Raw genomic sequence first — 70,760 nt, 5'->3', positions numbered from 1 at the left:
ATTTGACAAGTTCTTCTGTTCAAGGAATTTGTCTATTTTTCTACCAAGAACATTCACTTCACACAAAGTCAACAGAGAAAAACAGAAAGTGTTTCCTGGTATTGGCTGTCAAAACTCAAGTAGGAATGCTAATTTTGAAAGAAGAAGGGAAAGGGAGTGAGGTCAGGAGGCAACTGCCCATTGATCCCAGCTGCATGGCACAAGGCAGACACTCCCCTGGGCCCCTGCTAGTCTGTCATTTCCAGAAATGACAATGAGTCACATTTGCCCCGTGTCTCATTTAAAGAAACTGAAAGAATTAACTGGTAAGGCACTGGGAAAAGCTTGCTGTGAGTCATGCTGTCAGAGCCACAGCTGCACAGGCACAGGAAAACCTCCATGGCTGCTCCCAAACTGCTGCCCATGGGCAAAAATGTCCTTTAAAAACTCCAGAATCTGCAATCAGTGAGACTCCTGCACTTTCACAAAGGCGAGAGGTGATCCAAGGGGGATATTGAGGGTTCAAGGTGTTCAGTAGCATAATGAGATGTCCAGTCAACTGTACAGCTGTTTTTGGCTGGGTTTGTCTTTACTCACAGTGTGTGTTCTCAGGTGGCCTGGAAATAGGCTTCAGAAGAGTTATTAAGAAATAATTTTGTCCAATACCCACAGCAACATTGTAACAGAGAGATTATAGGTGAGAAGGGAGAGTTGTTAATTTCCTGAGATCCACCAAACTGGCCAGCACTTGGAGTTAAATCTCCATGGCTCCCCAAAAGGTTACAGTGATGAGAGAAAGATACTGGAATACATTCCTTCCCTGTCAGCTCTTACTTAATCTGAACTGCAGATGCTGGAGAGCCTTGACCTGTGGCAAAACAGCAGAGGTAATCTGGCACCTCTGTTGTGCTTTCTTAATTACCTTCAAGTTTTGGATTTTCTAAAGTGTGTTTTGGAGAATAGCAACAAGTCTCCCCATGCTGGTGTTTTCTCCCAAAGTATTTATATTAGACTCAATTTTGTGTAATTTTCTGTCTGAGATTTCCCTTCATTTTCTCCCCTATTTAAGCCTGCTAAACACAGAGCCCAAAAAGAAAGGAGATCCAAGAACTCCTTAGAACCAAGGGACAAATCCACAAAGCCTACACAGTTTTAAGGCCACATTCTTGCTGTGGCTTTACCCTAGCCCTGCCCAGCCCGGGGAAGCAAGGCTGTGCTGAACCTGCAGGTTCATGACACTCACCTTAGGCAAAGGCTCCCTCCCTTCTACTGCTGCAGTTGTTGGTCAGTTTATTAGCCACTGTACTTAGATTTTCTGCTTTTGTACACTGACAGGTGAAACCATGGAGGATAACACGGCATGCACTCCTTCAGGAGAGTGTGTTCAGCTTGCTGCACAGCAAAGTGCCTACACACACCTGGGCAGGGAAGGCAAAGACAGAGGGAGGGGAGCTGGGACGGCTGCCAGCTGCAGCCTGAGGGAGCAGATGGAGATGCACTGTTGGGGTTAGAGAAGTGCAAGTGAGTGGGAGGCACCAAAGGCGAGCTCAGACATAGAGAAAGGGTGGAAACAGGGTGCAAAGGAAGAAAAAGTTCTCTTTGCAACTCTTTATAAGCATCGGAAACCCCAGAGGGTTGTTGGGGGGCTTGTATTTGGTTTACATGGTGAGGGTCAGGTAAAGGAGGCACCACAGAGATTGCTACTGTGAGGAGCTACCAGAAGCCTCTCCCACATCCAACAGAGCCAATGCCAGATGGCTCCAGGATGGACCCACTGCTGACCAAGGCCAAGCCACTCAGAGATGGTAGTAATGACTGTGATAATATCTTGAAACAGGAAAAAAGTTCTTGCAAAGCATTAACTGTGGCCAGAGAAGAGTGGAGTGAGAATACATGAGAGTAACAACTATGCAGACATCAAGAGAAGGTGAGGGAGGAGGTGCTCCAGGTGCCAGGACTGAGATTCTCCACACTGGAATAAGTGGGTGCCTGAGAGGAGGCTGTGACCCTGTGGGAGGCCCCTGCTGGAGCAGGGACTGCAGACCCATGGAGAGAAGAGACCATACTGAAGCAGGTTTCTATGAGAACTTGTGACCCTGTGGGGGACCCACGGTGGAGCTGGGGAAGGACTCCTCTCCCTGAGAAGAAAGCAGCAGCAGAAATAATGTCTCATGGACTCACCATTAACCCTCACTCCCCATCTCCCTGCACCACTTGTGGGAGGAGGTAGAGAACTGGGAATAAAGTTTAGCCTGGGAAGATAGGAAGGGTAGGGAGAAGGTGTTTTTAGGATTTATTTTACATAGTATCTTGCCCTGATTTTGACTGTTAGTAAATTCAACCCAAGTGATGTTTTTCCTGTGATGCTAAGCAGTGAGTGATCTCCCTCTTTTGTTATCTCAGCTCCTGAAACTTTCCTAATGTTTTCTCTCCCCTGTCCATTTGTGGGGGGAAGTGATAGAGCAGCTTTGGTGGGCATCTGGAATTTAACCAGGGCCAACCCACTGAGAGGTCCAGCTGATTGATGAGGAACAGAGTAACACAGGGGCATGGCTACTCCACTGTGGAGCACAGGCCATGGGTAGCTGGAAAGCTCCTCCTGGGGTAAGACCTGTTTAAGGCCTCTCTATTACAACAAACAGATGTAATAGTTGCAGCCAAAAACCTGATTCATATTCCTTTCAGGTGGGCTGTGTAGCTCAGGATGACTGAGCTGTTTGCTGTAGTGCTCCCTATGGAAATTGGACCTATTCTACCAGGTCCAAAGGAAAAAACTTGTTTGATTAAAGGAAACAAACACACAAAAAGATGACCAAGAAAATAGGCAAAGGATGAACATTTGACCCCAGACATTATCTACCTCAGGCAGTGTGGCGTTCGGAGCTGCTGCTGTGTTGGAGGTTACAGGTGCTGCCAGGTCAGAGGAGAGCAGGAGGAGCCCTTTAAACTCAGAAGTATGGCTCAGAGAATGGCTGACTCCAGGTGCCCCCATAGATTATAAAAGCTACAAGGTGATGGTCAGAAATTATATGCTCTGGTTGTTCTATTTGTCTTCTCCTGCATCTCCTGCTCTGGGTAACTGGATACCTGAAGAATGAGTTTTGAGACACCCTCCAGAATCCAACCATTACAGTGCATTACACACAGCAGTCATATCATGGGGAATTACATGTGTCCAAGGTATCTTGTGACTGACCTTTGCAACTTGGAGTCTCAGGAACTGGCCTCCAGCCCTGCCCAACTTGCTGGCCACAGGCTGACATCCATCCAACCACCTCCTTGAACTGATGAATCCACCAGTTACAGTCATTAACTCCCTACCTGCCCTGCAGCTGGGTTTTTCTGGGGCTGACATTTGAGGGTTGTAGCAAGAATGATGACAGCATGAATTTCAGATTTGGCAGAATGGCTCAGAAACATCTGCCCAAATCTTGTAATTTACACTTCATGACCTAATTTACAGTTGGTGGGGGGAAACCCAATGCAACTTGCATGTCATATCTTCCACTTTACTATGTCACACCAGAGAAAAGAAAAACAGAAATTACTTTAATGCAGTCAGCTACAGACGAAACAGAAAGTAACCAGCTCACATCAGGACAAGTGAGGGAAGTTCACAGCTTTTTTGTGTCACCTACTCTTTGACTTCAGGCAACCCATGAAGCTGTCAGATCTTCTTGAATGGCCAGAACCTCAGTCACCCCGGCCGAAGGAAAAGAAACAATAGGCTGCAAGAGCCTACGGGCCTTTGTCTCCCTTAGTCTGGAAAATGTGCAGGGCCCAGGAATGAATTTTGAGTTCCGGTTCTATGTTAGAACTGTGGTTTTGTGCAAGAGCCATATCGGTTTCACTCTTGCAAGGAACCCCAAGACAGAGAGGGAGAAGAAAGGGACATTCTCAGAAGAAAAAGAAAACCTGAACATAATCCTGCAGGTTATTCAACCAGTTCAAAGCACCCATTTTTACTCCACACCCTCTGGATAATAAAGCACAATCAGTCTCAACTATCTCCTTCCTGAGTACTTCTGAAGGCATCATTCTGAGGCACTCAGAGCTAGAGGAACTCAAAGCTTAAAGAGAACAAGTAGACTTGTATACCACATATTCAAAAGACTTTTTCTATGCTCTTAAGTTCAAATTGACATCGAAAATTAACAAACATCTATCAAGTCGTTAATGCACACACCATTTTGTTGTTCTACTTCCCCATCGCAATTAATTTGGAAAGTATGATGATTATTGCAACAGTGCTACAGTGCTTTCTTCCCCTGAAGAAATCTGTCTTTAGTGGAAATCTGCAAGGAATGGTCTGATTAGCATGTGTGAAACACAGCCTGAAGCCATGCACAACACGGAGATTAAAAAGCATTAAACAACTCCCAGAGCATGAAGGAGGCACGGCTCACATCTAGAAGTCACAGTAATCCTACACCAAACTGATTATGTGGTCTTAAACCTAAGTGCCAACACACAACAGCTCCAAAGACAGTGTGCTCACAGCTTCCTTCCCCTCCCATCCCCCAGCTTTGTCGTGCCTCTGAAATCCTAGCATTCGTATCTTAAAACAGAAAACAAAAACCCAAAAAAAAAAAAAAAAAAAAAAGCCAAAAAAACATTCCCTCTGCTGTTTCTTCAGCGCCAGACCTGGAACCCACGCACTCCAGAGAAAAGACAGGGTCCAGCTGCGTGAGCTGGCTCCTCAGCTCCCACCTCAACTTGGCACCCTCGGAGCATCCTTGGTGGGGCTTGGCACTCACCCTGCCCGGCGTCACCGGCTCGAGAGGATGCACCCGGGAGGCAGGGAAAGCTCTGCCTTCCCGGAGCTTTCGGCTGGGAATTCAGAGGCGCTCCCAGCACGTGCGGCTGTTTTCAGAGCAGCTCTCCTTCGGGAATACGTCGAGATGTGTCAATGTGCGTAAGAACACCGATCGTAGGCAGGAGAAAGAAACGCCTCGTTTCGACAGATTTACTCCAGATGTGGTTCAGAACGGTTCCATTTGCAGAATCTTTTTAGTGTCGCCCGTTCTGTCGAACCACAGCAGTCAAGACACGGGTAACTGGAGACCCATCCCACAGCGCTGGTGACTCCAGTCAGCTTTTCTTAGCAAGGGCCTGAAATCTGATATCATCAGAGCTGGACTATCTCTTCTCCCCTTTTGCTCTTTATAAAAGTTTAATTTCTGGGTTGCAGCTACGCTCATACATATATGGAATATATATGGAAGTTATCCCAAAGAGCAACATTTTTACAAGAAGAAATTAATCCCTCCTTGCATTTCAGTGTGTTGGCACAATGTATCAAGCAATATTTAAAAGTACTTTTTAAAAAGCCCAAATCACTCTGCCTTAAGTCGACTTTAAAATTTCTTTCTGAAATAATAAAAAACACAGCCAAAAATATGAATATAAAGCAATTTTAATTTTCCTCTAGATATTTATATCAAAGAAATAATACTCATGTCCAAGTATTGTACATACAATATCTTTCATATAAACTCTGTAGTTTAAAACACATGTACAAAATTGCACATTGCAGTTTGCAAAAAATCATAAATACATTTTTGCATGTAAACAATTCCAGCACAAGGATCAATGTCATACATTCCAAAATGTCTAAGTGTCTGCTCACAAACAAAAACAAACAAAAACCCCACTGTGATCTCCATAAAGGTCCTAATGTTACAAATCAATCATTAACAGATTTCTAACTGATGTACTACACACAGGGATACATAAATGAGCACAAGGCAAGTCGCCTTTTAGTCATAAGTACTTAAGACAGAGGCTTGGAATACAATCCTGCTGCCATTTAAACCCACGGTATCCATCCCACAGTATTTAGTGGTAGCAGCATTGTGTTAATTTTTCCAAGATTGCAAATTGCAGTACGCCTTACTTTCAATCCTCAAACAAGTTGGCTACCACTGAACAGTAGGAATTTTAAAATTATTGTAAACACAGTTATCACTGTTGTATATTCAGTAAGTTACAGTATTCTCCTAAACACATCACTAAATTAAGAAAATGTTTTACATTTAATCAAGTGCAAGATGCCCACTAGTATTGTCCACTTTGTCTCAGAAATAAGTATTTTGAATATAATACAGTTAGTAAAAGTAATGTAAAAAAATTACAACGGACATAATCCTCAGTTGTTAAGCCCTGTAGCTTGTTTACATTTTAAAAAATCACCACATCAGAAAAAAAGGTCTCAGAAGTGTCCTTTAAAATCTCTCCTGACCAAATCCAGCAAATGAGTACCTACTCAATTTCATTTCACTATTATCTCCATCTGTGTGCAACACCCTTGCCAGCATACCTGTTTGAAAACTTAGAAAAAAAATCAATCAGGTTTAAAAAGGTCCATGATATCCATATAGAGTTACTTGTTTTAGTGTCTGTTTTGGGTTGCTTTTGTGGTTTTTTTTGGTTTGTTTTTTTTTTTTTTTTTTTGTTTCATTGGGTTTTTTGTTTCATTGGGGTTTTTTATTTTGTTTCATTGGGGTTTTTTAATCTATTTCTCAGAGGCTTCCTCTATGCCAGCTAATTTAGTAAGGCAGAGTAAGAAGGTACAGATAAACCCAACTTCAAAAAAACCCAAGAAAGGATGTAGACAGACACCCACCCACCAACTAGTTGCATGTAAGCTGCTGGAAGAGCAAAGCCCAGTTTGAACTGCTCTGCTTCCACCTTTCATTTTGAAGAGCTACCCTGATGCAGGAAGTTTCAGTGCCATGCCTGAAGGCCTATGAAGAACCAACTTGGACTGAAGAACTGTAGGAAGCAGCAGTTTGCTCACACCTCTTTTGGACAAAAAGAGAGCTTGGAAATGCTGGTGGTGACACAGCACAGGGGGGATTCTTGCCCGTTACAGGAAATCCCTGATTCTGTAATCTGCATGTGGCATGAATCCCAGGAAGGACCACAGAACTTTTGTGATACTACCAGCAGTCCAGCCCATGACATTGCAAGGTATTGTAATTATAGTAATGCAGATCATTAAGTGTTTTCTGCATCACAGCAGCTCACCAAGAACCAGAAATCACCAGGGGTTTTCAAAGCTGAGTCCTATTGCCCAAGAGCTCTCCTTTATCTGATGAGTTAGTTCCCCTGTTGAACTGACAAAAAGACATACTGCACAAAGAATGATAAATTTAATCTTTCCCAGTCTGCACCAAACTGGAGCTACTCCTTTCTAAGGGGATCTCTTTTGAGTCACACAAGATTAGCCATCACAAACATCACACAGTGAGGGTGCATTTGTGGTCCCCCAAAACTCAGAAAGATTTTTTAGTACATGCAGAAACTGCAGGAACAAAAAGCCAACTTTAGGTGAGACACTACAAGAAAGAGAAACTGCCCTGGAAGAATGTGCTACAAATCCACAAACAGAAAAACACAGAAAGCTGAAGAGCTACTTCACCAAAAGACTTATTCAGCAACACAGACCCAGCTGCCTTTCCTGGTAAGATGCTGCACTGGGAGTCTAAGAATACCTTCAGATATTATAAACTAGAGGCAACCTTACAGACTGACTTTTAAGGCCAAGGTGGCCCAAGGCCCTTCACAGCAGAATATTCCTGGTACTGACACCTCTTAATCTCTCTACCCTTCTCCCCCTTCACTCTTTTTGACCTTCAGAAGCCAGTATACACCTTCCTCGTTAGGAAGAGTGGGAGTGGCAAAAATCAGTGGCTATATTTTGGTGTGCAAGACTATGCAGACTTGCCTATCATTTTCTATTTAAAAGTCAGGAATTACACAATACTATATTGCAACACTTACTCCCCTTTGTCCTGCACAAAGCAGTAAAGCACAACCAAAGCAAAATCACTGTTGGGAGTGTTTAGATTGACAGCTCACATGCCAGAACTGCACCGAGTGTCTCTGTAATTAACAGCACTTTGCAACGAAGCAAAATGATTATCCAATATATACTTGTGTTGGGCATTTTGGTTTGGGTTTGGGTTTGATTGTCTTGGCTTGTTTTTGTTTGTTTTTTTTTTTTTTTTTTTTTCTTTTTTTTTTTTTTTTTTTTTTCTTTTTTCTTGGGGGTGAGTGGGAGAGTTAACAAAGCCTGAATATTTCATCTGCTACACGCGGAGGAATGCTCAAGGGGCTCGCAAGAACTTGTTTTACTGCACATTGAGCAACACCACATGGCAAAGCCTTGAAATTAGAGCAAATGCTTGAAGACAGGGTGTAGGCTGCCTTTTGGAGCTCGTCCTTCATGGGCTGCATTTTATTAGAGAGTAGACCTTTGCATCACCAGTCAGCATGCAGACCTGAGCTCTACTTGATGACATTTCAGTAGGGTGGCCATGGCTTCAAATAAATAAGGGTAAGTGTGAAATCACAGTCATCAGGCCAAACAGGCAGGGACACAAATTCTACAGAAGAGACATTTAGAAGACACTTATGCAGTAATGAGAAAACAAAGTAAGTTAAAAAGCATTCTGAAGAGCAGTCCTAATTATCTGCTACTTAAACGTACAACAAATACTATCATTAAAAACTGTTTCAGAGATAAGTATTATTTTTTTCCTTGGATTCCATTTTTTTAGTCCTTCCTGGTGCTGATAACTTCAATCATCATCTCTAAGTACTACCAGTGGGAAAAGGAATAAAGAAGTAAACTTTATTAGACATTTCTGGCCTCTTGGGAAACTGGTATCATACCATGTGAACTTACCAGCTTGTGTGGTGATTTCACTTATAGGGTGCACACAAAGACTGTCAAAAATCACAAGGATTTACAATACCATTTTAGTAATGGGCACAAAATGTTTTGGATTGATAAAAACATTTTGGCAGCATTTTAGGAATCCCTATTCTGAAAGTGTCATCTTGCAGACCATAAATAGTTGTCCTAACTACTTATGGCCGTAACTTATGTTCTATTAGATATAACAAGAACATTTAACTCCATAATAGTATTTCCTTGCTATTTTTGTCACCTTCTCATGAAGGATGTCAAAAGACAGAATGGTAAAATTTGGAAAAATCTGAGAATTCAAACTCTGTCTCTACTTGTGAAGAACAGCAAGTTATGTATCAGAATCTTCTACTACTCTCTTTCCATAGCTGTTACTAGGGAAAAAAGAGACTAACCAAAATACATTATCTGGAACAGGACACTAACTTTATTTGACACTACTCCATTGCTTGTATGCTGCTTTACAAGAAAATCTGAAGATTTATGAAACAGAGGTGTGAGAAAGATTGTCAAGTTCAGTATGTTAACTTTCAAATTACTCAGCATGTAGCAGAAGACTATCTTTAGTTAGTTAGTTAGTCAGTTAGTTAGTTTAAAACAGTTAGTTCTTAAAGGTCAATTTTCTGTATGAGGCAGGAGGGACATACTCCTTGGAACACATCCTTTGAGAAGCTCTCTGACAAACAACTTCTCAGAGTTCAAGCTTGGTCATGATTTTTCGCCTGTTCAGAGCATTGTTTAAGAATGGGGATACAGTGAGAAGCCTGACTCTTAACAGCTTCAGCTTTCTTCATCTATGACAGAAATAACACCACAATTGGACAACCACTGACTGAAACTGAACAGCTGCAAGACATGCTTCAAGGTACTTATTAGAAAAGTTTTCAAATTTATTAAAAAAAAATTGAAATAAGAATAAAACAGGACTCAACCTAAAAAAGTAATTGAACTTGCAAAACCAAAACAGAGACTGTAACCAGTGCTTTTTCTTCTCCCCCTCATATGGGATGGGAGCCTGATCTCCAGCAAGACAGCTCTCCAAGGCTGGATGGACCCTATTTAGGTGACTTACAATTCCACCTATACTTGGTTCTTAACCAGTAAGTAACAGTAGTAGTAAATCTCATCAGCAGTGTGCTAATTATCAGAATCTAGCAGTGTACTAGTGCACAGTGAACTGGTCATATCTATTATCTCCATGTCAGCAAGGCTTCAAACCCAACCATCACTTCAAAGCATTCCTACAGAAATGGTCATTCTTTATCCAGAACATTTACTCCTGAAACTCTTCGTTACTAGTACTGGAAATTGAGAGCAAAGCTCAATTTACAGCTAGTTATGTTATGGATAGAGACTTCTTGACAGCAGACAATAAAGCAAACACCACATAGGTAATTATTTAGGGTGCCTACTTTAAAACATTATTTATGATAATCATAATTTCACCTTGTAGTAAACTACTACACATGAACTGCAGCATTTCAGATAACATTAAGGCTAAATGTGACTTCAAAGTAAGTTCTCCTTTTGTGTAAATTTAGCAATGCAAGGCTTGACAGTCCTCCAATTTGACTGGAAATCTAAAAAAACACCTTGTGATCACACACAGAAATGCAGTTTAGTCTTCTTCTGGAAGAATTTGAGCACAACAAAAGCATATGAAAAAATCCATTGTGTGCTGTTGCAGCTAAGAAAATCCCAGTTCCTTCCTTCGGCCATCTCCTTCTCTATGCATGCTGGTGTCTACACACAACACCTCAACATACATTTCAAGGCATCTGTGCTTCAGAAGAACTAGCTGGGAGTCCAGAAGGCTGGATTTGCTGTTTCTTCACTGACTTGAGAGGATACCGCCCAAGCACGACTCCAGCACAAGAACTCATGTCTCCTGCAGACACAAGATCAAGATTCAGAGTTTTTACACCAGTAACACCCTTTTGTCAAGACTACTCAACTGAAAGTTGCATTTCAGTACACAGCACTGGTGTGAAGATACAGATCCTAGATCGGTTTCCTTCCTCCTCACCACTGCTTCCCCAGTGGGACCCTTCAAAGACAACTAGAGCAAGGCATTCTGACTGACCCGTTTGAAGCCAACTGATGCAAGATCCAAGCAGAGATATGGTTTGTGACATTGATGGAGAAAGTAAGCCTTCAGGTATGAAACAGCTTAGGAAAAAGTGCAAGAGACTAAGGCAAACAGCAAGGATCAATGCTTGTAGCAAGGCAACAGGATGGTGCCTCGGAAAGCCACTCTTGTTATGATTTATGTGAATACATTTCTGGACTCTTTTAGGAACACACAAACAAGGTTCTCCACTGTGCACCCACTGTTGCAGTGTTTCTCAGAAACCTACATTTAGCTTGTCACACATGACCAGTTCATGGAGAAGTTGCTTCTGTCCTGCCTCCAAGCTACTGTGTCGTCATGAAGAGAGAAGTTTCACAGCACAAACAGCTGCAAGACACTTCACAGGATAAAAAGAGACAGATCTCTGAAACAGGATAAAAAGAGACAGACCTCTGAAACACTGAAGAGGAGTAATCATGAATTACTAAAACCTCTTGTCCCCCATAAGTTACCATAGAGGCCTGAGTCTCCATATATTCAGATTTAATTCAACATCTTCATAGTAAAATTGTACCATGTGTGGCAAGATTAACAAGATTAACAAGGCTCTGACAAACTTCAGATTCTGCACTTTGTCACAGGAACATTTATTATTCTTCATCAGATACACTAAACCCTGATGCAACTCCACAACAAGTGACTGTGGTGTGAGAAGGATGAGTTAACATTTGCAGGATTATTATGCACTGTGAAAGGTCTCTGTCCAAGATTTTTTCTGCTGATACAGAAAAAATATTTTGTCTTGCCAAATACTGAAAGAGGTGAATCCCTGAAAGACTTTACTATCCACCTCTGCTGGAAGATGAGCAGTGACTAGAGTCACGACTGATCAAAAGAAGTGACCAACAAGCATCAAAATAGGGTAAGAACTCTTCAACACTCATTCTTACAGTAAAACTTCAAACGAAAAACTGGAAAAATGGAAGTGATTTTGTACAAATCAAATATGCACACAGATATGTCATACTCCAATTTGTCTACTTGCTAAACATAGAAACTTGGAGAATCAAGTAAGGAAAGAGCAAAATTATCCAGCAGCAGTTACAGCTGCACATATGAATAAATTCAAATGTTACTAATTGCTTTTCCTTTTTTAACTTGTGCTCCAGAAGCAGGACATATAAAATGCATCAAAGAATGACCTATGTTACAAGCAGATGTAACATCTTTTCCTCTTGCATATTAATCTCAGATATAGAAAAATTTTCTCTAAGAAGCTGCTGGATTAAAACAGTTAAGACTCCAGTTATAGCAGACAAGATGTTATTTTCAGCACAACTAGTAATTCAGACCTGGTAGGCACCTGTACTACAGACACTATCAAACAATACTATTCAGTATTTTGGGAAGCATCAATTACTTATACAACTGATTAAAAATTAGTTGCCAAATCAATTTCCACTTTAACAGCTGCAAACTGCAGAATGCCTCAGGGCTTAACGTGGGAGGTCACTCCTTTGTCAAAGGTGAGAGAGGGTCAATCAGATATTTAAAGGAATGAAGGATGCCTCCTGATTCTTTCTTCTGTAAAGATACAAATACAAACCAAGGTAACAGAGAACTGTCTAAAGCCACCCTTGATCTCAAACAGAGCATGATAGTCAGTAGTGACTACTGGCACACAGTGAAGAGTCCAGATGTGTTGAGATATTTACCTTTTGGAAATCCATCACAGTCTTATAACAGAAAACATGACCATCAGCACCAGAATCACTCCTCAACCTGATCAGGACTTACCACGTCTGAACACCTATGATTCTCAAAGTATGCAAAGTATTTGCTTTTGGAAAGGCTCTCTAAGCATACGAAGTGGGCTCAACCTGGAATCATATTAAAAGTTTTAAGAACAACTCACCAGCTACCTGTCTGGAGACCTTGTGATTCCAAGAGACTTCACTACACTGGAGACCAAACCAATGAACTTTGTTCAATGGCATCATTTGAGTCAGTGTTACCAGAGTGGCTTCCTTGCACTCACATCAAGCAGGGCCAGATCTGATGGGGGCTCCACTCTCTGCCCAAGGAAGTCTTCCCTTACTGGAAACATTCCCCCTCCTACTTCCCAAGACAGAAAAGATCTGATAACAAGTCAAATAAATCAAAGCCATATAGGAATCAAACTCTTTTGCTGTAGCACCTAAATAAGAAGGCACTTCACATCTAAACCAAGATATTGGTTCAAGCACATTCAAAAATTGCTGGGCAAAAAACTATATGTACAGAAGCAAGCATCCAGCAACCAAAACAGACAAAGGAGGAGACTATTTAGTCTCCAGAGCATATTACACCTGGGGCAAAGAAACAAAGAGGGATGTTTGTCATGGGTTCACATCTAGACTGAAAACCAGATTGGAAGGACACGAGGGTAGCCTGCAAATCAAGTCACACAGCATGAGTCTTTGCAATAGAAAATAGTGTGCACAAGTATAATAAAGCATGGTAGTTTTGAAGAATGAAGAAAAATTATAAAAAGCACTGAGCTAACAGTGAACATAACTGTTTTATTTTGGGATTTTAATTTTTTGTTTGCTTTTTTTGGGTTTTGTTTTTGAGGGGTTTTGGTAGGTTTTTTTCCCTTACAGTAACACACAGCCAACTTGCTTTGAGTTACTGAAAAGGAGCTACATGGATGCAAATCATATAAACAGTCTGAAATGTTTTTACCCAGTATCTATCTTTTAATGTCTCACAGTGACCAAAGTTTTTGGCAGAAAACCAAAAAGCCTAAAAGACACATATGTTTAACAACAAACTGAAGAAAAAAGGCAGACAAAATAGAGAAGCCATAGTTAAAAGTTTAGGAACACTGCAGGGCTAAAAGTCAGAGTATTAATATGTTTTAGAAGACAGGAACAATCAAGTCTGACAGCTGCAGCAGGTAAGTACTCCTGAGTCATCTTATATTGGTTTAAAGTGTTAGGTGCTTGGGCTTTGCACTCAAATATCTGCAAAAAAATGCAGCAACCTCTAGCAGAACCAGTCCAAACAGGAAAAAAAAAATCCAACCACCCCAACACTATTCTCAAATTTTGGTCATGTCACTGTCAGATCCTGTTTCTCAGCCTAAATGCCAGATAAAAAAGCATTTATGAAGGTAACCAATCACTCTACAGAAAACTCATCTCTTTTGGACAACTCCACTACCAGAACAGTAGCCTCTGGCAGAGAGCTGGAGCTGCCAGCCTCACTAGTAATCTCTCATCAGTCATCAGGGTAAGAGAGCTGGCCTGTCACCACTTCTACCACTGAACAGATGTCAGCCAGAACAGAAAGCAGGCTGTCAAAGAAGTTACCACATGAGGTCTTTGAGGTGCTGGGTGTGAGACTGCTCTTGCAGAAAGTTCAAACTCAAGTGAGGTCATGTGGGGTGGTTGTCAGCTTTAATATCACCATACTGGAAAGGGGGAGCTCATTACAACTGTGGTAGACTATAGCCCACTAGAGCCTTGGCCGTGTCTGGGAAGGGGAACTGCAATGATTTCCTGTGCCTCATGGATCCCCCATGTTGCTTGGATATTGCTAACTTTTTATGAGCAAAAATTATGAAGTAAGTAAAGAAATATTGCACAGATGCATTTACCATTGTCCTGTGTTCTACCACCAGATCTTTAACCCTCATTTACAAAGACAAGGACCAAAGTAGAGGTGCTCACCCATGTAATTTCTTAAGATTTTTTTACAGGATTCCTTAAAAAAAAAACCCACCTCATTACATATGCAGAAAAGTATCTCACATCTACCACACAGCTTTACCTCTTTCACTAGGGAAAAGTGTTAAGTGTGAGGGAAAGAAGTTTTTTATCAGTTTTTCCAGACTTGCAGCATTTTTGCACATGGATGATGACTATCAAAGAAAAACACCGTATTTTTCACCCAGTTATTATATAACAGGCAGTGCTACAGATTGTATGCAGTAGGGTTCAGAATGCCCCTAAGAAGTCTTTAAACCTGTGTTAAGATCAAAATATTTTTTTTATCTGCTCATTTGTAATTCTAGTAGCAGAATGTACTGTTACAGTCAATCATTTCAACCACCAAAAAAGGCTCTGGTGACATGATCAAACAGTTATACAATGATTAATATGGCTTCTACCTAATTTGCATATGCATTAAGAAAAGAAATCCTCAGAGCCATCTCAGCTACAATAACAGTGTAACTACCCATTCTCATATAACTTCATACATGTGCCAGGAACAACTGCACTAAAAGGAAAAGCTCCTACACTTGATTGCTGCAGCTCAACTTTCTGAACAGATAGCACTCACATATCCCCAATAAAAGCATGAAAAACTGTGAGCCTATCCCATTCTTATTGGATTTCAAATCATCAGCTGTAGCCTTCAGAAGAGGTAAGGGATGTTTACCAGCTCCTGAGTGGCTTTAACAATTGCTGTATACATAGAGATGTCTATGCCCTCTTGGCTCCTCAGATTACCCCTTTTCACCAGCTGGCACAGACACGTATCCCCATGAAAGATTTGCCTCTGAGTTCAAGCAGAGAAATTTTAGCACAGTTTCAATGAGGGAAGAGGGGCCCACACTGGAGCTGGATCTGCTCAGGAGAAGCCCTGCCTTCCCCCAGCGCACGGAGGGGTTCTGGTGAGGTGACCACCACACTCCGACAGACCCTTCCCACCGCACCACCGCCACAGGGCTCGCGGCTGTGCCCAAAAAACACAGCTGCAGCAAAAGCATGGAAGGCAGTGGCACCCAGCAAGGGACCTAAAGCTTTCAAAAACTTATTGAGGATTATGTCTAATCAGAAGAAATAGTTCCTTTGCTATACTCTTCTACTAGTAAATTCTCGACAAAGAAATAAATCACACCGAATCTTCCCAACCAGAAAAGCACTTCACATTCTAGCATTGACTGTCTCTAGAGTATTGCAGAAAGTTTCTTTAGAACAAAGTAGACCAAGAAGCAAGATACACATATTTCTACTGAAAAATAAATCTAGTTCTCCATAATATTTCTGTGATTTATTCAAACAGAATACAATGGAATTATCACCTTTACAGCTAACCCACCCCAAATCTGAGCCCTTTTCTGTATAGCACTGAATTGTTACTATACTATGGAAAGAGCACACACTACTGGAATGTACACAGTGAAGGAAAAAAAAGTAAAGCTCTTTTTGCCAAAGTAACCATTTTCTCTACTAACGTGTTATCTAGAAAAATAAGGTCTAGGCAACGTCCAAAAAGTGTTCAAGTTTCAATAAATAACTATCAATGCCCCAAGTTTGCACTGGCACAAGAAATATGGAGCATACAGGTTTAGAAAACTATTTTCCTATGACTGAGTCAGCAATTCATTTCAATCTGCTTTAAGATTTACAACAAAAATCATTTCCCTCCAAGATTCGATTTGAAAATCAAAGCCATGTTAAGTGCAAGAGCACCCACACAGCTGTCTTAACTCTCAATGGCAAATTAAAGCTCTAGAGAAAGACAGTATTTTAGAAAAGGTTCTTTATCAATACCAAGAAAATATACATAGTCATATTATGTTTTAAATATATATATACACGCACATATTTTCAAAAGGTATGATTCTGGCTATTTTTTTTTAAGTTTGAAAAGCTTATCCATTGCTATACAGTTCAGTAAGGTGTATTAGGAAACACACGTTTTATATCCCCCATGAAAATAAAGTTGAATCTTTCTGTAAACAGTAATTTTCTTATTTTCAGAAATCTCTACAGACCTTAAGTACTTCACTGAAAAATTAACAACCACCTGCCCCAGAACCACCCACGGAGACCCTCGCTGCTGAATGCGACATCGACAGAACTCGGGAAACACTTAGCAACACCTGGCTCCCGCAAAAAAAACAACCGCCTTCTCCGGACGCAAATAAATAATAATAATTATTAATAATAAAAATAATAATAATAGCAGAAGGGCGGCAGCAGGCGCGCACCTTGACCCCGCGGTGCCCCGGCGGGCCGGGGCCGGGGCCGGCGGGGTGTCCCTCCTCAGCAGGCGCTGCTCTCCGGCGCGGCGGCCGCCTCGGGGGGAGCCTCCCGCGGCTGGGCGGCGGCGTGAGGAGGAGGAGGATGCCCGGCGGCGTTGATGTGGCAGCCGGAGGAGAGGTGGCTGCGGACGCGACCCTGCAGCTGAGTGACCTGTGCGCGGAGGAGGTTGGCGGTGGCGGCCAGCTCGGCGTTCTGCCCCTTGAGCGCCTTCACCTTCTCCTCCAGCCGGGCGATGCGCTCCAGCTTCCGCCGGCGGCACTTGGAGGCGGCGATGCGGTTTCGCAGCCGCTTGCGCTCGGCTTTCAGCCGCTCCTGGCTCTCCGCGTCCAGCGGCGACAGCGACGGCGGCGTCGGCGCGCTGCTGCCGCCCTCCCCGCCCGCCGACGGCGGCACCTCGGGCACCGTCTGCGGCTCCTCCAGGGCCCGCGCCGGCAGCCGGCCGCTCCCCAGACCCGCCGCCCCGAAGGCCAGGCCCGGCGGCGGCGGGGCGGAGGCGGAGGGGTAGGCGCTGCCCGAGGGGCTCAGCGGCCCCGCGGGGTTGAAGCCGCTCAGGTTGGTGTAGACGGCCGGAGGGTCGGCGGCGGCAGCGGCGGGGGCTCCCGGCGGCCCCGGGCGGGCGGTGCAGCAGGGTCCCGGCGCGGAGAGCGGCGGTGGCGCCGCCAGCAGCTGGTTCTGCTTGTGCAGATCGGCCAGGGCCTTGACGAAGCCGTCGGCGAAACCCTCCTGTTCCTGCGTCACCGGCTGCCGGTAGAGGAACGGCCCCGGCGCCGCCGCCCCGCCGCTCCCCGCCCCGGGTGCCGTCGGCCCTGGGCTGCCCGCGCCCAGCCCCGCACCCCCCTGGATCAGCAGCTGCTCCAGGTCGGCGGCCGGCGGCAGCTTCAGCAGCGGCAGCTCCGCAGCCGACCCCAGCGCGGCCTCCGGGCCGCCCCGGGCCGCCGCCGCCCCGCCGGCGCTCCCGGTCTCCGCGGAGCCCGCGGTCGGCGGCGGGGCGGCGGCGGCGGCGGGCGGCGGCGGCAGCAAGCGCAGAGCCGCCGCGCTGCCGCGGGCGCCGGCAGGCGGGCGAAGGGCGAAGGGCCCCGGGAGCGGCGCGGGGGCGGCAGCCGGCAGGTCCCGCTTCTTGCCGGCGCCCAGCAGCAGCTTCTGCCCGGCGGCCGCATCGGCTCCGGGTCCGCCGGCGGTACCGAAACCCGGCAGCGGCACGAAGTCGGGCAGCAGCTCCAGTCCTTCCTCGGGGTAAAACGGCGCCTCCATCTTCACGGCGGATCGCCCGCTACGCCCGCCGCTCATGCTGCCGCCCTCGCCGGCCGGCGGCGGCTCCGGCGCGGGGCGGGCCGGGCTGGGCGGCTGCTCCGCGGGGCCGGCCGCCCTCGGCTGGCAGCGGGGACTGAGCCGCCTCCCGGCGCCGCCGGACCGCGCCACGCCCCGGGCCCGCTGCCCGCCCCGCCGTCGCCGCCTCCCTGCTGCCGCCGCCGGTCCCCCCCGCCCGCTCCTTCCCCCGCCCGCCGGGCGTGCGCGGAACGGCTTCCCGGTGGGTGTCCGTGGGGAGCCCGCGCTGCTCCTCCCCCTCGGAAACTCGCCCCGCGGCTGCGGTGTGGGGAACAAGGCGCTGCTGGGGCCTTCCTCCGTGAACGGGGGAGTCTTCTCGGGGCCATTAGTCCGGCCCGAGGACCGGGAATTCTCAGGAGGAAAGCGAGCAAGGGCATCGCGTGGCGGCTGCTGGGGCAGGTGCCGGTGCGTTCCGTCTGTGATGGATGGGCACAGGATAGTGCAGGTGTCGAGGACTAGTGATTCTCAACAACACAGTGCTGGGAAGTCTGACGGGAAGTGCTTGGCCATCATGAAAAACTCCAACTAGTCAAACTAAAAGTCACTCAGAAGATGAAGGCCATGAATTTGATGATTTGATGTGGCCTTTTTTCCCTGGGAAAAAAAAAAAAATTAAGAAAAAGAATTTGAAACATCCTAGACATATTTCCAACATTTTCAAAATTACTGAAATGTGAATAGCATTTTTCAGTTTGGAGGTTGTATTTATTTGTTATTTTATTCAAGACAATTGCCTCTGCCTTTCCCCAAGTTTTTCAAATTCTTATGGGATAAGGAAATTTCTTTCTACGCAGTCTTTTCTAAATCCGTTTTGCTTCAGGACACCAATGTGATCCTGACAGAGCTGCTGAAAGCTCTGCTTTAAGTCTTTAAAATCAGCTTGGTGACTGATGGTCTCAGTGGCTTATCTACACATTCACAAGACCTTCTCATCTGTGATGGACCCCCTCAGTTAGGTGTCACCTTCTGCAACCTACTCATGCTTTCATGCTTTCTCCCCAGGCATTTCCTTCCTACATATCAAGACCATGTGCCTCTTCTCACAGTGTCTAGAGAAGTTGCTAAGTTCTGCTTTTAGCACGATCTGTATGGCCATGCTTTGCCCCCCTGTTCCTAAAGTTCATTCCAAAACCAGCAGTGGAGGAGGAGATGGACAGTGGTATCAAGTCCAGGACTTTGACTCATAATCCCTCTTCAAGTCCACAGAACTGGAGTCTAGGTGCACTGAGGCTTTGATGACCTTGACTCAAGCAAGTACTTTGGGGCTGCCAATTCTTACGTATGGGTGCAAGAGCTCCTTTTCAACACTGTCCAGCACCTTCAGTCCCTGCCTGGCTGTGTCACAGGTGTCACCCTCTTCTGCTTCATCTCCTGGGTGAACCTTGGACCTGTGTTTCCAGTTCTGTTCCTGGTACCATCTCCTGCTGCTCCTACCTGAATTACCTGGGTGGACCTGGTTCATCACCTCACCGTGTGTGGGTGTGTCCATTCGTGCCTGCCGTGCTCTCGTGCTGCAGGACTCTGTCCAGGCTGGTGAGCCTGGTTCTGGTCACCCCTAGCTCATTTTGCCATGGGACAAAGCCCAGCTCTTCTGGTTCTTGAGGCTGTGGCAGAATTGCTGCCCAGAAAACTGGCAACAGAGGGAGAAGAAAGCCATCAGGCACAGGCCAGGGACAGAGGCATTCACATGGGTAGGGGAGGAGTAAGCATGTTTTTCTTGGTGAGGAAGGTAGTGCTAGAAAGAGCTTATTTTGGTTTCCTTGTCTCTTGGCTGACCTAGCAAAAGAGGCAGCAGAGCTAACAGTGCTCAGCCAACAGAGTACTGAAAACATCTCATGTGAGTGACTTTGTGGAAGTATAGATTAAGCTGCTGTACAGGCTTTTCTGTCATATTCCTAGGCAAGCAAGTGGCAGTGACTGGTCCCTTCCATCAGCTGGGCAAAGAGAGCTGTCTAGGCAGAGAAGCCACAGACTCCAAGCCAAGGCAAATAAACCTTATTTTCTTTCCCTCACAAAGCAAGTGTAGACGGGGAAAGTAGGCTGAGTGGGGTCAGAGAAAAAGCCATGGAGGTTAATTTAGGTCTGGGGTTATTGTCAGTGAATTTCTAGAATATACCATTACACTTGACTGGGGTGATCCTAAAGGTAGGTTCCTTCGTCATTCCTATACAAAAACTGTCACTTATGTAGGACAGTTTTAGTTGTTGATCGAATGCAGAGTTCAAAAGTGAGCCCACAGAATGGTAACATGTTGAAACTGCTCAAAATAAACCTATTTGTAACAACAAATGGATTTGTTGAGACATCTATCTACTGTCTGCTGATGCACCTGCACACTACGTTTAGGCGAGTGACACGGAGTTGTTTTACACGACCTTAATGCAACTGTGTGTTATAGCAACGTGGTCTTCCCGTTGTTTGCTTTTGCCTTTCCACCGCCCCTCCTTTTTATAAATTTTTTATTCTTCTCCCCGAAGGAAGCCAGAACCTCCCGCGGGGCTCACAGCGCTGGGGCAGCCATCCCCGGCCACCACTGTGGGCACGGCGCGGCCGGAGCGGCCTTGAGGGAAGGGACGGCCGCAGCGCAGCCCTCGGCCCCGGGGCTGTGCCTGGCGGGGCCGGAGGCGCTGCCCTGCTGCGGATGGGGCGCGGAGAGGCGCTCCCCAGATGGTGCCGGATGGGGCGGACGGCGCTGCCCAGCTGTGGGTGCAGGGTGTGGGTAGCACTGCCCAGCTGTGGGTGGCACTGCCCAGCTGTGGGTGGCACTGTCCAGCTGTGGGTGGCACTGCCCAGCTGTGGGTGCGGGGTGTGGGTAGCACTGTCCAGCTGTGGGTGGCACTGTCCAGCTGTGGGTGCGGGGTGTGGGTGGCACTGTCCAGCTGTGGGTGCGGGGTGTGGGTAGCACTGCCCAGCTGTGGGTGGCACTGTCCAGCTGTGGGTGCGGGGTGTGGGTGGCACTGTCCAGCTGTGGGTGCGGGGTGTGGGTAGCACTGCCCAGCTGTGGGTGGCACTGCCCAGCTGTGGGTGCGGGGTGTGGGTAGCACTGTCCAGCTGTGGGTGCGGAGTGTGGGTGGCACTGCCCAGCTGTGGGTGCGGGGTGTGGGTGGCACTGCCCAGCTGTGGGTGGCACTGCCCAGTTGTGGGTGCGGGGTGTGAGTGGCACTGTCCAGCTGTGGGTGCGGAGTGTGGGTGGCACTGCCCAGCTGTGGGTGGCACTGCCCAGCTGTGGGTGCGGGGTGTGAGTGGCACTGCCCAGCTGTGGGTGTGGAGCGGAGGGCGCTGCTCAGCCTGTGGAGCGGAGCGCCGTGCCCAGCTGTGGGTGTGGAGCGGAGCGGTGGTGCTTTGCTGTGTACGTCAAGAGGAGGGCTCTGCCCAGCTGTGTGCGTGAAGCGGAGGGCCGTGCTCAGCTGCGGGTGTGTGTGGAGCGCTGCCCAGCTTGTGGAGCGGAGCGGCGGCGCTCTGCTCCGTGTGTGGAGCGGAGGGCGCTGCTCTGCTGTGGGTGTGTGTGGAGCGAATGGCCCTGCCCAGCTGCGGGTGTGGAGCGGAGTGGCGGCGCTCTGCTCCGTGTGTGGAGCGGAGGGCCCTGCCCAGCTGTGGGTGTGTGTAGAGCCGCGGCGCTCTGCTCCGTGTGTGGAGCGGAGGGCCCTGCCCAGCTGTGGGTGTGGAGCGGAGGGTCCCGCCCCGCGGCGGGTGCGGGGCGGGGGCGGAGCGCGGCCCCAGACGGGGGCGGAGCGGCGTGAGGAGGCGGCCGGATTGGCGAGCCCGCCGAGCGAGGCCCCCGCCCCGCCCCGCGCGCCGGCGCGCCCAATGGGCGGAGCGCGGCGCGCGCGGCTACCGCGAGAGGTTCCGTTGAAGCTGGCGCCGCCATCTTGGAGTCGGGAGAGGCCGCGCGTCCCGTTCCCGTCCCTCTCCGGAGGGCCACGGGCGTGGGGGGGGGGGGGGTCCGCGGGAGGCGGGGGGAGCATGGGCGCCCTGCGGTGAGTTCGCAGCGCCCCGCCGGCTCGTCCATCCCCGCGGAGGGGCCGCGCCGCGGAGGGCGCGGGGTTGGGCGGGATGGTGCAGTCCTGTTCCGCCTACCGCTGCCGGAACCGATACGACAAAGAGAAGCCCATCTCCTTCCACAAGTGAGCGCGCGCGGCGCCGGGGCGGGGTCGCGCCGGGGAGGGGCGGGGCCAGCGCGGGGCCGCGCGCGCGAGGGTGGCGGGGAGCCGTGAGGGAGCGCGCGCGGGCGGGCGCGCCTCACGGTCGGGCTGAGGGACAGGGGGACAGACCGGGCACAGACAGACAGGGGGACAGACCGGGCACAGACAGACAGGGGACAGACCGGGCACAGACAGACAGGGGGACAGACCGGGCACAGACAGACAGGGGGACAGACCGGGCACAGACAGACAGGGGGACAGACCGGGCACAGACAGACAGGGGGACAGACCGGGCACAGACAGACATGGGGACAGACCGGGCACAAACAGACAAGGGGACAGACCGGGCACAGACAGACAGGGGGACAGACCGGGCACAGACAGACAGGGGGACAGATCGGGCACAGACAGACAGGGGGACGTGTCCCCTCGCTGCCCCTGAGGCTGGGGTGCCTTGCCCCCCGCCCCGGAATCTCCCCTGGGGAAAGCCGGAGGGACGGGACCCTCGGAGCCGCCTGTTGCAGAGCGACAGCGAGCAATGAAACCCCGTTCCCTCCTCACCCCGATGAGGGGCAGGAAGATTTTTGGCTTCGTTTATCAAGCTTTCCAGAAAAGCTGAAAGTGCCTCTTGCTTGCAGGTTTCCTCTTACGAGACCCGATCTTTGCAAGAAGTGGGAAGCTGCTGTTAAGAGGAAAAACTTCAAGCCGACCAAGTACAGCAGCATTTGCTCAGAACATTTTACCCCCGATTGCTTTAAGAGGGAATGCAATAACAAGCTCCTAAAAGAGAATGCAGTGCCCACAATATTCTGTTACACTGAACCCGGTGAAAAGGTATCGCTGGCTGGGGGGCTATGTACAAATCACGGACGGGACGGGACCGCTGAGGAACGTGTCTCAGGCTGTTTATTTTTTCATATCAGTCTTATTACATGGTTTTGACAATGGGGATACAATACACAGAGCTCCATTATTAAGCTTACAGCTTCCTAATATCTCAGCAGATATACTTTTCTACAGGAGTTATTCTACCCAAGCGTTAATACACAGACCGTAGTTATATTTGTCCTTTCTACTTCTTGTATAATTTTTCTGCTGACAAATCTTATAGCTACTGCTTACCTCTAAATCACCATCCTGCTGTCTCTTTTTACCTACCTTTTACAATGTGCCTAAAACCCTCAGACTTTAAAGAATCCCACAAAAAGGTAAACCCAAAGGACCCATGCCTGCAGGTGCTAGGACATATTGTGTATGTCATTGGTTGCAGCGTGGCAGGGCAGCGAGCAGGGAGAGATGTAGGCTGGAAAAGGATGGAGGCTGGCAAGATGCTGGGCCTGGGGTCACCAGCAGGGCTGTGGTGACTGAAAACACCTCCAATAGCGTGCTTGTTTTCTCTGAGGCTCTCTGAGGCTTTGGATCACAAACTGTTGTACAGGCAGACACTGGCTCTGACCTGCTCGTGTGTCTGTTTATTCAGCATCCATGTGCTGAATTAAATGGAATGGCAGCAAAGTAAGAAGGTGTTGCCCTGTAGTCAAACTATTCCACAGTAATTCCTGCATATTCAGGGTCTGAGAGCCATCATTAATGCTTGCAAATGGCACTTGCTCTCTTCCCCTAACCCTAACCATTGAAGACATGGTGGATGTTAACTGTGAAACTTAACCAGAGGGCTGTGCTTTGGCTTTGCAAAGTAAAAGTGAGCGACAGAACCTTACCTGCACCTGCTATCTGTTTGTCCTGAGAGCACCTCTGTCTTGCCTTAACATTGTTTTCAAAAGCCATACTTGTCCCTGACTTCTGAGGGTAGAGGCTTCTGTGTGAGGTGTTCTTCCCTTCACTGTGCCACTAGAACAATTTACTGTGAGATGCAGGTCACTTATGAGTTCTCCTTGATGTAATGACTTCAAGACAAGAATGGAAAAGACTGATTTTTAACTCCTTTAAAGGATATAAAACATTTCATCTCTTTCTGCTCTGCCATAGAGAAAGTGGCAAAGGAGACAGTCGTAGATAGAGTAGGTTTGGGGAGCAAAAGACTTAAATGGGATGAAGTGCACAGAGTAAAACTCAGATTTTTCTTGTTCAATTTTTCTCTTTATGTAACATGTTGGAATGTTGCAGAAATAAAAAGGCTACACATTTGAAAAATGAAAAGTGGCTAATAACAGATAAGAATATAAACAGAATGTAAACAAGGAGACAGACAACTTACAGGAAAATACAGTTGTGTTTTTGTTTGATTGCACTTCCTTACTTATCTGTGAAATACACATTTTCTTTGTTGTGTGTAGAATACTTGCAATTTTTTTTAGTCTGAAAGCTGAATGGGTGTATAGGGTAGTCTGCAAAAGCACTGTTGGTGCAGCAGGATTAGTTGTGAGACACATTTCCAGTTTTACTGTCATACCTGGATCTACAAAAACACAGAAGAATGAGTGCCTTTTAATTCTGAAGGATTTATTTCTATTTTTATTTGTCTCATGGCACTTTTGAACAAACTGCCATAAATCTTCAAGTAACATTGTAATAGCAAAGAATAATTGTGATTGTTTTGGAGTTGAATCTACATGGATTTTGAAATACAGTCACTCTGTGTAATTTGGTATACTTTATTTTTCTTTACTTATGTCTTAGGAGAAGTACTTATTGTCTAGAATAAATAATTAGAAGTCACTGCTGATGTCATAGAGTTACCAAAGATCTCTGTTCTCTGTGATACATTGTGACCATAATAATTTGTATATAGAGGTAGCATATACACTATAGCTTCAAATAGAAGTCTCTGTGAATTCAGCAGTCCAGCAGTGATCTGATTTTTCCTTTTGTTTCTAGCAAGAATGAATTTATTTTTGCTAGCTCTACCTTTGCCTCGTAGGGTTTTTTTAGTAGAAAAATTTGATAGTGACTGCTGATAGGGTCAAGCTCTTTAGAATATTCAATTCTTTAGAATATTGATATGTGAATTAGGTAGGCTAACAGCAGCAGTTTTTTTATAGCTGAGAAATAGGACTGGTAGTTGGCTGATTTTGTACTTTCATGGGATCAGTTATATTTGAGTGCATATTAAACTTCCCTTTAATGCCAATCACCACTTTCCTTCAATACCAGTCGCCAAACTGCATTTTCAATTACTGTCTGCCAAGTTGTAGTTTGTATGGTGGACAGGTGGACACCCACACATCTATCTTGCTTGTATGTTAAGTCAAGGAAATTGATGATACAACCTTCACATCTGATGAGCTTGATATTTTGATGGTGAGGACTCTTGACTGTTCTTAAAATCAGTGTTTTCCCTGTCCTTATGTTTTTCTTTGTACTAATAGTATTGGCAACAGGTGGGTAGGTAGACATTTTTTTTCAGTGCCTCTTTTACTGAGACTGCTTTAAGCTTTCTTTTCAATAGGCAATATGCAAGCTCTTTGGTTTCAACAGTGATTTTTCAATCAGCATGTGCACAGAAGCATTTCTGAATTATACTGGATTCCTTTGGGGAAGAAATAATCTGATTCTCTGCTCTGGCCTATACTCAAATGGCTTGGAATCTGTATTGTCCTGACCTGTACAAGTGGACCTATCAAGAGCAATGTGATAAAACAATGTGGTAAAGGGAGGGGATTCTGCCCCTCTGCTCTGGAACTGCTGAAGTGAATCCAGAGGCTGATAAAGTTGTTCAGCCTGGAAAAGAGAAAGTGGTGTGGAGACCTCATAGCAACTTTCCAGCATTTAAAGGTGGCCTACAAGAAGGCTGAAAGGGACTATTTGATGAGGGCAGGTAGTGACAGGACAAGAGGGTATGGCCTTAAGCTGCAGGAGGGCAGGTTTAGATTAGATACTAGGTAAAAATTCTCCATGGGGAGGGACTGGAACAGGCTGCCCAGAGAAGCTGTGAATGCTCCATCCCCAGAAGTGTTCAAGGGTTGGATGGGACTCTGAGCAGCATGGTCTAGTGATAGGTGTCCCTGCCTGTTGCAGAGGATAGATATGATTGTTATCTTAGCTAGCCGAATGTCACTTCTGCCCTTAGATGAGTCCTGGAGTGAAATGGACTGTTCCATCCCACACCTGCCCATGGCAGAGGGGTGTTAACATTGGATGATCTTTAGGGTCCCTTCCAACCTAAACCATTCTATAAATCTATGATTCTAACTTTTTCTAACTTACCAGGGCAGGTGTGTGTCATACCTTTTGTTGCATTGCTTTGACATTGGCAGAAAATTTATGCAGTGATAGTTGGAGATCAAATAGCTTTCTGTCACTTTAGCAATTATATTTGAGCAAAGAGTAAATACCAAGGATGAGAAGGCTGCTTTGCTGTTGCAGAACTGTTTATTTTGGTTCATGATGTCTCTTTTAACCAAACCCTTATGCTGCAGCCCAAAACCAGTAACAGAGTCCCTCCCAGTTGTTGAGAAGACTGTGTCCATCTCTCTGCTCTGCCAGCCCATCTGCTCGCTCAGTAGTTAACCCTCATTCTACCTCAGCAGAAGATTGTCTGCTTCTGTTGTGTTTTTTAGTTAGCTGGTAGGTTCAATTACGTAGTGGTACAATGCAGCAGAAAGGAGGTGGGACAAAGGGAAATGGGATGTCAGCAATGAGTTACTAGGTCATCTGAACTCCATTTTTTGCAACTGCAATCTGTATTCTTGCTTCTTAGGTAATTCAAAAGACCTATTTAGACATAAGTGCTTGAGTTTCAAAGAGCCCTTAAAATGAAGCTGGTTAAAAATATGTCCAGTTGAGAAGCTGGACAAAGCAGGCCTAGAAACGTTTGCCAGTTTTGAAAATTGTGTCTTTGAAATTTATTTTATTAGTTTAAATCCTGGTGGATTAGATTATTCTGGGGCTGTAATAAGGGGAGTTGTGTTGTAAACAATGTTAAGCATGAAAATGTACATTTTTTTCCTTGTTCTTCCTAGTCTGAAGAATTTGCAGAGCAGCCAGAAGATCCACTGCCACCTCCTCCACCACCACCACCGCCTCCACCTCCACCACCACCACCACCAGCAGCAGCTCCAGTGCTACCACAATCTCCATCAACTCCGTCTTTTCATTTGTCTCAAATAGATGCCAGATTTGTAGATCCTAGTATTGGATTATTGATGCCCCCTCTCCAGACCCCCAGCAATCTTGCTGTTTTTTGCGATCATAACTACACCGTAGAGGATACAGTCCATCAGCGAAAAAGAATTCAACAGCTGGAGGAGCAAGTTGAAAAACTGCGGAAGAAGCTCAAGACAGCACAACAGCGGTGCCGGCGTCAGGAAAGACAAATTGAGAAACTAAGAGAAATTGTTCAGTTTCAGAAAGAAAAAGACATATTGGCAGGAAAAGGCTATGTGATTCTGCCTAATGACTATTTTGAAGTTGTAGAAGTACCTGCCTAGGAGTCACAAACATCAGTTTTCACTATGGTAGGCCAAGAAATTTGGTTTAAAAATTTAATTCTTTCTAATTCTGTATGTAAGACTTTCCAGAAATCTAAAACAATAATTAAGCAGTCATACAAATAGGATAATATTTTTTCTTCATTGTCATTTCAGTTTGATATACTTTTAATCTTTTGAAGATGCAAGTATCTAAGAATCAGAATATGCAATGAATTTAAAAAATATTCATTGCTTCCTGAAGGAAAAGATTCAATATTGAAGACACATAGGAGATTTACTTTTTTTACAAAGTCTGTCTTACGCTTACAGGGGCTGGTAACTGAATCTGGGTGACAGTGAAGTTTAGGTGGTTGTACACCTAGTGCTTTGTCAAGACTTCTAATGTTGGCTTTGGTAATCCCCAGTACGTAGTTTTTACTGATTTTAGAAAAAACAGAATTAGGTCAACTAACATCTGCAAGTGCTGCAGAAAGATAGATAAGATGCACATTTCAGTCTGGGAAAACATCCAACTTCAGTTTGCTATGCATTTGAAGCACTGGAAAAGTAATTCCTGGATGCCTTTGGGTGAGGTATGTAAATGAACCTCTTCTTTTGGAGTAACTGTTCACCACGTGAGTGTTTTGAAGGCGATGAGGAGAATTCATTAGCATAGCTAACGAGAGCTGTAGAAGCAGCTTTTGTTTTGAGGGCACTTAAAAATAATCCAGAAGTGCAGAGTTGACCTTAACATGTATGTTACTACACTGTTGGCAGGATCATTAAGACAATTTAAGACATTAAGTCACTGTACTATTTACAGTGACTGCTTGCAAAAGGATACTGGTAATACACAGTCCCAGTATGTTGCAGGGTCGTCTTCCCATAAACACTGTAACTGGTAGAGTGTTGTTCTTGGTTTTGAAATTAACTCACATGTCAACCATGTGTAGTTTCAGGAAATGAAGTAAGTTTGTTCTTCATCCAGGGAATCAGACATTTATGCCTTTGCAATTTTATTTCTTTCATTTTTTCACTCCCCAAAGGGCATCCACCAAAGGGCAGATAGGGAACTAGACTTTGGAGTTGCTTGGTGCTAGACTGGTTTATAATATCTCAAATGCTGCTGCCTCTTCTTCAGCCTTATTAAGATTCTTTCTAGTAATAGATTTAGCATGACAAAGTAGTGCAGCAGTTTGCACTTACTTTCTAAAAATTTATTTAGTCAATGAACTCATTCAAAATGAGAGCAAATGGCTCACCCTAATGTGGGCTTCACAGCTGAAATTCCTGGATATATGAGACATGAGGAAAATTGGATTTCTCAGTCTATATCAATCTTGTGTGCGATGTGGGTTCTAGCTCTGATGTTAAACAAGCCTTGTTCATGATGGCTTTAAAAGCTTCTCTTAATATCCTCTTACCATGACATTTTGAAATATTTCAAACCAGTCTTGATACTTCTGACCTCACTCATGCCATGTGTCTATTTTCCCTACCATTTCATACACTTAAAATGAACAAAAACGCCAATGCTTCCTTTTGTGTACATTTATTATATCTGATTAAAAATTTGAAAAGCAAATGATGTGTTAGATTTTTAATTACTCTCTCTTCTCCCAGGATTTTGCCAAAATTGTCTTGACATTTTACATTTTTATTTTCTACTAGTTTTCTTGTTTCGAGGTTGGGTTCCCAGTCCTTGTTGCTGTTACACTTAGTATTTAAAATTGGTAAAATTCAAAAGTGACAAAGAAAAGATGTTTGAAAAACCGTTGCTATGCTGTTGGCATGTATGCCAGATAGCAGATTGTGTCTGTTTTCTCTGCAGAAAACCGTCTCTTCCTTACTCTGCAGGAATTTCAAGTGTGACTTCCTGAGGCACAGGGGATTGCTGCAATACCACACTCCTTGCCACCTGCCTCTGCACCCCAACACTTGGTTTTGTACTCCTGCTACTACCCTTCTTATGCCCTCCAGTTCTCTGGAGGTGACCGAGGTGCTGGCTGCACCCTTCTGTGGGGCACTTCAGCTCACTAAAGCCGCAGGTTTGGCTTGTAGTAGAAAGGTAACAGAGGGCCAGCAGCACCACACCTGATTCAAGTTAAAGACAGGGCCAAAAGTGGGGCATGAGGAGAAATAAATCCTCTCCTCTGGATGCAATGAGCATTATGTCAGCTTCTTCTGAAAATACATGGGTAGCTTCCTACTCTGAATTTCAGCAGCATTTCCTTCCACCTGGGCCATGCTTCCCTGTTTCCCCACGTTATGCTCTGGCTGCTGTGCTTGTTGGGCTCTTCCTTTGTGTGTTTTAACTTCATAACCCTTCAGGAAAGCAGCTGAACAAAACTAAGTCTGCAAGTTAAATTTTAGATAAACTGGTAGATGGCTGATATATGGTTGGTGTGTGGAGTCCTTGTGTCTTTAAGCTGTTTGCATTGGTGAAATTGATTTAACAGCTGACTTATAATTGTTTATTCTGTTCAAGGGGTGATTGTTCCTTGTCTGGACAGTTTCACAAGTAATATGCTGAAGAGGGGAGTGCTGCTCAGTTGTCTTCCTTTGCTTTTACCAGATGATTTTACTAAGAAGAGATGCAGCCTATTGTGACAACAGGCTTGAATTTCTCCTGCAGCAGCTATTTTTTTTTTTTTCTTTCAGAAAAAAAGTCTTGTTAACTCCTGATGTAGTCATGTCTGTGCTAAGTGTGGACTTCAGTAGACATGAGGGCTCTCAGTACCACAGAACTCTGAAGTGGGGAGAAAGGACTGATACAGAAACAACTGTTCGTCTTTTAACAATTGACTTTTTTTATGCACTACACTTCATCCCTCACTCTACAATCTCTCTTCTGTGGTAGCAGAAGAAGAGCAGTTTAGAAAGAAAAGATGAAGGCTCTCTGCTAGTGGTGAGGCTGGGAAAAGAATTCTACCTAATAAGCGCAGTATGTTCCACTAGCATGTGTTGAAATTTCCTTTCCTTTTGGGATCTGGTACATCCATGCAATCATCTGTTAAGAAGTCTGCAACAGTTACTGTTTGCATTGGCCACAACTCATAGCTGCATTAGCACTAATTTCTTAAACATGTCTGAAAAGATGTGATTGGGAGTGAAAAAGCAGAGGTTGTAATTGTAGGATGGCATGTGGTTGTTCAAGTGTATGTGAAGTAGCTGACATTTGTTTAAATGCACTTCACTGGAGCCTATTTTATAAACGGAATAATTCAAGCAAGTTAGAGAGTAGCAAAATTGGGAAAACATTTCCATCATTATATAAATATTTATTTTGAAATGGGCAGATGGTTAAACAGATAGGAATTGGATCCACTTCTAAGCAGAAGTTGTGTTGCTGCGCAGCAATTGTATTGAAATAAAAGTGGTGGGAAGTGAAGGGAAGAATATGAGATAAAGAGGAGAGACTTTTCAGAAGTCAGTTATATCTGAAACAAGAACATGCTTATGAAAATACAGCTACTACAGATTGAGTAAAAATCTAGGGTACTCCTTTGCTGCCACTATGCCACTTTGTTTACCTCTTCCTGTTGCCCCAATTCCCCTTTTGCTGCAGCAGGGTATGTGATCTATATGTAGTGTTTGCTTTTTTTCTTCTTACACCTCTGAAAAGTATTAGATTTCCCTGTCTAACTGGGACTTTTCAAGCTCAAGAGGTATGTTTTGTAGGGAAAAAAAATCAATAGCTAATTACTCAAATTACTTCTTGTCATGCTGAGGGAGTTCTTTGTCACCACTCTGTTTACTCCTGCATTTCCAGTTACCATCTTGCCTATGTTGTTACTGTTGTGGTCTTAAAAACTATGGCAGCAAATTAAGGAAATCAAGATGTCCAATAAATCTTCTGTCTTGCTGACATTTCATTTTCCTTCAGCTCTGTTAAAATTTAAGGCCTTGCTGTCCTGTGTGAATTTCCTGTGGAGTTCTCTTGCAGCTGAAGAAAGTGCAAAGCAAAACCCACTCTGAATGTAGGAAGAAGGAAAGGAAGATAGTTGATTGGGTAAAACTAAAATCTCAACAGCTTCTGAATGCTTTCCAAAGGACTCCTCCTGTTACTTATTTTTCTGGGCCCAGGCAGTTATTTCTAGTTGCTCTTTTGCTTTCTTGCTTTCTTTCTTTCATGAGTTGAGTTTTAGGTTTTAGTCTGTAGCCTTATCTGTTTCTTGACAGCTTACACCTTCATCAGGTGGCTTTGGCAGGGTGGAGTGGGGTGAGCTATAGTCTAATTTTAACCATCAAAACACAATCTGCTGAAGCATGTTGATGACTGCAAGTTCAGGTATGTAACTCCTGCTGTTTTAAGCACAGCAGTTTATTTACTATACTCTGCCACAATAATGATTTGTTTATAAATGAAAAAGAGGATACGTGACTCAAGAATACTACAGCAGTTGCTCTCAGAGATTTCCTTTTGCGCTTGTTCAATGCAAATTTTATCTTCTACAGAGATCTTTGATAGAATTGCAGCATTTTATCATTTTATTGCACAAAACTGGCAGAAGACTTTACAGTGTTATATAGGTTGAAAGAGTTTAAAAGTGAGCAAAAAAATGTGTTGCGAAGTTGCTGTTTAATTCATTATGACTCGCTTGAAAGTTGCCAAAGAAATTAATCTTAAATATTCCTAAGTTAAAGAAACCATTTAAATAAACTACTGAGAAGGAAAGGTTCGACTATCTCTCTTGAGAATAGTTACATTACAAATCATAATTAAATTATTAATTGTCTGTCCACGGTCTTGCCACTATTAGTTCATTTAACATTGAATATGAGGCTTTTTGTTGTGCAAAATTAGCCATTGATAATCCTGTAGCTGCCTCCTCCTATTGTAAAGGGAAAATAGATTGTACAGCCTGGGCTCACACATTTAGGAATTTGTGAAAAGATTGTCCTCTGCCTCTTAATTGGTTCCAGGTGCCTTTGAATTAGGGATGAGTATGGAGAATGCAATCAGACCAGTCATTGGACTGTTTGGTTTGATGGTTTGTTGTTGTTGTGGTGGTGGTGTTTTTTTCTTTGTTGTCATTTGTTTTGTTTGTTGGTTTGGTTTGATTTTTTTCAAATTCACGGAGAACTTGAGGAAATCAGGCAGGCTTCCCACTTCCTTTCATTGGCTGCATTTCATTGGATGTGACCATTAAAGATGCAGAGTCTGAGGCTGTACTAGTCATCTGTATAGAACCGATGCTCCAGAATTTGAGGCTATGAAAGATGTGTGACTTTCTACTGGATGCTCTTCAATTCAATGACCTGGGACAGGTAATCCAGAAAAAGGAAGAAGTCTTGCCTCCAGTATTTGTGTCGTTTTTTGTGTTGGGCTCATTTAGTAGCCTGCAGCCATAGTCCAATATTCTCTAACCAAGTTCTTATGGACATATCCAGGACTTTGATGTAGCAGAATGTTACAGCAATATACTGGAATTGCAGCATAATCACAATATAGCAGATGCATATCAGTGGAATCACATTTCAAATATACTGTCCAAATTCCCATTACTGGTCTCTAAATGCTTGGTGTCATGACACTGTGTCCTCACAGTTACTGGGAAGAAACATGCAGGTCACAGCCAGCTCAAGCCTGTATTGGTACTGTTTTCCAAGCTGATTTTTTGAGGTACCTATTTTCTCTATATTGGGCTGAGTCACATAAACATTACCCTCCCACACTGGCCAGGTTAGCTTAGACAAACATTACTCTCAGCTAATTATTTCAGGGAAGGCTGTTTATTTGATCTTAGGACTGAATGATGTAGTTGTATTCCTAAAGCAAAATTTTCTATCCAGTCCCTCTTGTGCTGAGATAATTTCATCTTTCTTTATGACAATTCATTGTTTTTCCTTAAATTCTTCCTCAGCTCATTATCCTTGCCCATCTCCTCTGGACATCCTCCATTGCAGAGGTCAGTCACCCATTCTCATACTTTTCAGGAATCTCACACGTATTTTGCAGAAAAAGTTATTTTTTTTGTCTTCAGAAAGGAAGAATTTTCAGGGGTGATACTTTTCCTATATTAAGAGGAAGGCTTAGACTTCCACCTGTACTTAGAGGTTTGTGGTAATAACCACAGCTGCTCACTGTGAAAAAAGGAAGCTTTGGATGTCTACTTTTACAGCGCAGTCCAAATTTCTTGCCCCTTTTTGGTGTGGTTTGGTTTTTTCCCTTCTTCTTTATTTTGTATTGATAGGATCAGACTCTTCATTCATCACTGCAGTGATGCTGATGCTTTCAGGTCCAGAAGAATACCGCCTACATGTAAAGAAAATCTAAGGGAAGAGTTATGGCCAAACTGGTTGTAAACCAGCAAGGTGGAGTCTTACAGAGCTGTAAGAGTTCAGGCCATAGAGGATGGCCCCACTGATAAATGTTTCATTCTAATTATTTTAAGCTTGATCATGCAGGCTTGTCTCATAGGTGTCCTGAGCTGATACATTGTTATATCAAATGATTTTGTGGTGGTGGTTTTAATCCGAGGTTTACTAGGAGTTGATGTCAGAATATTTGTGCTATTATGTTCAGGGACTGAAAAAGAATTTATTTAACAATAACCTCAAATACTGTTTTATGTATATGCTTTCAGTTCTTTATTTTTTTTCTTTCTAAGTTCAAACAGGAAAATATTTTTACTGGTATTCTTTTTTTTTGCATGACAATTGGTCAGAGTTTCTTTATGTCTTCAGCATGGTGAGGAACTGGGCAGGTTCTTTAGTACAGATAATACAGCATGGAAATCTCTTGGTTGTGTATAATAGGAAACATCTATTTCCCCAAGTGAATGCTCCTGTAGCTGTTTCAGCTTAAAGAACTCAGCTTGTTTAGAAATTATCTATGTAAAATATAGGCATCCATAAACTACAGTTACAGGATCAGTGGAGTTACCTTTCTTTGATACTGTCATCAGCTGACAAACTCAAGACTTCTTAATGGTAAATCTTCATATAACTGAAAAAAAAAGTGTAAATGCATATGTAATAAATATTACATTCAAATGTTCAGGCAAGCTTATCATAACATTACTTAACCTAATACTATCACTATGGTGACAACCATCCTTCCATCAATGTTGATATTTGCCTCTTGACCTGTCTATTAAAGTTGCTAGAACTTGGATGTTTTGATTCATATAATAGCCACCAGGTAATTGACATCTATATGACATCAGTGATAAGATGTAATGAAATGAAATAAATATCTGCAAATGGTGCTTTCTTGTGTTGTTCACAGTGCTGCGTGGATTCCTACACCAAATAACAGCTCAGCATCCTTCAACACCTTTTACTTCTTCAGACAGAAGAAATCAGAACTTTACACATGCAGGAGATGGCATTGGCCTTGCTTGTTTTCCACAGTAGGATTGCCATTAAATCTTGCTGCCTGGTAAATCCATCATGTCTGTGATGAGATATGAGTATAGAAGTAAGACTATTCTCCCTGCTAGAAATCTTTTATACTATTGAATAGTATATAATTTTCTCTGACTGTTCCTTGTGTGCCTCGCCTTGCTCATGTACAGCATCACTCTTCTCTCTTAACAAAAGATTTATCTACTTTTTTCTATTATTACTATCAGAATTTATACATCTGTATTTCCCAACACATTTTCTGATCTTTTGTACATGATAATGAGACACTGACCTACTCAGTTACAGTGTTTGTCAGCAACTGAACAGGAAATTGAATTCACAAGATGAGGCAGTAACCCTTTCTTAAGGACTGGTAACTTTTTGCTATTTCATACTATAAAGTGTACCACAGAGATGAAAATGGAAAAGGCAGCTGGAAACAGCATTGGAATGAAAAGCATGTCTCTGAAGACTGCGTCGGGTTAATGGATGAGTTTGGCCTGAGGAAAGAGGAGCTTGCTTAATATTTCAATGGATTTCACTATGTGCTTTCAAGCTGAGTTTTGCTTTTATTGTGCTTGCCTCTTGATTCGTATACATAAGAGATATAGAACTGAGCTTAGTAATTCCCAGGGGATGGGAGAGCTTTCTGAGCAATGTCCTCACCACTGATGTAGCTTTCCCCCTCCACCCCTCAAGAAAAACAAAACAAAACAAAAAAAACCAAAAAAAAAAACCTATAGAAGACCTGCTAGTGCCGAAATGTTGAAAAGCCTGACTGAACATTTTGGGCAGAGCTTTGCTGAATCCCATAAAATTTCTTTGATTCTCCATAATTTCTTTGAATTTCTGAAAAGGAAGTCCACCATGAATTTTTCTCAGCTTCATGCAGAAGAAAGTTTCTGTGGCAGCCTCTGTCTCAGACAAGACTAAACAGCGTGGTTCTTTTGGAGCAAAGTCATGAAGTCATATGTAGCTTCAGCTGCCAATGATGTCACAACAGGAGATGAGCTCACATGCTGTGCTGCTGTCAGATCATGGTAAGGTAAAACCCAGCTGCAATGATAAATGGCTATTTACCTGACTAAGTAAGGTGCCTGATAACATTCCTCTGCAAAACATTACTCATAGAGGAATTAAACTCTGAATTAAACCCTGCAATCTTTTTATTGCTCCTTTTGTTTTCACTGATTATTGTGTTGTTTGCACCTGGTGTTAATGCATCAAGCTCTCTGGGCTTACTGAAAGCCTCAAAACATTACAAACCATATGAAATCAGGTCTATTTGCTGACTTGCATTGAAAGTGAATGTGAGGAGCTGCCCCAGTACATACAAGGATGATAATGGTCTGAGGCAGTTAAAAGGTGGTTTTGGGCCTTTGTGAAATTTAGTAGAGGTGGCATTTGTTCTGTAAACTCTATCAGGGCCTCTGCCCCATCATCTTGCCGGGACTGGCCCTACACTGGCCTTCTGTTGGAGAACTGGACATCTTCCCAGCCCATTTTTCCTGCACCATGGAAATAGTCTGCAGAGCATTTTGGCTGTTATCCCATAGGTTCCTCTTCCTCATAATATATACAAATTGTCAGATTCTGTTCCCAGGTCAGGGAGTTATTCCAAACCAGCATCAGTTTACTAACAGGTGAAGTTACCTAAATACCTTTAGGTTAATTCTTCTGACTAGACGCAGGCAGGTAATTAAAAGCTAGAGGAAATAGGATATTCTGACATGATAGAAAAGGCAAAACTAGTTTTTGCATATTTTATAGGTAATATCAGTTATGCTTTCTAGTGCAGTGAAGATGTAAACATTTGGTTTTGTATTCAGCTTCTCTGGCTTGTAAGAAGCAAGTTAAATGACCAATATCAAACATGTCATCTGGTAGGGACAGCTGTTTAGGCATAAAAATGTTCCAGTTTGCTGTTTCCTAACTTTAAACTATTTGATGAGCTTACACAGTTTTAAGATCTATTTCTCTCTAATGGGTTATAAAAAATAATTACAAAACTATATAAAATAATTACAAAACCATTATTACCAAATAATTACAGGACATTCTACTACCTAACATTACTTTCACATCACTTTTGATATGATTATATATTGCCCAAAAGTTAATTTTTTGCAAATTATACGAAAAGCATACTCTGACTCCATTCAGAAATGGTGAGAACATCTGGTACGCTATGCTATATTTACATTCATGATTAACATAAATTTTTTCCATAGTTCCAGGCTAGTTGATATTACTCAGAACTGTTCTGTTGAGGATATAGGCTATTATGCATGCATGTTAAATCCCTTTATTTCTTCTATACTCAGTGTTCTCAGGCATGAAGTCTGAATGGAGTTTTGTTTGTACATATTCATGAGCATGGCTTTGTAAACTCTAACATAGCAAGTAAATACCTTGAGGTGGGCAACATGGAATTTTAAGCATATAGGTAGAGATTCGAGAGGACTATAATGTTTCATATAATAAGTCATTATAGATGAAATATTCTGGAAGTTATGTGAAAGTTAGTTTCTAGTTCTACATTTAAGTGTCCTATTTTTGTTTATGAATCAGTGAAAACAGAAGCCCAAAATGTCAGTGATGTTCAAAATTATGGTCCTGCATATACTGTCTTTTGTTCCTTCCTGTAAACATTTCTATCTAATCTTAAGAAACCTTTACCAATATAAGACTCAGCATGGCAAGCAGGCATCTCTGGATAGAAGGCTGGCATCCCAGTTCAAAATCTCAGGCAGGAGTTTTCAGAACAGCAGAGGGCTGACTTGAGCCCTACTGTGACACCCTAGAGAAGGACAGGTAGGAGGTGGCAGGTGGTATTACATAAATAACCCTCTGCAAAAACTCTCACACTGTTTTCCTATGGAGAAGGTGATTTTGTGATATTTTGACAGAGGTGAGGTCTGGTCTGTTGACTGGCCTGCTGCCAGAGCAGTTTCTACTATTTTTAGGCAGGGATGATCTGAAGTAAAATGCATGCACATCATAGGACCTTGAGTTTGTGAGACTGAATATGGCTGAGACAATTAGTGCTGCTGCATTTTCTGTAAAAATAGTAGCTTACAACAGCATAGTAGCTGTTGTAGCTTACAATAGCATATAATGAAGAAAGACACAAAAAAGTATTGGCTTCCAAACATTTCTAATGAAATGTGAAAATTGCTTTCATCTTTTAGACAGTCCAGAATGATTACCTCTGTCAAGATACATTTCTAAAGCTAAAAAAATCTCCCTTAATTGGATTGCATGGACTATGTGGACCCACAGGACAACCATCTCTGTTGACTCAGAAAAAGATCATAAAGAGCAAATACCTTCAAATGCAGGCAGGAACAGAACTTGTAGAGTTCATCCAGTTTCTGACAAAGCATTTAATTTTGTGATATCTTCAAGGGAACCCCTCATCCTCCCATGCCAGATAGAGCAGCTCCAAAAAGAAAATTTGTCAGCTACCGTCATTCTGGCTGTGTGTCGGAGCTGTCACATCCAAAGAGAAGTGTATGAAATGGACAAAGCTGTGCAGGGAGTCATGCAGCTTATTGAGGCCATGGGAGGTGGCAGGAATTCAACCCTTGGCCCCGCCTGTCCTTGTCTGTCATGCTAAATAGGTCCACACCCCTCTGGGCACACATAGTTTGCTGTGGTGGTTGCACAGGGATCCCTGGTGGTCTCTGAGGCTGAAGACCATGGTCTTCCTCATGGCTGAACTTTTGAACTTTTCTCCTTTGCGCGTGTGCTTTTGGTCCTTTGGTGCTTACCTGACTCTGTGTATCAGGCTGCATAAGGTTGGAGACAGAGGGGTTTCTTTGTATGGGTTCTTTGCATTCCTTGGTATTGTTCTTTATGTAAGAAGCTTCAGTAATTTGCATTTTCTTATGCCCTTTTGTACCTTGGTGGAGGTTTCTCCAGTAAAAGGTTAAAATTCAATGCATAATTCTGCAAGCTAAAATATAAATGCTTAATTCATTCTGTTAACTTAAGTGAATTCCAAAAATCTCTGTTTCAGGCCAGGAGGGCTTTCCTCATGGTAGCAAGATGCCAAGGAAACCAAGGACTGAAACCACTCTTGTTCTTCAAAACCTTGTCCCTGTACGTGTGAAGCAAAGTGGCAACTGTGCTGGGGCATTGAGTTAGAGATGAGGGCAGTGGGATGTGGGGCAGCTCCTACTGGAACAGGGTGTGTGGAGGAGGAGGGATGGATTAGAGAGGGTGTGAAAACCACCAGTCGCTTGATTTTTAAAAATTTTAAATTTTAATAGTAATAAAATGGTTATAAAAATAATAATACAATTAGAGTAATAAAATTTAGAGTTAGGACAATTACAAGACAATAAAAAGCAAATAATTATGGATGTCCAGATGCTCTCGGACACTAAGTCACGAAAAGCATCCCTTGTGAACAAAGGAATAACCTTAAAAGCAATAGCCTGTTGCATATTCATATATCTCATACATGATGCATAAATTCCTTGCAAATTAAGAACTTTTCTAGTTTTTGTCAACTTCTTCCCCTTAATCCTGGTGGTTCCATAAAGATGGAGAGAAGGTGGAAGAATGTTTGTCTTTTCTGATAAGGAAGCAGTAACTCTTTATGGGCCCCAAGTCACTGCCATCTCTGTATGAAGAGTTTCTTGATTATCTCATCTCTTGCTTGAGCTAGTGAAAAAATCCTACATCCCAGAGTTTCTATTTCAGCATGGTGTTGTAAAACCATATTTAACACACAACTTAAGAGAATTAATACAGCATAACTTTCTAACATTACACATAATATTCATTGTAACGTTTGTGAAAAGCCAATCATAAAAGATGCATTTTTCACAGAGGGGAAAAGGGTAGCAGGGAGAGACTGAATGGGGTTTGCTTGGTGGGGCCAGTGAGCTAGCAAAGAGAAACAAGGAGGGTGCTTAGGGAGACAGGAAGCTGGAGGAGAGTGGACAGGATGTATGGACAGGTGGGCTGTTGGCTGCAAACTGTTCCGTCTGGCACATGGAAATGTCTGGTGCTGGAAAAATTGCTGGTGAGCTGGCTAAAAACAGCTCTGTTCTTGCCCTGTGAAAACACAGGTTTTGAGAAGCTGCTAGGTGAGGAGATGTGTCTGCTGCTGGCCAGAACTGAGATCAGAAAGGACCTGAGAAGTGTCAGGGCAAAGATGAGATTCCAGGAGTTCTGCCCTTTCCCACCCCATTTTTGCTCCACCGTCCCTCACCTTTGTTAAGAATGAAGCCCTATATGTCTAATTAACCACAAAATTAGTATTTAGCAGCAATTTTAATTGAGCAGCAATTTTATATAAAACGAATACAATCAAGTAAGCATGTACAAAGTAAATTTGGAAGAGATTAATTAAGTCTGATTAAGGTTCTGATAAGGCATAAGCAAAACTGACTGGGGTACGGAGAGGGTTTCTCACCCTGCCTCGCATACAAAAGACAAAGGAATCCAAACACAACTTATATGCTGTATGCTAATACATATTCATCAATATTTTCCACAAATCTCCTATTTTCAATTCTTGAAATCTATGTCACTATACAGCATAGCACATGCTCTACTTGCTGCTAAGGGGTCTTCTTGGCTTTTCAGTGTTCGCTTCTGATGAAGGCTTCTCATCATTGTCACCGTCCTTTGAACAACCCTGTAGGTTGCACATGTGCCCCAAGGCTTGTGTTATAGAAGCCAGCATTGTAGTCCAAAAAGAAGCCTTATTATTTCATAGATACCTGGAATCATCCCAATTTTGTCCATTTCAAGGCCGATTCTTTAATTATCCTGAGGTCTATTCTGTTTTGGGATTTTACTTATCTCAAACTACATCCTGTATCCTGTTCTCTCATGAACATCTGAGAACATCTGTTTTGTGACACTTTTTTACATATCCTTTTCTTCTATTACTTTTAAACAAATATTTTCTAAAATATTGATATAGTTACAATTGATAGCATAGTTCTATGGGCAGGTGTTCATCTGCTGTCTTCCTGTGTCATGCCAAATGGTACAAGATGGATTCAGTCCTCCCTTGGGAGCTCCAGGGATCCTGGCTCCATCACAAGTCCTGGCATTCCAGATGGGCCTGCACTGGCTTCTGGCATGTCACCCACAGGGACCAGGGAGGCTGAGATGGGTTTGGGAGGGAGAAGACACGTCTACCGAAAAGTGTCTCTTGTTCTGTAGTGTTGCTTTATCTCTCTTTTCTTCTTCCTGGAGCTGACAAACCTAGGGGTGCAGCAAACTCTACTGGGTTTTTGAAACAAAGCCTCAGAGTTCTGGTTTCAGAGCATCTCCCATCTATGTCCTTCCTCTTCACCATCCTTTTCACTTTAGTCCAGATTTCCCACCCCCTGATTGCCAGCCAGCACTGTCACCTTCCCCTGGAATCTGTGTTTTCCATGCTTGACTGCATGGTACCTTCAGGTAACATGGCTTAGGACTGTCCATTGTAACCCTGAGTTTTCAGTTGCTGCTACTATTAACCATGTGTGCTCAAATGGATGGATTTGTGCCTCTAGGTAGACTTCTAATTTTCTTTTTCTTGGCATTTTTGCTGCCTAGAGGGTGAGGCTTCTAGTGTTGCTTATGTCTAAGCAGTACCTGGCTCTTTGCAGCCTGGAATTGCAGCCTCATATTAGTTAAAAATCCTATGAAAACTGTGGAGAAGCAATGACATTTTCTCATCAGCCACTCAGGTACTGCCACAAACAGTTCTGCCCAAGAATTAATTTGCTACCTCAGGGTGGATGTACCTCATGCTTCATGGCCTGTCTGGCAAAATGGAATATTCATGCATACCTTCCTTTCCAAAATGTTGGAGTGCATGGCTGCATAAAGATTTGTGAACAGAAAACAACAAGCAAACGGAATTTCTGGCTGTAATACTCTCCTCTGGCTCTCTGGTAACCCTGGAAGCCAATGACCAGGCAAAGCTGGCCCTTACCTCTTGTCACAGTCTAGGCAGAGAATGGAGGCAATTTTAACACAACATACTCTGTATTTCTCTCTAATCAACTGTCATGAAGTAGCAAAAAGCCTGCTCCTATAGGCAAACAATAAATTAAATCCATTGCTGCAAGGCAGCATGTTAAAGCCCTGTCAGAAATAAGTGTATCTCATATTGCCTAACAGAGAATGCCTAAATGCAATCTTAGGCAGTAACTACAGTCAGAGGTGTCAATGGGCAAAGGCTGGGGCTTCAGTCATGAAGCTAAAAGATGGATGATCTGAGGGTGCTGAGTCCTGTACAGGACCACAAACATGATGGAAAGTGGCCTGCCTGAGAGCTGGGGATGTGGTAGGCTGCAAGGCCACAGAAGCATAAAAAATTGATAGGATGCTACATTGCAGCAGCAATGTGACTTTGAACCACACTTACATGGCAACATTTTCATTGCAGAAAGATTAATAATCTGGTAAGGTTACAGCTGCCAGTTATCAGTACTCTGTGAGGACCTTAGATAAGACAAATACGAATCACAAAACTTGTGATTGTACCAAAAAGCTGGGCCACTGCAAGAAGTGTACCCAGTGTTGCTGAAAAAACCCAGGCTTCCCATATAAAAGTCAGCAAGGAATTGAATAGCCAGCAAGAAATAATCAAAGCAGGATTTGGGTTTGAGGACAAACTAAAAGAATTTTGTAAGCCTCTTCCTTAAACCTGGGAAGTTCAGAAGAAAACCTCCTCTTTGGAGAGATATGCCAAAGTAACTCTCATTTGAGAAGAAAACAGAGAATATCTTGATAATCCTTCAGCAGATGAGTGTCAAGGGGATGGGAAAGGTGGAACCTGCATCCCTTTTGATTATCAGCAGTTTCTGGTGATAACACCAGTTTCTGCTGTTTCTGAAAGGAGCCTTGTGTGAGGTGTCACTGGGGAGGACTGACAGACGTCTGACAACAGAGGAACTGGCTAAATAATCATCACTCCCATTGCTAAACACAAGATCCTGGGGCAACATTTTCTGTTGAGCTGTGCCAGTGGGTAGTACAGTGCAAGGACTTCCGTGCTGCTGCCTGTGATGTTTTGTGTATGAGATATAAATTTAGAAATCAGCATCGTTTTCCCGCTTACTTCCCCAAATCCATTTTATAGCTCCGGAATAGCAAGTGTAGCATGGAATAAGCTAAGTCAGGTCTGTCCCTACAGCTGATACAGCTGGAACAAACAGATAATCTTTAAGGCATCTGATTTATCTTTGGGTCTGAACTGCAGCCTGTTTTTTTTTTTTTTTTCTTCCCAGCTGTAATTAGCAGTAGCATAAAAGATATTTCTCCTCCTTAAAAGACTTTCCTCATGCATACTCCTAGACCGCAGTGCTTATAGCCGTGTAAATACTGCCACAAAGAGATCAGTCAGGGTTTAGGACCCAGAGCCCTGTTTAAGGCTTATGGGATGTGACAGCTGACTGAAAATCAATGAAGTGTGATTTACCAAGCGTCATAGTGAGGGCAAGATAAGGCTAGAAAGGTGCTGCCTTGCCTTACAGACTCAACTGTCTGCTTCGATTTTTAACTAGATTGTTTTGGTCCCCTACAAAGATGAGACCCACTTGCTAATGGAAACAGAAGATCAGATTTAAAGGAAAAGCCACGGTGGTACCCATGCTTTGCCTAGTGCTCATTGTGCTGTGTCTGAGCTGCTCAGGTAGGTGTGATTTCTTCTTCTTCCAAGCTGAGCTGCAAGTGTTCAATATGCTTTTTTTTCCCTGTTATTCCAAATAGCTGCTGCTTTCTGGGATACAGTAAATCCTTTAAACGCTGTGTAAGTGGCAGAGGAGGGTTGTATCAGTTGCTGCCTTTGTATTGCAACCACGATCAGTTTGACAACTAGGTTTTAATTACTGGTGATGGGGCAATTGCTGGCTAGAATTCAACAAAAAATCCTAAGGTCTACTTTTGGCTGCTAAAGAGAATTAAGGGAGAATTTCTGTTACCAAGAGAAAAATCTGAAATGCTTCAGGCAAGCAGATAAAAAGCTGTGTCTTGTCTCTACTTAATTGGGGTGTTTTGCACATTTGTTTAGCAGACTTTCTGCCCCAGAACTTCTGTTCTGCACCCATGGGGAACTGCTACTTGGACAGATCACGGAGAGAGACAAGAACCTGGGGGAGATGGCAGACAGGGCTTGAGTACTGGAATGCATGTTAACCTGCCAGGAAACTCCCCGGTTTTTGCCTCTCAGTGTATCATATGGTAGATTCAGGGATGTCTCTGTCCTATGTCTGCTTCTCTCTTTTTTTTTTTTTTGTTTTTGGTTTTTTTGGGAGTTTTGTTTTTGTTTTGGTTTTTTTTTTATTTTTTTTTTGGTTTTTTTTTCAAAGGCAGTGCTACCTTGTTCAATATTTTCTCCATGGTTTTATCTAGCTTAATCATAAAATAGGGCTTGGACAAAGGAATTGTTAGGTTATTTTCCCACATGATATTTCTTATTAATAACTTCGTTTTTAAGCTGTCTTTGTGGAAGTACTGAGGCTGTCTTAGAGAGGCAGCAATCTTCTTCCTTCTGGCTTTCTTCCTTGTGAGACCCCTCAAGTCTTTTTCACTTTTTTGTGACTTTCTCAGCAGATGAGATTCAACATATCCAGCCCCAAACCCATCTTTACCACCTGTCTTCTGTACCCAGTTGGAGCATTAGGTACCTTTTCTTTTGAGGGAGGTCGTGAACACCCACGGACACAGAGGGTGTGTGGCTGCATATATGTGTGCAGGATGTCATACTCAAATAAAAACAGGGATGTATTCTGGCAGTAAGACAGAGCTGGTTTTAATTGTGCATATTTTGGGGTTGTGGATTTTTCTATTCAATGGCTTTTCTGTTGAACTTTTTTTTTAACAACCATACACCCCTATGAATCTAAAGGGAAAAAGAAATGTCTGGGAGATGGAGTCTCTGCAAAGATTCTTATAGTTAAGGGATTGGACCTCTGAGGTTGTGGGTGATGAGGGGGGAGGAATGTGTTCTTTCTTCTTCTTGCTGCAGATGCAATACCCCTCTGCCATGTTTGGGCAGCCAATCTAGTTTCCTAGGACAGTCTGCAGTCTCTGTCCTTTGCTGTGGTAGACCTAGGGTCAGCTCTGGCATGAGAATTAACCCTGGAACAAGCAGAAGGGGCTTGTTCCAGGGTTAATTGTGGAAATAGCAGACCTCAAGGGTTTGTGACAAAGTGACAAGGCAGAGTGTGGCCACAGGACCACTATAAACTATGCTGGCAGCTTCATGAGACATGCATGGCTCTGGGATGAAGCAGGTGGAAATGAGTGTGAAAGCTCCCTGTGGCCAGCCAGCCTCAGCCTGCCCAGGGCTTGGTAACCCCACCACAGCTGTATTGCAGCTACAGAGGACAAACACAGCTTGTGTTAGAACATCTGACAGTAAAGTTGTTATCCTGTGAGTGCAAGCACAGGTTTTGGAATTTATAGCTCCTCAAAGAGGAATGGTATCTTGCTGTGGCTGGAAGTGGGGAATAACGGTGTTGCTTGGAGCTTCTGCTATCCTGGGGGGATCCGGAGAGCGTTAAAGAAAGATTTTGTTCCATGGAAAGCTCTGTTATGAGATCAGGTTTTTGCTTTGGGCAGTGCTTCAACCTGTGTTGCTTGCTGTGAGGTCTAGCCCTGTCTGCACCCTCAGACAGACCCTGACCGAGGTGGAGGAGCCTGTTGTGCTCAGGAGATGAGCAGCAGATGGGGACACGGGCAGAGACAGTGGTCTGTGGCCACATCCTTTCCTCCATGTAGAGGCAGAGCTAAACCCTCTGCCTCCAGTTCTCTCCCTGGAGGGGCTGCTGGGTTTGAGTTATCCTTTCTCTCCATGTGGCACAGGGGCCCTGCTGCGGGCTGCCTTAACTCTGGGTGTTGATGCACACGGTGTGGGAACACACTGACTGTGCCCTCCAGGGCTCTGCTGCTGCCAAATCCTGGCACCATCCATGGGCCATGACCCTCTGCCTGCAGACCCCTCCTGCTCCTGCTGCTTGGCAATCCAGGCACAGATGTTCTGCTCACCCTGGGGCTGGCAAGGCACAAGCTGGGCCCTGTGAGGTCCCTTTTGACTCCTGACACAGCAAAATTGGCTGTGATGCCTGGTGTGTGGGGCCAGTCTTTTTTCCTCCGTGGTGGTTTTGAAGAGATAAAATCCTTCTCACCCTTGGTTGCTGTGTATGTGCACAAGGGAAGAGATGGAGATCATGTCAGAACCTCAACACCATAGGGAGTGGGGCTGAAGTTTGGGAAAGGATAAAGAGTCTGAGCTGCCCTTTCCCCTTCATGGTATCAAGGGGAAGGGGGAGCTTGCTATCAGTGATTGTGAGAGTCACAAGTCACACAGGTACAGACTGTGATGGCTGTGTGCCTGGCAGATCTGACTGCATCATCCAGCTCCTGTTGCTGCCAGATGGGCTCTTTTTGCTTTTGCAAACTCAAGGCACAAAGTCATTAGTGCTCTGATCTGATGTTTTTATTTTAATGTGAGTTGGTCTTGGGCTATCTTGCCTTTTGGTTCACTGGCCCTGGTTCTGCTGTGAGGCTGTGCATCTGAATTCCTGCACAATTTGCTGTACATGACAAGACCTGCCTAAAGGTGAATTTTCCTCACATCCTTGCTCTGTCTCACTTTTTCAAGGTCATGGCATTCTCCATGTCTTCTTTCTGGCAATGCCTCCACTCTGTGTTGCATTCTTCCAGGTGTGAATGCCTTCAGTTCAGTTGCTGAAAATGAGGATGCGCTCCTCAAGCACTTATTTGAAGGCTATCAGAAATGGGTCCGCCCTGTGGAAAACTCCAACGACACCATCAAAGTCCTTTTTGGGTTAAAGATATCACAGCTTGTGGATGTGGTAAGTGTTGTGTTAGTAAAACACCACTTTTGTAGATAGTTGTGCCTTCACCTGAGAGGACTGGTAATGTAATTAGCTTTTGCCTCCTAACACAAAAAATGTACAGCGATGGGTGGGCAGCAAAACACTGAGCATGAAATGCTGCTAGTGGTATGACCTTCTTCCCCACCCCAGCTCCCCTCTACCCCTAGCATGGACTGTAGGTCTCATTTGTTTTGACAGAAACCTGAAGGTCCTTTTTTCCTTGTTGTTCTCAGGGAAAAAGGCCTAATTTCCATAAGGTTTTAATCAAACAACCCATTGCAGACAGTCTTTGACATCTATGTTGCAATTTAATGACAGCTACAGGAAAGGACTGAGAGAGTTGGACATTATTCATTCCAATCAAGCTTGCATTGAGGCCAAAGATAGTTCAAGTCTTAACCCATCTGGTCACTAAGATAAAACTCTCGAGGCAAAATAGCTAATCCTGTGTTTCTGCTCTTGTGCAAATTTTCCCTTCTCTTTCTGCTGCAGTCCGTGGTGGAATTTGCACAATGCCCAGAGGTACCCACACAGCAGTGTGCTACTCACATCCCCCAGCCCCTGGTAATGTCCCCTTGTGCTGTGGAAGGCACACTCTAATTTTGTGCGTTATTTACACACTTAGGACAATGTTTCAGCTTGTATCTTCCCAAACTCACTCCAGGCTGTGCAGTGTGGGGAGATGAGCCATCCTATGAGCCTACAACCATGCATGACCTGATTCCTCTTGCTGGCTGAGCCCTGCTGCATCCTGGGTCTTTGGTATATGGTTCCTTTGAGCTCCTGTGGAATGCTGGACCTCGGTTTTCCAGCCTCAGAGACTCCCAGCGATGGCAGGGACAGCACCTAAAAAAGTCAGAGTTTCTCTCAATGATGACTGAAGATCCAAGCCCATGGGGAAACAGGACCATAGGGATCTCCTCATCTTGGCACAGGGGTGGACTCAGCAGGCATAGGGTCTGTTTCTAATGGCTGCTTTGGTATTGCAATCCTCTCTCCCTTGTATCACTCTAGGATGAGAAGAATCAGCTGATGACAACCAACGTGTGGCTGAAACAGGTAAATTAGACCACATCAGACCTCCCTTTTCCCCATGGGAACTGCTTAGCTGAGTAGCCATCTCAGTTTGCCAGTCACTGTGCCATCCATCCCACTTCACAGTGCTGAGTGGCCAGCACCAAGATACCTAACCTGAGGTTTTTACTTCACTCTTCTCACTTCAGACTATGTATAGAGACAGAAAGGCAGGCAAATAGGCCTTTAGGTCACAGGGTACCCTCTCCTCCTGACCTGCAGCCCAGCTGTGTGCTCAAGACAGTATTTGTTTCAGGGAAGTGACACAGCTGGTACTGCAGTGGCTATCCCTGGGATGTTGTATGTGCCCTGAGGGACTATCCTGTCTCATACTTAGAGGTCACACAAATACTGTCTCCCTTGCCTGAGCCAGGAGTGGTGCCTCGGATAGATTTCTTTATTCCTCAGCATATATCAAGAGAAAGAAGAGGCCAGTATGCTAAACGCATGCAACACAGAACTTTTCCCATTAAAAGCTATAGCAAATTAATCAGATCTCTCTATCCTAATTGTTTTTGGAACAGATAGTGATTTGTACAAATGAGAGAAAGGTGCAAGTTGAACTGTTAGGTCTCCTTTCTTCTTCTTCACTCCTGAAGAATACTGTTATTGGTTTAGGTTACATTGCACCAGTTTATTGACCTTGTGACAATTATTTTAAGTCTCTCAGCCTTGTGAGTATCTGTAAAGATGTCAGCTGATCCCGGGAAAAGGACACAAAAAACAAACCGTACCTGAAATCATGCCATGAGAAAAGATTCTTGGAGGTCACTGGGCTGGTGGAGGAGAAATGGGACTCAGTTTTTCTCTCAGTCTGGGTCCTATACTGCTGCAGTGAGTGTGAGATTCTGGCTGGAGCAAGACCTCTAAAAACAAATATGCATATTGTGTGTAAAGATGATCTCTACCTTGAAGAGGGAAAAGCTCAGACTTCCCCTCACTGTGGGGAAGACAGGATTTTCCCCTTTTGCTGGAGAAATTTCTCTCTGACCCAAATACAACTGCTAGGAACCTGCCCTGAATTAATACTCTGCAGAGTTACAATTTCCCCACCTTTTGCTGCAATTGTAGAGCCCCTTTTGTGCACAAAACCACATCCTGGCTCCCTTACTTTGAGTATTCACTTGGGCAGAGAGCAGAACCCTTCTGTAAAGGGCCCTCATCTGTTCTCCTTTCCAACCCACTCTCTGTGCAGGCTGTGGCACTCACCTGCAGGACCAAGCCCTGTGAACTTTAGACACACTGATTTCTCTGGAAGACTTTGGAATCCTCAGACTTTAGCCAGGGCAGCTCCTCAGGAAAAACACAGGACTGCGATTTCCCAGAGCTGGACTCTCTGGAGTTGTTACCATTTCTAACACTGCTTCTCCATCTGATGAGCTGAGAACATCAAGACCCAAGGTAGTGCAAAGGGAGTGGAAATGAGGCACAGGCTGTGGCTTTCACATGTATACGTGCCCTCAGGAGCTCAGGCTGAGCACTAAATACCTGTGCCTGACCCAGGTGTCCTGCTGTGGAGGTTGTGTGCTCATGCAGGCCCAGCTCCCTCAGCTTTTCCTTGTAAGAGGGATGATCCAGTCCTCTCATCATCTTTGTAACCCTCTGCCAGATCTGCTTCAGAGCTCCATGTTTTCTTTGTCCTGAGGAGCCCAGAACTGGACACAGAACCCCAGATGTGCCTCACCAGGGCTGAGCAGAGGGTCAGGGTCACCTCCCTCAACCTGCAGGCAATGCTCTTCCTATTCCTCAGGATCCCATTGGCCTCTTGGCCCCAGGACACACTGCTGGCTCATGGACAGCTTGTTGTCCACCAGCACCCCCAGGTCCTTCTCCACGGAGCTGCTTCCCAGCAGGTCACCCTCAGCCTGTGCTGGTGCCTGGGGTTGTTCCTCCCAGATGGAGGACCCTGAATTTGTCTCTGTTGAATTCCAGATGTTTCTTCTCTTCCCACCCCTCCAGCTTGTCAAGGTCCTTCTGAAGGGCTGCACATCCCTCTGGGGTATTGGCCACTCCTGTGAACTTTGTGTCATGCTGAGAATTCATCTGCCCTTCGTTAAGTCACTGGTGAATAAGTTAAGCAACACTAGGCCCAGTATGGAACCTTGGGGGGCACCATCAGTGGCAGGCTTCCACCCTGTGGCACTGATTACAAGCTCTTTGGGATCTGCTGTTCTGCCAGGTCTCCATCCACCTCACTGTTCACTCATCCACTCCATACATCCTGAGTTTGCCTACAAGGATATTGTGAAAGAGACAGTGTTGAAAGCCTTGCTGTAATCAAGGTAGACACCATGCAGTGCTCTCTGCTTGTCCATCCAGGGAGTTGTTTCATCATGGAAGGCAATGAGGTCAATCAAGCATTATTTACTTTTAGTGAATCCATGCTGATTGCTCCTGACCACCTTCATAATTTCTCAGCAACAGTTTTACTTTTCTTGGATAAGCAAACCTTAAACACAAGCATTTTCATTTCCTTTTTTAGTTAACCTCAAACATCTTTGTGCTCAAGATGGTGGGACTTGATGCAGAAGGAGGCTGATACACAAGGTTCAGAGGAGCCTTTAATGGTTGCTGAGAAAGTGTCTGGATTCAGGCAAGCTGTGGGGTCTACTAGCAAGGGTCAAGGCTGTGAGTCTAGTGTATTTTGTTCCACTAGTGGTAGGTTAAACTCTTCAATGGCAGCACAGAAATGGAAATTTGGTAGAACTGGAGGAAGGAGAGAGCAATTGTATAGTCTGGAGCAGCTTGGAAAAAATGGAGAAGAGAGGAAAGAGCCTTATGCATCTGCTGTTATGGTTTGTGTCAGCATAGCCCACAGGGAGATTCCTGTTTTAAACTGTTCATCCAAATCTGCACACAGCCCATTTTCTGCTCTAGTAAGAAGAAACAACCATTTGCCTTGCAGACATGAAAGAGCACTTTAGCTGGGCCAGAGGGGGAAAGTGAGGAGTATTGCAGATGGAGCAAATCACCCAGGCCAAGGGGCTGCTCCAATTCAACTCCAGAGGGATGATTCTATCTTCAGGTGGTTCAGAGGGTATTTGCTGCTTTTGTCTTATTGGAAGCTACAAGATGACTGTGTTGGTTGATGCTGGCCCTGGCTGTCCCCTTGCATGATGTATGTTTCCAGCCTAAGCCCCGTTGTACCCATTGCAGGAAGTGTCCAGGACACAGGTGAGACTGTGACCACTTAACAGCCTTCTGGAAACATCTGTGAGATACCCATCCTCATAGAAAAGATAATGCTAAAAGTAGTGTACTCTGTCCCTGATTCTGAGGCTATGAACAGCAATGGCCCTCCTCTCTTTCCATGCCTGAACAATAACAAAAGTCTCTAGTACAGCTGTGAAAAGCATGTGGAATCAAAGAAATGAGAAGGGAACTGTTATAAGTAAAAATTAATCGAGCCAAATCTGATATTCAATAAAAATAGATCCGAGATAGCCACAATCCAATCAAAAAGGTCAGTGCCAAGCCCTGGATTGGTGCAGGGTGAGACACAGGTTTGACCCCTGCAGCATAGGGTCCCCTGTGTTCACACTGACCATCCTGTTTAAGCAGTTTTTATACAGTTTATTCTGCCTGAGGCAGAGTTTTTGGAGATCAGGCTTTTCTTTCCATTCAGAGTCCCGCATATTAATAGAATTTCTTTTCTCTACTTGAGTTGAAAAAAACTATGTCCGAGAGTGATGTACATCCCTGATTGAGTTACTGGAACTTGGCATTAGGATGTATCTTTCTGGTGGCTGCAGCTAGCTGCAGCTATCTCAAGCTTAGATATTTATCACTTGGGAGTTCCTTGGATCACCTTGGGAAACGACCCATCTCCAGGCGAGCCACGTTTATTCGTTTGCAAATGAAGCACTCCTCCCTCTTGTCAGGTTTCAACATATGTGAGGCAATCCCCTGGCTCTGATTCGCATGCTTAAAACTTTATAGAAATATTTCTTGGCAATATAACATATTACATCTATATATATCACTTTATAGGCACGAATTATCCATATTACACATAACAGAACCATATGGACAATTAATAGACAATATTGCTTTTTTGGTTCATCCTAAGTCATGGAGGAAATTACCCAGTGAAGGCTGAGACCTCCACATCCCTGGAGGTCTCTTAGTGCTGCAGCTTAATGGAAATTTGTTCATTTTCCACTTCTTGGTATTGACCAGAGTCTACAGCTCTTGCATGACGTTGCTGCTATTTCTGTGGGCAAATGAATATCCTCATCAATAATGAACAAGGATCAGAGAGCTGATTTTCCATTGCCTTTCTGTGGAAATCTCCAGGTTGTTGGAGCCATTTTGTTATGATCTCCCTACCTGAAAATCAAAAAAAGGAGGGAGAAATTAATCTAGAGTTCAGCATGATGAAAATGGAGAGGACCCTCTCTGCTTTTGTAATCAAATACTTATCACATACTTTACAATAACATAATATTATTTTTCCTGCAATAGTCTGCAGATCCTTCTGATGAAAGAGCAATTTTGGTTTTTTTTGCAAGGATGGGTTCTGGGGTCTCACCTGTGTCTGGAGGGGCAGTGCTTGTGAGGATCGTCACCTCCCAGCCATGCCAGTCTGGCACCCTCTCTGCAGCTGAGCAGCCTCATAGCAGGTTCTGCCTGCTGTGCTGTGCTGTGCAGTTGTTGAGGCAAACGTGAGGGTGAGGAAAGAGGCTGCTGCATATGAGTAGGCAGAGAACTCTGCTGTTTTTTTTAGGAATGGATCGACCACAAGCTCTCCTGGAATCCAGATGAATACGGTGGGATCACCGCTATCCGGATCCCCTCTGAGTCTCTGTGGCTTCCCGACATCGTTTTGTTTGAAAAGTGAGTAGTGTGGCTCCTTGCTCTGGGCTTGGGCCAGAGCTTGGGCAAGGTATGTCAGCTACCATGAGGCTTGTGTGTGCTGTCAGAAGGCTGCTTCTGTAGGCAGTGTGAATGTTGTGCACCTTGTGCTCCAGGTGAGGGACAGAAAGCAGAGCTCAAATGGGGTGTGACTGGGGCAAACACAGTCCTGAACTTGGTACTGTTTCTTCCTGTCCAACTCCCAGTGCTGATGGACGTTTTGAGGGATCCCTGATGACCAAAGCCATAGTGAAGTACAATGGAGTGGTGACCTGGACACCACCGGCCAGTTATAAGAGCTCCTGCACAATGGATGTGACCTTCTTCCCCTTCGACAGGCAGAACTGCTCCATGAAGTTTGGGTCGTGGACATATGATGGCAATATGGTGGACTTGATTTTAGTGGATGAAAATGTAGACAGGAAAGACTTCTTTGATAATGGGGAGTGGGAGATCTTAAACGCCAAAGGTATGAAAGGCAACAGGAAGGATGGGCTGTATTCTTACCCATTTGTTACTTACTCCTTTGTGTTGAGGCGCCTTCCATTGTTTTACACTCTTTTCTTAATAATCCCTTGCCTGGGATTGTCTTTTTTAACTGTCCTAGTGTTTTACCTACCTTCAGATGAAGGTGAAAAGCTTTCATTGTCAACGTCAGTTCTAGTCTCCCTCACTGTTTTCCTTTTAGTGATTGAGGAAATAATCCCTTCTTCTTCCAAAGTCATCCCTCTGATCGGTGAGTATCTGCTCTTCATCATGATTTTTGTGACCCTCTCTATCATTGTGACTGTGTTTGTCATCAATGTCCACCACCGATCCTCAGCAACTTACCATCCCATGGCACCCTGGGTTAAAAGGCTCTTTCTCCAGAAGTTGCCTCGTCTGCTCTGCATGAGGGCCCATGTAGATCGCTACTCATTCTCAGAGACTGAAGAAAAGGGAACCACCTCGAAATCAAAGTTTCTGGGGAAGCAGAAATACAAGCAAGCAAAAGACGGAGAAAAAGTTGTTATTGCCTTTCTGGAAAAGGCAGCTGACTCCATTCGGTACATTTCCAGGCATGTTAAAAAGGAGCATTTCATCAGACAGGTAGGTGGAAGGAGGGCAAAGAGGGAATCACTCTTTCCTTGACAGCAATGGCTTCCAAACTCTTTCCTTTTCTTCATGCTCTTCCCTTTGCCTCTTCTTCCTGCTCTCCTCTAGACATATTCTTCAGCAGACCTTGATAAATAATGTTTTTTGAGACAACACATAGCTTCAAGCAGAAGCATATTATTCTGTGGGAGTCCCTGCTCTTCACACATGCCAGAAACTCCAGGAGCCTCTCCTGGAGGAATTCCTGGTTTGGGTTTATTTGAATAACCTTGTCCTGTGTAAACTTGGGATACACACAAATCTGGAAGCCTCTAAACTCATATACTCAAAAATGTAACTTTTACACTTACAGTTAGACTTATATCTATGGTATTTGCCAGGTGCCAGTCCTGGCCTCCCAGCACATACTGTGCACTGCATAGTTGCTCTGTTTTGAATGAAGGTCTTCCAGATTTTCACTAACACTTGTTTAGATTAGCTCCCAGCTACTATCCTTCACCTCTCAATGAGCCCCCTGGCCTTTAAAATAGCAAATTACTGTGTTTGCAAACAATGAATCTCATGCGAGGGTAGGACAGCAGAGCAATGCAGCTAGCAGCATTTGAAAAAACTTCTGTTAGCATCCTTCTAGCAAGAGCTAGGGCTTTGTTTAAACTGTGCTGAGAGGACTGCAGCAGAAGCAAGAGCAGTAAATCAAACATGTAGAATGTGAACACATACTGTCCATGACTAATACCTGTTTGAAGCGGAAATAATTTTAATAAAAAGGTTCCTTGAATCAACTTAATAAATAGCACTTTTCACTAAGCATAGTTGTGCCAGCAATCACCATTCAAAATTCCCCTCCTGAGTGTACCCAGTCTGAGCCAACAAATCACATATGCAAACACAAGTAAATTGAACTGCTGGTACTGGAATCAATGCCTGTGACAAGTGTTGTGTCAGAGCCTCATCCTGGAGTTTACAGGGAGATGCAGGTCTGTAAAAAGAAATCCAGTTCACTGGAAAGCCATCCTCAAGGCTAAGTCTGTAAATTTTCATAGATGCATTTAACTAAAAGCTTTTGTGCAGGCTGAGGAAGTCTCATCACCACGTGCATAGAACTATGGAATTGCTTTGGGGGTTTGAGTGATTTTCAGTTATGAGTGCTGAAAAGGTGATCTCTGTTAGTTTTAGGCTACCACATACTACAAAAATCTAATTTTAAAACAGATTTGGGGAGCTATGTAGCAGTATTAACACAGTACCAGGCTTGTTACTATTTATGTTTATCCTCCCTCTGTCCTTCCCAGGTTGTACAAGACTGGAAGTTTGTAGCTCAAGTCCTGGATCGGATCTTCCTGTGGTTATTTCTGGTGGTGTCAGTGACGGGTTCAGTTCTCATCTTCACCCCTGCATTACGGATGTGGCTGAACAACACTTTGTAGAAAACACTCCCTCAGTAACATACAACAAGTACAGTGCCAAGGGACGGTGGTGTCTTGGAGCTTGGTCTCTGCTGTACAAGAGGGGAAGCAGCAGGTGCTAGTAACAGTGGGCATTTATTAGATCTTTCAATCTCAATAATAACTCTATCAGTTACAGATTTTGCTGAAATCAGAGAAGAGCTTGGTGCACAGCCAAGGCCTAAAGTGAGCTGGGGTTGCTGGGGTTATTATTTTATTGTTAGCTTGGTTGTATTACTATAAAAGCCAAGATAATTAGTTAATATTGGAAATAGAAGGTGTTGCACAATCATTATATTTAAAAGGTAGATCTGCCAGTTAAAATGCTACATTGTAAAAAAAGTTACAGTAGGAACAGAAATCTCTACTCAGTTTATCTGTGTTTCCAATTAAAAAGCAGTAAGTCTCTACAGATTGCTTTATGCATGTGTCAGAACTGGTAATTGCATAGCATGTGCATCAGAAAAAGTATAAATTCTTCTTAGGTGGGATGCTCGAAACCTTGACTGTCTAGCCTTGCTGCAGGATCAGCTATACACACTTTGTCTCTCACCTCAGCCATCAGGATTGCCTACTTTTCAGTATTATTTTCAGTATTATTTGCAGTTTTGTGTGCTGCTTGCTGCTCTGTAGCACACCAGAAAGCTGACAAAGTGAGGATTCCCCCCCATGCTCCACATTATGAACTATTATTCCTTCACCCGCTTGTTCACAAGTGGAAGATCACCTAAGCAAAGGTGGCTGTGCTATTCCATAAGGCGACAGTGATACTCCTGAAATATTCATCTGGAAGGAAGCTGCAGACATCTCTTTTGGCAGATGGAAGTTTTGGTTGTTGCAGAGTGGGGTTTCTCTTGAGAGCTGGTGGGCTGGTCACCAGGAAGACACATTTTTAGATGTTGGCTTGTCCAGGTTTCCTGGGCAATTCAGAATTTCACTCCTTTGATCAATTTATTATGGGATCCTTTTGCATGATTAGAAACAGCTCTTAAAAGTGTTAAATAAGTGAGATGTGACAGAAAACACCCAGGTGAAACTCTTGAACATAGGAATGAAGCTGTCACTGCTTTTGCTGGGGCAGTGTTTTCCAACATGGCGTGCTTTAGAAATCCCATTCAGAACTTGCAAATATTTTCAGGGTTAGCAAGGGATGTGGAGATCCAATTTTTGACAATCTAAATATGTGTTAAAGTTTTAGCTAGACTTGAAACTGTCTCTCTAGAGATGGAGGTTAGAAAGTGTTAAAAATACCTAGAGGTGTTCTTGTGCTTGGATTGTGCATGCACACCAGACCTCCATGAGTTAATGTAATCCTATCATGTTGTGTCAATGTAGAAACTTCTGCTCACTTGTGCAATTATTATCAATAAAGATGTATTTAGTTATTAAATAAATTATTATTATTAATAAAGATGTATTTAGATGATTCCTGGGTTGTCCATACACTCGAGTTTGCTGTTGATTTGTTGTCAACAAAGCTAGACTGTAGCCAATTTTAAAAGTTTAGTCCCAAATCTATTCAAAGAGGGGTTGTCCTTATTGCTTTTTAGCTCTCTCTGTGAGTTTGAGCAAGAAGCATTCAGATGTGGTTATTTTATTGCTGGAATAAACTCATTTAGCTGGGCATATATAGAGAGATATCTTAGCATAAGATACTGCCATAAAACTTGGCTATTAAAACAGTAAAACTCATACACATTGACCATTCTATCAGTTGCTCCTCTCTTCTTGCATAAAGTGCATTTGTTCCCCTAGACAGTACTGTGCAATGTCTGTAGGAAAAGAGCCAGGAGGCTGTTCTTTCCAGTGTTTCCAGACTTTTGAGGTCCAGTGGCAATAGGTATTCCCTATGAGCACAGTGTCCAGGAGGTTGCTGTTAGCCACGACAGACGACAGCCTCCTCTCCTGGGAAACTGCCTCAGGTGTCCATCTGACAGATGGTCCTTCTCCAGCATGCAGCACTTTGGCTGCCCACCTGCAGGCAGCACATGGCTCTGTCTCACACGTCTGTGTCTGATGCCAAGCTGCTTTTTCTGGCTTATGCTGGTGAAGATCAGCAGAGCTCACGTGTTGGAGGTGTATGAAAAGTGCAAAGGTATAGCTTAAGTCTCCCTAGCATTGCATCTGGTACTGCTACAGCTGTAGTCTCACTACTCATTCCCTTGTGCTGCCTGATCCTGAGCTTCTCCAAATCTCTTTGCTGCTGGCCCACAAAGGCATTCAACGTGTTCCCCACAAAGGTCTGCCACTAAAAACACAACTAGGAGGACATTTGGGCAGACAGTCCCCCAGTAGGGCCATCCCTCTGCTCTACCTGCTCTGTCTGTGGATGACAACATAGCCAATCACAAGCCTTAACAACAAAACATTCTGCCTGAATACTGTCTCAACCTGTGCTGCCTCTGTTTCTGGGAACTGGTTTGCTGAGACATTGGCACTGCTTTTGGCACTCTCATATGTGACCCACTCACCAAAAGATAAATATGAAAAACTCTTCTGGCCCTTTTAGTGGAGGCAAACTGAAAGAATGGTCTCCCTTGGGGAGAGAATGGAAAGAGATGTTGAGCTGTTGAATTGTTTCTGTGCTTTTAAAATTAATTCATAGATGCCATCACTTCCAAGGAGAGGAGAATTCTTGCTTCCAGTGGTACATTCTTCACTGAGACATATTAATAAGGGGTATTGCTGATGTGACTTTGGAGCTGATGGGGTGAAAATAGACCTTTTCTGTGCCTGTGCACAATGTGTGACCCAAGTTAACATCTTGGATGGCACTAGCTCTAGCTGTAACTTTTCTTGTTATTTAATTTAGAAGGTCCCCCAACCTTCAACAAGAGTTGGGCAAGCAAAACTGTCATTTTTGTGTGGGCTCTTCCATGTCTGTTTGCAGGGGCACACCTACTGCAGCCTTCTTCAAGGTGACATGCTGATATGCTGCTTGTATCCCCCATCTCTCCTCTCTATAATCAGACAATACCTTCACAAAGCTGGCAGCAGTACCTTAGGCTCCCAGTACTGAATGTGTCAAACATGGCTCAGAATTGCAAAAGATGGCTCCAAAAGTTACAGAGCTGGAGAAAGGAAGGGAAATAGTACACTAAAAAGAGACAGAAGATTACTTTGTAAATCAGGGATTTTGCTGAAGTCAGATTATTCACTGTGGGGCTGTAGCTGTCATGCTTAAAACACCAATGCAATGTACCTTCAGCCAGAATATTTTCATGGTTTGGATGGTGACAGAGTGTAAGAGTGAATGATGGCAGTCAGATGTCTTTTCTGTAGAAATGAGGTTTTTAGGTTCAGAATTCAGCTCTCTTCTTCAAATTTCCTTTTTCTTCCCTCACCTTCTTTCTGATTAAAGAGCCAGTAGTAGCATCTATAAACACATTTACAACAGGAGATCTAAAAAAAACCCAAACCACAAATTCTTCAAGAAGGTGTATTATCAGGAGTGACATTTAATTGAAAGGCATGGTTAATAAACCATGCTTTTTCATACATCTGTATGTCAGTTGCTACATAACTGAACAACATTCAGGAGGATTACAGAAAATAATAGTTTTCTTCTACTTGTTCTTCTACAATCATAACTGGGTGGATTAACAGTTATATTCTCGTCATTCCGCCTTTATCTCTAATATATACACTAATTCATTCCTATTCTCTTTATTATGAAACATCAGAAAAGAGTAAAAGGCCAGTCAGTGACTTCAGAAATGGGCAGTGTTACTTTCTAAGGATTGATGATGTTCAGAGCAGAGACTGATGCATGGCAGACACTGAAAACACTGCATTGACACTGTACAGTTAAATTTAGAGGTTCTTATAAGACAGAAGGGATTTGTATTCTTGGCACCATTTGGTTTAATTGTAGTGGTGCCTTTTAAAGAAGAACCTTTCACCACAAAACAGGAGTATAAACAAACAAGGGACTTAAGGGTAAACCACCCACAATTTATAGAAAGCACATGAGGAGCACATCCACTAAGCGTTTCAGGAGGAAGCACACTAGGATTGAGACCTGGTTACAGAGCAGCAACATCAGCCCCAAAGGACATGGCCCTAAATTTCAGGTTTGCACACACAGCACAGACCCATGAGGGGTCAGGAAACAGAACACTGCTGCACAGCTGCTTGAAACAGCTTTGCACAGGATTCATGGTATCCATCCTTCTTCTGCTGGGATATGCATAATTTAGGTTGGTCTTGGGTTTTAAAAACACAAAACCTCAGATCAATCCAGTGCTGTCAAACCAATTCTGTCTGTGACAAGTAGCTAGTCAGGGACAAACCCTTCTCTGTAGGGTTTATGTCTGAGTTTTCAGAGCAGAACCTGTGGACTAGGACCACAGTAAACCTGATGAGATACGTGGCTTGGCAATCCTGCTAAAGCTCATCAAGGTCTTGGTACTCACTATCACAAAGTAAAGGGGACTTGGGTCACATGGAAAGGTAAGTGGGAGATCAAACTAATTTTAAAAGGTATTAGAAGCACAAAGTTTTCAAATGTGTATGCCTCACATGGTAACGACATTCTAACATTAAATCAATTTGTATTCAAATATGATTAAATGCTTAAGATCTGCCTGTTTTCAAACATAAATATAAACACAGTTTATTGTTCTGGGAGCCTCTGTGGCTGAGTGCAGATGAAGTGGTGAGCACTATGTTAGAGGAGAGAAATAGAAGGTACATTTCTGAACTGAAAGTGAAACAAGAGCCAAAGTGGATAAAAAGGAGTGGGTTGAGTTATGTTTCTGCTATTAGTGGCTGGATAAAGAGCCCTACAGTCCCAAACACACACAGGATTATAAATACCCAGAGGAATACTCTGTCTATCACCATAGCTACGTATTTCCAATCATCTTCCACCTGCAAGAGAATAAAAAAAGAGAAGGATAAACTACATGCAATGTTACATACAATTGTGAGTTGACATTATGCAGTAAAAATGCCCTTTGTTCTTTTGAATGTAAAGAAGAACACACATGCAAGTTAGGAATGTTGCCTGTCATGCTTATAGTTGCTGCAGTTTTCACACCTCTTCAGAGGGGGCTGATTTTCTAATGGTATTTTACCACTTTTGGCTGAGAACATACAACACTGTCCTAGTCTGCTGAATTGTTCTAAATATTAGAGTCTCATCAATCAAGCCCCTCTGATTTCAGGAAACTGGATGCACAGACACATGGACTATGGGCTCCAGCTGAGCAAACTGCAGTGTCATGTGCTAAGCAGGACAGAGGGGATTTTGCATGGCTGAGAGACAGACCTTAGAAACATAATAAGTGAAGATGCTGTCCTTAAAACTGTACCTTTAAACTTGTACTGCACAAGAAACTGCATCAGAAGAACATTCACACATATAAACTAGTGACTAGTTAAGAGTTCTCTGCTGAGGGATCTTCCACTTGTTTTCCCAATTTTATTATATTTGCCTCCAAGAAAATACTGGCTTTAGGATTTTGATGGTGTTAAGGGTGAGGAATACAGCAGCAGGTTTTGGGAAGTATAAGTAAAATTTAAGTAGGATAAGTTTGAAGTTGTAGATTATGATAATGGCAATACAGCCCAGGTGAGAAACAGATAAATAAAGTAAGAGTTTTCAAGTTTGTATTTAGTTTAATCCTATCCAACCTCCCAGAGCTACTGAGAGGATAGCTATGATAGTCATTAGTGTTGGGATGAGTGATAGGGATGTTATGAAAAAGAGGGTGGCCATGATAGTAACATGATCATGGAAACAGGCTGGTAGTCAGGGAAAAACCTTAGAGGACTTCTGAAAATCAGACATAAAAGCTGTACTTTGCATGAAAGAACACTCAGGAAGAACTCCAATAGCTTGGAGTTTCTACAGTTGTTGTAGAAAACAAGTTTCTACAGCATGTTGTAATATTTCTACAATTTTTAAAGGGCTTTTATTTATATAGGACTAACACACTGTAACACCACCCATATTGCTTTGTATATCTGGCTGAAGCAGAAGCAGCCTCCAGAATAATTTTTCTCAGTGCTTGCCTGAGAATAAATCCTTATATTTCTCTGAAAAGGGGATTTTTTGAAATGAAAAATCATGCTTCCCATCTCTAGTACATTCTGAAAGGTAAGATACAAAGCTGCTCATGAACACACTGGACTAAGAATAAAATTTCATGTGGCAGGAAAAATTTGCAAAGTGGAAATCACTGAAACTTGCAAAGGAAGATTTCTCGTGAGCTGTAAAATCAAGACAGCAAGTTATTTGGATTCTTGCATGGAAACATCCTTTTGGGAGACCATCAGAGAAAGCAGATGAATCAGAACATGGATATGTTTTATGCAGCTGGTGTGATAATGAAAGCAGGGCTGAAATGTGTGGGTTAAGCAAAACACTAAGGACATGGGTACTAAGCAAGGCTCAGCTCAATCCCCACCCTCCTCTAGGGCAAAAGATTCCTGTCTTTTCCTTCAGGCTGGCATGTGCTACATTCTCACTCTATGAATTCAGTCACCAGCTTAACTCTACTCCTTTATTCAGAAATTTATAGATTTTGCTTTCAGACGAAACTTCTTCTGCAGGGCATAAAGAAAGGGGGGAATAAAGGTGATCTGTAGGTTTCACTGAAGTTGTATGAATTTCAACAAAATAGTCTGATAGAAAAAATGCGTATCGACATTTCCCTTATAAAGCTGTTGTGATTTTCAATATAAATACAGCAGTATTTAGCTTTGAAATTGCTTTTACCATCATAGCATCTAAATGGATTTTACCATCATTTTACTATCATACCATCTAAAAAGCTTCAAAACAAAAAGCAAAAATTCCAAAACAGATCAAAGATATATGTTTCATTAGGTTCTAAAAACTTTTATAAATATCTTGAAGTGTCAGGGAGGTCTTGATGTCAGAAAATTCTTTTGCAGCTTGTCTGTGTTTACACATGAGGATGTGACCCCAGAATCCTTTAAATTACAGTGTGCACCATTTTCTATGATAGTTATCCCAAATGAGAAAAAAAATTTATGACCTGACACAAGCAACCCATTAGATGGTCTTCTTCCTCACCAACTTGTGCTACTGCTTCTGTACCTTTAGCATTTCCTTTTTGGACCGTGTCCAGCCTTTTTGGACTCCTTTGACATTCAGGACTCACTCAAAAGGGACTCAGGCAATTAATTTCCTAAACCAGCCAAAGTCTAGCTGGTGGAGATCTAGTTCTGCTGGCACCCCTCATAACTTAACTCCAAACTGAAAAAACTCTACCATTCTGTGCTTGCTGTGCCCATGGCCTCCAGCTGTCACCTCTCCACTAGTCCTTCTCTGCTCACAAACAATGAGTCCAGTGGGGCACCTTCCCTGGTTGGCTTGCTTCCTGTGTCAGAGAATTATCTTCCACACATTTCAGGAACCTCCTAGACTGGTTCGTCTCTGCTGTGTTACACTTCCAGCAGCTTCCTGGCAAGCCCAAGTCCCTCATGAAAACAAGGGCTAGTGATCATGACACTTCTTCCAGCCTCCTGTAGAATACATCATGACACTTCTTCCAGCCTCCTGTAGAATACACACCTGTTCATCCTGCCTAGGTGGCCTGTAACAGACAGGACATGTGCCCTGCTGAACCAGCCCCTGATCTCTACACATAAGCACTCCACCTTGTCATCACCACTGATTTCAACACAATCAAAACAAGCCCTAAAGGGATGGTTACCTCCCTTACCTCTCTGATTTTGTTTTGAGATTTCATGTTCTCTGCGATGAACTGGACGTTGCTAATGACATCCTTCACCTCTGGAGAGTACTCCACGTGCTCTGCCATCCATCTCAGTGACTGATGGCTCAGCTGTCTTTTGGTGGTGGGGAGTTCAGCTGCCTGATCGCAATGACTGCACCACTGCTCCTTGTGCAATTTGGTGTCTTTGTGTTTGCTGTGCTTTGACTTGCCCAACTTACTGTCTGATACTTTCTTGTTTTTTCTGGAGGTGTTTTTTTTCTGCTGTTCTAGTGGCCTCTGCATCAACAGGACTCTGGGGAGCAGGCTAAGAAAGACAGTTTTTACCCATTTGGGCATTGTGTGTGTCATTGGAGTCCTGTAATGTATATTGAGGACAAACACTGTGATGACAATTGACAGAGTCACAAATATCATTGTGAAGAGTAAATATTCACCGACTAGGGGAATTACTAAAGAAGTGGATGGGATTGTTTCTGTGATCACCAGTAAAAATACAGTCAAAGAAAGAAGCACTGAGATGCAAAGATTAACCTTCTCACCACAGTCAGATGGCAGGTAAAAAACTAACACAGTCAGGAATGAGATGAAAAGACAAGGAATGATCAGATTTACGGTGTAGAACATTGGTAACCTTCGAATATAAAAAGAATATGTTATGTCTGTGTAGATCTCTTCACAGCAGTTATATTTAATATCATGTTTGTAGCCAGAAGCATCAACTATTTCCCACTCACTGTTTTCCCAAAAGTCATTCATATCTACTTTGGATCCAATGATCAGAAGATCAATTTTGGCTTTGTCATAGGTCCATGAGCCAAATTTGAGTGAACAGTTCTGATGATCAAATGGGAAAAAAGTAATATCCATAGGACAGGAGCTTTTAAAAATAGCTGGTGGGGTCCAGGTGATCATTCCATCATAGCGAAGGAGGGCTTTGGTTTTGCCTTCAACTTGAAAATCTCCCACAGCACTAGAAAGACAAATGAGGCAAAACCAAAAAAATTACCACAAAAATAAAATGTAATGGGTGTTTTTATAGGTGCTGCAAGGGGATATTTTTGAGAGAAAGATTTGAATGAATCAATAAAATGAGTAAAATGAATCATCATACTTATTATACAAGACAATATCCGGTTTCCAAATTTTATCTGCTGGTACCCGAACAAATTCAATGCCATCATATTGTCTGGGATCCCATCGCAGTTTGTAGTCATTCCAAATCTGAAAGAAGAATGGACCAGGATTAAAAAACTTTAAATTAAACAACAAATATCTGTTTCTCACATCTTCCTGTAAAATCACAGACTATAGTGAAGTGTAGCATGTGGAGAAGGGAGAATGGTCCAAAAGACAGGAAGGCCATGACCTGGAGAAACATTGGACATGTGTGAATATTGATCCCATTGATTGCTACTCTCCTCTCTGTGGCAGGATGGGGTGCCAATTGCTATGAACTGCTGGCACGATGAGATCTCTCCTCTGTCTTGTGACATCAGCAGAGAGCTTTGCTTGTGAAAGGTTAATTCTCCACTGCCAAGAGAAAATAGGGATCTTGCTGCAGCACAGGTGAGAGTAGACAGCACCAGAGGAGAGCAGCACCCCATGTTTGGCCCATCTGCACATGAACAGGCCAGAAGACAGTGTTGGTTGCACAGGAGTACTGACATACCAGGTCAGGGCAGCAAGGGATGCACAGCAGCTCTCTTGCATTGCTGTCTATTACCCTATCATGAGGCCATGCTCCATGGTCCCTCACCTATCCTAAGCATGGTATTTGTGTGGACCACAATCAGTGCCTGAAAAAAATTGTTTGACTTAGCTATAATTTCTCAGCAGTTTAGGTCCTATAAGCATCCTTACCTATGTAAAAATACTAAAACTATCAGGAATAATGTTCCTTTTTCTAATAAATATTTTGGTGGGGATGACCTAGGACTGCAGAGTGGCATATTTAACCACTTTCCAGAAGAAAACCAATCATCATGAAGTTGGAGAAGAATATATCCCACAGGAAAGAAAGAATATGTAACTTCTAGTTAAAAAGGATGAAGAAATTACTTCTTAAGTTATGGAGCTTCTCCTTATTAATTTTTTTAAATCTGTGTTACAAAATAAAAACTTATTCTATACATGTAACTTAAAAATAATGCACATTTCATAATTTTGATGCAAAATGCATGAGAAATGCAACACAGTCACTTACGTGTCTTAGCCACAAATTTGTTTCCATAATCTGATTGACTTCATCCTATAAAGAAACACAGCATAAACAGTTATAGCATCCTGAGATGGCCAAAAGCTTAGCCCATAAAACTGGAAAATAGAATTTCACATTAACTGATAGCAGATTTTTTTCTAGCATTTTCCAAGCAGTTTATGCATGGTACACTGTTGTGTGCAACCCTACTGAAAAATTAATAAAACTTTACTGAAAAATGATGCTCCATAAATATCAGATATACAGAAAGCTGCACTGTTTTGCCAGGCATTTGAGTATCTGGAGAGCACACAACCTAGAATTTCTCTGACCTGTACCAAAAGAAAAATGTTCTTGTGGCTGTGTACTTAGTTGGATTCAGTGTTTAAAAATCTCTTATTACACAGCACAGAATTGGTCAAGATTCAAGGAAAATGACATCTGCATCACAGTGTTTTGAATTTCTCTGCAAACCTCTAAAGCAGGTGCACTTGACCAGCACTAAATTAGCTGTTATACAGAGACCTTCTTATTACAATCACTTATTGCAATTGCAAATCAGCCATGAATCAGAAAGCTGATGCTTTGCTTCTTCCACGTAGCATGTTTGCCCCACACCCATTTGCATTCCAAAACATACAACATTCATCCCCACCTCCATGCTTTAAAGCACCACTCTTCCACTTGCCACACACTTTTCCCTTACATCATTTTGAAACAACTAGATTGAAGAAAAGAACTCAAAAAAGGAGAAGATTTTTCCCTTCAGGTCTACTGGGAAATTATAACAGCCCCAAAGGAGAACTGGTCACACACTACATGGACATACTAGGTGTCTTTGCGCTGTGTGAAGAGTGGGATTGAACATTGAGAACTTCTGCCCTGGGCTCTGGAGGCTGCTACCTGAAGCAGAGGGGTTTGATGCTACAGAGTAGGGAAATAAATCTGTGTCATTCAAACCACTTCTTCAAGCAACTGGAACAACTCATCTGACTGAAAGAACAGCAAAGGTCTCAGCATGTGCACTTAGACACACATGAAAAGAAAGCTAGGAGAGTTGTGGGTGCGTGCAGCCATCACAATTACATCTCCTGCCTCAGCGATTTGCATGCATGTACCACCCTCCCACAGCTCAGCAGTATTCTGTAGTGAGTCTTACCACATTTGTAAGCTGGGTAATGGCCAGTTCAAAATACACTGTAACAGGATCAGACACATTTTCCACCGGCCTAATGAACTGGTTGTACTCGGAGAAGAGTTTGTGAAATAGCCGTTCCTCTGATTCACAGGCTGTGGCATCTGTATTGGTAAAGATAAAGAACAGCCAAGCCAGAGGTGAGAAAAAGGGAAAGAAAGAGCTGGACAAGATACTCGTCTGTGCTATATTTCTGGATCTTGTGCTTATGATCATGTTTAAAGCCACCAGAGCTTTAGAGAGAAGAGGTTACCAGTATGTCTATTGGAAGCATCATCCTGCAGAATGTTGGCTGCTCCTTGTTTCCTCAAATACTAATGTAATGGCTTCAGAGATTTTGTCTCCTAAACTGGATTTAGCCTATGAGCCTCCATTTGGCCCACCCTGGTATCACACCAAAGTAAGGTGATATGAAATATAAGTAGAAATGTGACGGGTTTAATCTTTGTGAGTCTTCCTGTTAAAACAGGGTGTTTATGAAAAGCATAGCTACTCAGAAAGTAAAAGCTTGAGGCTGAAACTACTGTATCAAAATCTCTATCAGGTGATTAGGGGACTACAATGATGCCTCCTAATTTTAAACATTATGACTACATTTTATCCTCGTGATTGCTATTTCCACTCTTTAGATAGCACAATTTTTATTTGCAGAAAGTTCATTTATTAAGTTCTATGAACAAGAAAAAAGTGGAAATATTAACATTTCTTATAGAATAGCATGCATCTATGTAATACAGAACTGTTCTTTGGGAACAAGCAGATCACAGCTGTAATCCCTCATTAATGAAGAACAGAACAGATGGCATAGAAGAAACAAGGTATGTGACAGGTACTGAGCTGACTCACTGCAGAGTTAAGAAGAATGCTCCTAACCTGTTACACATAATCCAAACCTGAAAGTTATTTTCACAGTGGTAAAGGCTATACACTTTGATTTCAAAAAGAAAATACTAAGTTTTGTTGCCTCTGGCAACAACAGCTCAGAAGAACAATTTTCTTGAATAACTTTGCTATTACAATATATTACTGTAATTCAGCACCTAAAATAAAAATACTTTATAAGCTCAAGATTTAGAATTTCCATCTCATGCTGTGCACTGATATGTTATTAAAGCTATGTGGTGATCCCAAAGATATTACTGATACAATTGAGGAAAAATTTGTTTTCAGACTCATTGTCATAAGTCTTTTGTATTAGCCCCAGATTGCACTAGAACACATGAGGCAAGTAACCATGATAAGCCTTTATAATTGCAAATATTAAACATAGAAGGTATTTGTGGCAGGCAGCATGGTCTCTGGCACATAAATTTGCAATTTACATACCCTTCAGTGACACACGGGCCTGTGGATGTGCAGATGTCCTGCAGGGAGACACTTGGTCTCAGCATGCTGCATTTTCATGATTACACTGTCCTTCCCCTGTTCTTGAAAAAGATATTTCACCTCTAAGGTGATACAAAGCATCCTGAAATTGCAGGGGATTATAATGACTGCAAGATGAAATGTTGGCTATTGGTCACTTACATGTATGGAAAGAAAACTCTAGTAAAAAATTGAAAACTTGATGTTTTATTACATCGTTTCTGCATCATTCAGAGAAGACACATGAATGTGTCATGAAGTTTGGATTCTTTTATATCATGTATTGTTTCATTCAAAACAGAACTAAAATTTTTCTTTTCAGATTTCATTGTCACCACCCATTGCACTGTGATTAGAAGTACACTACTGTGGGAACATGAAGTCTCATGACTAAAGTAAATGCGTCTAAAATCATGTTTCATTTGAAATTTCCCCACTGGCTTCTTAATAGACACATATTTTAAAATAAAGTAACAAAACCAGACATATTTAGGTTTTATCCCATGGTGCTGTTTTAAGAGAGTTTTTTATGCCTTGCTAACACAAGTAGTATATTTAATACACATCTTGGTCAACTGCAGAAGTAAGACTAAAAGCAAAAATTCCTGCTAAACTCTGTGAGAGTTGTGAACAGAAATGACTGCAGCATATTTAAAACACAGATCATAAACAGTAGTGAACAACAATAGATAAAGTTTTCACTTTTGAAAGCGTGAGTACTGACCATGCACATCCATAGCTTGCATTATTTAAGTAGTTGCAAATTCAAGTACCAAATGAAACTACTAGGAACCCTTATCCATTTCTATTGTTTTCTAGAAACATTTCTTCCATTAGTTAGCAAACAAAAATAGAGTTCTACATTGGAAAACTATTATTGCTTTAGCTCTTTTCAAATACTGTTGAAATGTTACAGATTTCAGGATAGAAATAGCTGGTAGAAGCTTCACATTGAATCCATTTAAGAAAACAGAAGCAGAGAAAGTAACTAGAAAATATTCTAGAAACTGGTATCAAAGAGAGCCTACCTTTAAGCAAGGATGTGAACAGGAATGCCCACACACAGAAGGGAGGGCAACACCAACAAAGCCGTGTCTCAGGATGCATCTCTAGCAGCAGCACAGAGCTTCCTTTGGAGAACAGAGATTTGGGGGAAGGAACAAGAGGCAAGAAGACATAAAACCCTCCTGATGGTAAGTAGGCAGTAGCAGGATGGATTTGTTTTGCATCTGCAGCAAACTCTGCAGCCTGCTGAGCAGAGAGAAGCCTTGCAGAGTTGCTTTCACTACCACTGGGCAAGGAGAGCTTGTGCCGTGCAGAGCGAAGGGAGACAGGCAGCATCTATCAGGTGACTTCACATCTCCAGTCACCCGCACCCCTGCCTCGGGGAGTGTGCAGGAGTGCAGAAGAGAGAGGGAAGGCAAGACACAGGACTGCCATCATGGAGCAGGGGGAGCACTCACTCAGCCCCTCGCCCAAGGGTTAAGGGTTCTCATCGTGCTGAAGCAGCTGCTTTAGCTGTTGCCCGGTGATCACCTGAGTGAGTCCATCAGAATATGCTGAGGTGAAACAGTTTCTTGGCTGAGGACTGATTCTTCAGGTGATGGAAATGGATGTTACATGGTTTTAGTCTATCAGAAGCCATATGAACCTTGAAATAAGCGCAACATCAAGTAATAGAATTGTTTGACAGTATTCTCAGTGAATGAATCCAAGGCAAGTAGACTTATTATTGCCATCTGACAGGAGCAACTAAGCATGCTGAGTTCTTTCCTGACAGTCAAGTCAGTTTACAACATCAATTCTCCTTTTTTGCCTCGTGTATGCAGTCTCCTGTGCCAGTATGCTAGTGTGCAAATAGAGGAGCAGAATAAAGGAAAAAAACACCACCAGATGCTGTTACAGGCCAAGTTCTCTGCAACACAGTGTTACTCTTAATCACAGATGTTAAAAAAAAAAACTGATCACAAATCCTTTAGAGGTTGATGCATGTTCCCTTCTCAGGTGTTCAGTATACATGTCCTTGCAACAGGAACACCTGAAAAGAATCTGTAGGAAAAGGATCTGAAAAACTCAGAGTCCTGTTTAGCTTCAGTGGGGTGGAAGGCACCACAGGTTACTTGGTGCCATCCAACCTCCCAGAAAGCAGCTCAGACAGGGAATCTCCTTTATGTGTGCTCAATCCAGCATTAACAAGTCTGAGCGACTGGGTGAATGATTTGATCAAAACAGAAATGCTGCTGCATTTTCAGGCACTTACATTGTTGTGTAAGTGTAGAGAGAAGGAAAAAAAAAGGGCCAGAAAATGAAAAAAGGATGCTCTTCATACTATAAAACACAGAGGCCAAGCTGCAGTGCAGAATAAGAAAGTAGTTTGTCATTTATACAAATTGTCGAAGTATGGATAGAAAGGAAGAGGACTGTCTGGAAGATAAACACTTAGGAATGAGCTGAAAGAAGATCCCTGAAGTGGACCCATGTGAATCCCTGAAGTGGTTGCCCATGACAAGGTTTGAGGGATGAAAAGTAAATCTTGAAGGATTACAAGCACCAGCCTTACTCCAGAGCTCATTAGAGAGAGGGAGCCTTCTGCAGAGAGATGAGAAACCAAAAGAAACAAAACTATGAGTGTTTGGAAGTCTGGGAGTAATTCTGCCCTCTCAAAAGCAGCAGTGTAAGTACAGACCACAAGACATGGCTATGAGGCATCTCTAAACTGAAGTTCGATATAGATCCTCCTTGAAAATAATTTTAAGACGAAAAAGTGGGTTTCAGCATGGTGAATTGTATTTTAAACTTCCATTTTACCAACATTTTCCTAAGAAAAAAAAAGAAAGACTACAAAAAAATCTGCTTTATGCCAGATTTTCCCAAGTTACAATGTTAATTAGAATGATGTTAACCGTCCAGGCCCATTAACTTACCAAGTGAAGTTCACAGTTTCTTCTTGAATTGATGTGCC

General features: G+C 43.3%; 4 protein-coding genes across 5 annotated transcripts; 2 read left to right on the top strand and 2 right to left on the bottom strand.

Moving 5' to 3' along the window:
• Window positions 1-5,377: 5,377 nt before the first annotated feature.
• Window positions 5,378-18,091, bottom strand: LOC110480216 (transcription factor Jun). The gene has a single exon (XM_021547987.2). The coding sequence runs from the start codon at window positions 18,089-18,091 to the stop codon at window positions 16,805-16,807; it is 1,287 nt and encodes a 428-aa protein (XP_021403662.2). The 3' UTR covers window positions 5,378-16,804.
• A 3,990-nt stretch (window positions 18,092-22,081) lies between these two features.
• On the top strand, window positions 22,082-29,229 carry THAP1 (THAP domain containing 1). The gene is made up of 3 exons (XM_077790371.1): window positions 22,082-22,254; window positions 22,911-23,106; window positions 27,195-29,229. Exons 1-3 carry the CDS (start codon window positions 22,184-22,186, stop codon window positions 27,660-27,662), a joined length of 735 nt encoding a protein of 244 aa, XP_077646497.1. The 5' UTR covers window positions 22,082-22,183; the 3' UTR covers window positions 27,663-29,229.
• A 5,654-nt stretch (window positions 29,230-34,883) lies between these two features.
• Window positions 34,884-55,944, top strand: CHRNB3 (cholinergic receptor nicotinic beta 3 subunit). 2 transcript variants are annotated; one of them, XM_021547980.2, is made up of 7 exons: window positions 34,884-36,037; window positions 43,523-43,650; window positions 46,686-46,837; window positions 47,876-47,920; window positions 52,662-52,771; window positions 52,996-53,878; window positions 55,177-55,944. In XM_021547980.2, the coding sequence occupies exons 2-7, from the start codon at window positions 43,608-43,610 to the stop codon at window positions 55,309-55,311; spliced, it is 1,368 nt and encodes a 455-aa protein (XP_021403655.1). In that variant the 5' UTR covers window positions 34,884-36,037; window positions 43,523-43,607; the 3' UTR covers window positions 55,312-55,944. The 2 variants fall into 2 exon arrangements, with proteins under 2 accessions (XP_021403655.1, XP_077646491.1); XM_077790365.1 differs by lacking the exon at window positions 43,523-43,650.
• Window positions 55,945-60,078: 4,134 nt separating this feature from the next.
• Window positions 60,079-69,092, bottom strand: CHRNA6 (cholinergic receptor nicotinic alpha 6 subunit). Its single transcript, XM_021547979.3, has 6 exons — window positions 68,827-69,092; window positions 66,398-66,537; window positions 65,245-65,289; window positions 64,153-64,262; window positions 63,027-64,011; window positions 60,079-60,201 (listed from the first exon to the last, which is right to left on the bottom strand). The coding sequence occupies exons 1-6, from the start codon at window positions 68,903-68,905 to the stop codon at window positions 60,079-60,081; spliced, it is 1,482 nt and encodes a 493-aa protein (XP_021403654.2). The 5' UTR covers window positions 68,906-69,092.
• Between the last annotated feature and the right edge of the window lie 1,668 nt (window positions 69,093-70,760).

The sequence above is a fragment of the Lonchura striata genome, chromosome Z (assembly GCF_046129695.1).
Source record: "Lonchura striata isolate bLonStr1 chromosome Z, bLonStr1.mat, whole genome shotgun sequence".
In the NCBI taxonomy this organism is placed as follows: domain Eukaryota; kingdom Metazoa; phylum Chordata; class Aves; order Passeriformes; family Estrildidae; genus Lonchura; species Lonchura striata.
Note: the sequence above shows the minus strand (reverse complement) of the source record. Positions and strands in the feature narration are given on the sequence as shown.

Coding starts and splice junctions, on each gene's coding strand:
- THAP1 (XM_077790371.1), top strand. CDS start 22,184: ATGGTGCAGTCCTGTTCCGCCTACCGCTGCCGGAACCGATACGACAAA. Junction 22,255..22,910: donor AAGCCCATCTCCTTCCACAA/GTGAGCGCGCGC, acceptor TCTTGCTTGCAG/GTTTCCTCTTACGAGACCCG. Junction 23,107..27,194: donor ACACTGAACCCGGTGAAAAG/GTATCGCTGGCT, acceptor TGTTCTTCCTAG/TCTGAAGAATTTGCAGAGCA.
- CHRNA6 (XM_021547979.3), bottom strand. CDS start 68,905: ATGCATCCTGAGACACGGCTTTGTTGGTGTTGCCCTCCCTTCTGTGTG. Junction 65,290..66,397: donor TTACCCAGCTTACAAATGTG/GTAAGACTCACT, acceptor GTTTCTTTATAG/GATGAAGTCAATCAGATTAT. Junction 64,263..65,244: donor CAAATTTGTGGCTAAGACAC/GTAAGTGACTGT, acceptor TTCTTCTTTCAG/ATTTGGAATGACTACAAACT.
- LOC110480216 (XM_021547987.2), bottom strand. CDS start 18,091: ATGAGCGGCGGGCGTAGCGGGCGATCCGCCGTGAAGATGGAGGCGCCG.
- CHRNB3 (XM_077790365.1), top strand. CDS start 35,986: ATGATGTCACAACAGGAGATGAGCTCACATGCTGTGCTGCTGTCAGAT. Junction 46,838..47,875: donor TATCACAGCTTGTGGATGTG/GTAAGTGTTGTG, acceptor GTATCACTCTAG/GATGAGAAGAATCAGCTGAT. Junction 53,879..55,176: donor AGGAGCATTTCATCAGACAG/GTAGGTGGAAGG, acceptor TGTCCTTCCCAG/GTTGTACAAGACTGGAAGTT.